This window comes from Tenrec ecaudatus, unplaced genomic scaffold (assembly GCF_050624435.1).
Source record: "Tenrec ecaudatus isolate mTenEca1 unplaced genomic scaffold, mTenEca1.hap1 Scaffold_1490, whole genome shotgun sequence".
Classification (NCBI taxonomy): domain Eukaryota; kingdom Metazoa; phylum Chordata; class Mammalia; order Afrosoricida; family Tenrecidae; genus Tenrec; species Tenrec ecaudatus.
The window spans coordinates 19322-91410 of NW_027457977.1; positions in this window are offsets into that span (position 1 = coordinate 19322).

Sequence of the window (72089 nt, forward strand, 5' to 3'; positions counted from 1 at the left end):
AGGGTAGCAACAATGAAACATGTTTCCTCTAGTTCCTAAATGCTTCCTCCCCCCACTATCATGATCCAAATTCTACTTTACAAATCTGGCTATACAAGGGGATGTACAGAGAGATCGCCTTGGAGATTGGGTGGATGTTCCCACAGTAGCGTGGAGCCTCACAAGTGGTGGTCAGGCGTTTCCCCCAGTCACTTGTAGGACCTCAGGATTTAGGCTGGGGATGCCCCACTTTTTATAGGGGAGAACAACCTGTGGCCTGGTGTGTGGGAGAGGACCAGCGTGAATTCCCCAGCTGCTTGCCACACCAATAAGTGAGGGGTGGGAGCTCCCTCAGTTGGGCCTTCAGGTTTGCCCTAGGCAGAGGGGAGTGGCCTGGAGACAGCTATTGTCTTGTGATGGGAAAGAGAGTGAAAGGAGAGGAAAAAGAGAGAAAGAGGAAGACACAGACTGGGGCAATAATGCCAACCAGACTGACAACCACTCACCCACACACAACTAAAATGCACAGAGTAAACAAAGGTGACAACAGTAAAAAAAAAAAAAAAGAAAAGAAAACAACTAAAAAGGAGAACCAAATCTGTGGAGGCTGTGGTAGGAAGTAGAGAAGAGCTAGATGGAGCGGAGAAAAGCAGAAAACCTGTAAGAAGAGTCCAATAAAAGGAAAAAGAGAGAAAAGGAAGGAGAAGGAGAGAGTATTTTTTAAATGGTTAAAGAAATAACTGACCCTGTGTTATGCTGTGTGTAGCTCTGACTCGTCCTGTGTGCAGTACTGTCTTAGGGGTCAGGCTGCCCACTAGGAGGACAGGGTTGCCCTAGGCAGAGTGTAGGGCTCTGGAAACCAGCAGTGGTATGTGCAAGCAATGAGAGGGAGCAGAGAGAATCGTACAAGCTAAGAGAGAGGTGAAGAAAGCAAAGACAGAAAGAGGAAAGAAAGAAAAAGAGAATAAAGAGAAAGAAGGAAATAAATCCAACTGAGTTCACTAAGGTTGGCTGTGATGGTAAAGAGCAAGGAGAGAGAGAAGGAGGAAATAAAGTATAAAGTAGTAGCTGATCCCTGATTGCTTGGATGAGGGGCCAGAGGGGTTTAGACACTGCTCCAACATGGCAGGTCAGTGTGCCCTTTTAATGCCGGGACCCAGTGGTGCTGGGCAGAATTGCCCTAGTTGACGAGATCACCTTAGAGGCATGACGGAGGTTTCTTCAACGGTGCAGCGCACTGTAGGTGTTTGTCCCAGGTGCCTTGTGTGGTGTACAGCACTCCCTCACAGAACAGGCTGGAGTGCCTCCTGCTATTTGGGTTGATTTGCCCTAAGCGGAGGGAAGTGACCTGGAAGCCTTTAGTGGCATATGAGAGGAGAGAGTGGGAGAGAAGAGGAAAAAGAGGGGAAAAGGGGAAAAAAGAGGGATAAAGAAGAAAGCGAGTAAATAAAAGCCCAACACCAACCTGAGCACGTTGAAACTGAGTGCGGTGGAAAAGTTAGAAGGGCTAGTGAATAAAGTGAGAATAAGTAGAGCAGTGGGTAAGGAGGTAATGATACTTGATCACCTGTCCTTGAGGCCAGAGGAATTCCAACTCTTCCTCAAGGTCACGGGGTCATGGACTTGTAAGGTCTCTCTCTCTGGCCTAAATTCCAACCCCAGTCCTTGGCTCCCCGCGAGAAAAATTTCATGCGGAAGCCAGGCTCGTGATCCAAGTGAATTTAATGAGAGTTAAAAGAAGCTTCAGGTTTTACAAGGCACCCATAGGATTCCTTTGACCATGGGGCCTGGCAGAGACTGCCTCAGGTCATGCAAGGATCTCTCTCCTCCCAGGAAGACGACCAGACCACCCCTCTCCCTTCTGGTTCCTGCCTTTTCAAGGGTTCCCGGGGAGGCTGGTGAAGGACCCCAGGTCAATCCCATTGGCTGAACTGCAATCATCTGGCCCAGGTGGGCTGCTCCAGGTGCAACATCCATCGGAGCCCACGGGCAGGAAAATCCAGCTTTCCTATGCTGGCTCTCCTGGGCATGCGTTAATGGACTTTCCCATCCCTGATGTAGGGTTCCACAGATGCTGTGTGAGATTACTTCAAAAGCAAGATCGCGCCCGTGGCCAGGGGTCACTTGGGTGCTGGAGTACCTGCCTTGTGCTGCATGTAGCACTGCAGCAGGGGCTGGGAGGGGGCACTGGGGGGCTCCCTCAGCCCCGTCTAGGGCTCCAAGACCGGCAGGGCCTCCCCAGCTATGTGTAGAATCACTGAGAGGGAAGCTTGTTGTCCTATCTAGACTGCTGATGCTTCCTAGATCAGAGGATTTTCTTTTTTATCCCTCTGGCCAGCTAGAATGAAATTGTCTCCCACAGTCTCTGGGCTACAGCTCAGTGCTGTTTAAGGCTGACACTGCTACAGCGGGTCTTTGTTATGGTAAAAGCTGCCAGGCCCTGTGGCTGAGTTCTGGCATTCCTTAGCTAGGTTGCTTCTTATGCTGATTTATGTTAAGGGACTCCCCTATGTGGTGCTTGGAGCTGAGCAACCAGACTTGGGTTTGAGTTTTAAACCAATCATTTATGTTTCACCCTTAAAAAAAATTCTACTTGTGATGTGCTCAGATTTGGTGGCTGTCAAGCTGACCCCCAGAGGGGGAGATGCAGCTTATCAGGGGGGTTGTTTGCTAGTCGGCCAATTGGAACTAAATTTGCTCCCTGGACTCCCGACTTTCTGCCTTTTTCTCCCACACCATGATCTTCCTAAGGTAATAATATATTTTTTCTTCTACTCTAAATTATGGCTACCCACCACCAACCCCTGACCGTGAGCTCAAGGCATCCAACCGCATGGAGAGCTCAGTGTGGGGTTCCCCTCGTGTCTGAGATTCTGCCCCCTCTCAGGGCGTCCACCTGCAGGGATCCCTGCTCCAGGCAAGGGCATATCTGGCACCTGCCACTTCGTCAAAATTATAGTGCTTTAAAGCATTCTTGGTTTGCTTTGTGAGTGGAAATCCCACAAAAGAAGGGGTTCAGGAGAAACCCTGTTACCCTAGTTCTAATTTCAGAACTCCACCTCCCCGTTTCCTTCACCTAATTTCCTATTTTTCTGGTCTGGCAGCAGGAGCTCCAGATAGATGGGTCCTATCTGGTCGCCATTTTCTCTGAATCCCTCCATCTATTTTTTTTACACTCTTAAAAAGTACAAAACATTTACTCTACAAGCGCAAACAGATTTTCAAAAGCAGGGAAAAACCTGAACGTTCAGTACATGGTTCAATCGTCTTTTCATCACTGTGCCCTAACTATGCTGAGCTCCATGGAACTGCATGGAGGGGAGCTATTCTGGCGTCATCGAGCCAAGTGAGTGTTTTGAATTACCTCAAGTGAATATTTGACTGGAAAGCATAGGGTGTAAAAAAACCCTGAAATCAGATGGTGCACATCTATCACAAAGAACAGGGCCTTGTACTTAAACCTTTTTTCTGAAAATAAGCAGCCATCTAAGTGAGATATCAACTAAGGCCGCCCAGAACAAGCAGCACAGCCAGTGTGATGCCAGGGTGATAAATAATAGAATCTCAATCTGCAGGTATGAACAAGAATCAGAGCTTAAGTTCGGAACACCCAGTTTGCAAAAGGACTCAAATGCACATGCGGGGTGAATTCCCTCTGACCACAGTCCATGGACATGAACAGATACAGTTAAGTTCAAATGTAACACCTGATCATTTGATCTCTTCAGACTAATTTTATTTTGGTTCCAGTTTTTAGTATTTTTCACTTTCTGTTCGATTGAGGTTTTTCTCTCTTTTATCATTGTTAGTTTTTCTTTTCTACTTGTTTCTTGATTTTGTTTTGTATTTTTTTTTAATACATATGAAATCCAGGAGAGGTAAATCCAGAGAGACACTAACAGAATTAACAATCACCTAGGGACAGGCAGGGAAGATTTGGGGGAGTGAGGGGGGGGGGGCTAACAAAAATGAATATAAAAGAAGGAAATGATGTAAACCTGATTGTGGTGAGGATTACACAAATCTTAATATGACTGAAGTATTGAATGATATATGTGAATTATATGAGAATTAAAATAAAACAAAAGCTGAGGTCAGAGATAGGGCAGCAATTTAGCCCTGAATCTTTTGGTGAAGATTGAATGTCATTTTGTGCCAAGAGCCCATTTTTCCACTCATGAAGTTTGGGGAACCGGCCATGCTCCTTCATCACTTTTCTTACCTCAATAAATGGGTACAGTTCACTCTTCTCCCTTTTCTTCTCTGTCACATACTTTGCAGCAGTCAGGGGAACAGAACTTACAGTCCTGAAAGGGATCCATGAGTGTTAGTCCAGGTAGACTAGAGAAACAAATCCACACTCAGATGTGTATAGGAAAGACCTTTATATACAAGAACAGTTGTATATTGAGAAAGCATTCCAGCCCAACCAAGATCAAGTCCATAAGTCCAATATTAGCCCATGTCTGATATCAATCTATAATGTTCTCTTCAGACTCATGAAACACCTTCAATGACCCCAAATGCAGGAAGATCACAGGTCAGTAGTTGCAAAGTCTTCTGCATCCAGTGGTGGTAGAAGCATCTCAGCTTTGGCAGGGTCTCCATGTGGCTCCTCCAGTTCCCAGGGCATGGGTTCTATCAGTGTGGTGCCATGTGTCTTGTTAGTAGGACATCTCTCAGGGAATGAGCAGAAAGATAGTCTCCTGCCTCCAAGGAGGAAATACCAGATTTCCCAGAACCCTGACGGGAAGGCCAGGCCCACAAAGAGGCCTCATTGGCCATAACCCAATAGAGAGACTAGAGTCTACCCCTTCACTCTTAATCCTCTCAAGTCCCAAATTGACACCAGATTGTATAACTACAACAGACCACCCCTTGTCCATTTGACATTTTCACAAAATTCTTTAGCCGTATATAATTTCAAAACAATAATAGAATCATATCAGTATCTAACAGTATAATATGAAAATGCATACATTTCACTCCGTGCCACCCTCCTTTAAACATAATATTCTGTAAGTGATGAAACAAAAATATCCTATGCTTAACAATTGCAGGTAAGGTACACCCACATATTAATCCTATAATTCTATGAATATATTCCAGTATCTATGAAATCTTGTAAGCTAGCCACTTCACGCCTTTATCTGGCCCATTTTGGCTATTCAGTTTCTCTACTGCCTACTTCCATCAACCCAGTGCTCTGAGGAGACAATCATATTCTTCAATATAAAGAGTCTTCATGCCAGTTGGAACCTTGTGCAGTCCACATCCACAAGAAAGTCAAAGCAGGACAGTTCGTCTATACAGTCTGCAGCAGTATATACCAGTGCACAGGCTCAACATTCTTCTCTTCATCTGGTCGGGTTCGGGTCAAGTCAATGTGGGCTCCCTCTCTTGGCCTCACCTCAGTGTCCATTGGTCGCATTGCCTTTAGGCCTTGGCCCCATCACCAATTCTCCACAACTCTAGTCCCCTCAGAGTAGGTCATGGACTTCAAACGAGTCAACCTGCTCTCATCTTCTTCTCTACTGCCTGTAAACCAGGTCCACGAGTGTCAGTGGTCAGAATGAACCCGCTGCTCTATTGCTGCTATTCTGCCACTTTCACTCAACAAGCAGATCCAGGTGGTCACCTAGCAATCATTTCAGGCTTCTACAGGCTCCCTTGAATGTTCAGTACTAGAAAGGAGTTTCTTCAGGCTTTGAGATTTTTTTCCAGTTTCTGACAAAAACCACTATTCAAAATTCAAATATTACAAAAGTTCCCTTTTAATGCACATGAAGCTCTTCCTCACAGTGGGAGCAGTGCACAGAAACGGACCTTGATGCTGGGCTGCTCTGTGCGTGCTTTGGTCAGTTGGGAGCTGCTGATTCACAGATTCACTTCACGTGGATGAAGATGCTTGTTTGCTTCCCCGTGAGTTTATCGCGCTTCAACAGAGAAGAACCCTGTTCTTGGGTTTTGCCTCTGCCTTGCTCCTAGCACCGCTGGAATAGAAAGATTACAAATGATTTTTTTGTTGTTGTTTTAAAAAACAGAAAAGAAATGCCGTGTACCTGTTAGGTAAGTAGAGGCAGAACTGAGGGTGGTCGCTGTGCATGCCAAACCTCCTCCCCATCACAGACAGTTGAAAGCTGCTTCAGGCTAGAAAGATGCACACATTTAGGTCCTTGTGACAGGAAGCAGGTCAACCTGGGCGGGCCCCCATCTAGACCAGGTGGGCTTAATTCAGTCAATGGGGTCAAACAGTACCGTCAGCCATGCCTACCAACAGGGTATGGGTGGGGGCCTCCCACCAGCTGTCATGCAACCCAGCGCGCGTGGGCTGTCCAGTCCGCCCCCACCCCCCACGAGCATATTTGCCTCTTCTATCCTTTATAAAGTCACTTGGATCACAAACTAGGTTTCTGCGTCAATTGGTTCTTGTGTGAAGCCAAGGACAGAGGTACATTTCTCCCAGAGAGAGCCCTCACATAACCAAATCAGATTATAGCCTTCAGTGTTAGGGTTCCAACGAATTTTGGGGGAATATCTCAAGTGGTAGTGGTAAGGACACAACTCAATCCATATTATCTCTTTATTTTGCTCAGCCAGATGCTTGCCCTTTGAGCCTGAATTGTTGCAAGGCTTATTACCCCATCAAGTGTTCCCAGAGCAAGCCCTAAATGGGCAGTAGTCACACACAAGGAAGATTTGCAGGGGACACTGTTAAGAATGATTAATGCTTAAGTGTTCCTTGTCTCCCCAAATGTACCATCTGGCAGAAAATTTCTTAGATCTCTCTCCTGGGAGAGATATACCTCAGCTCTTGAATAACTCTCCTGGTCATAGAAGTCAAATTCCAAGCTTTTCATCCAACATTCATAAAGCTAAATAAATGTTACATAAACCTAAGTTCTCTATCTTGGATAAGACAAAGTAAAACCATGACTTGAGAAGGTTTTCATTGAGGACAGAGACAACTTCAGATATTCTAAGCCTATGAAATTGGTCATGATTCAGGCAACTTGCCAAGGAAGCAGGTAATACCTAGGTGGGAGGTGGAATGAATAAGAACTTGCACTAAGATTCCATTCCATCAGGTGCAGCTGGTGACTTTGGAGGCCCAGAGCAGGCAGTGGGAGAGAGAAGACCAGAGCAGGGGAGGGATGTGATGAGCTGGAGGGTAGAGGGAGGGATTATGTGTTGTCCTGCTGTCACCTCCCACCCCACTGTGACCCTTTAGTGATGTGGGCCCAGGTTTGTGATGCAAGTGGGTTTGAAGCCAGAGGGGACTCAGAGTGCTCAGTTGCCTGAGTGCAACCGCTGTATCCAGAAGATGGAGGAGATTCTCTTTCTGCTGGAACAGAAAAGTGCTTCCTGGCTGACCTACCAATACCCCACCTGGTTCACTGTTTTGACCTTGGGCATCCTGTATGGAGTGGGTTGCTTCTTCCTGGTCCTCCCCTTCCTTCCAAATACTCCACCTGTGCGACCACCCAGGAAAAGGATAAAGGTAAGAAATTCTCAACCCAGCCATAGGAGAGATTGATTTTTCCTTGTTTTATAAATTTTTCCTTTCGTAATTAATTTCCTGATAGGGGAAATCTCAAGAAAGAAGAGACCATCAGCCCTGGCTTTGGAATGTTGATGAGGGCTGGTGCGTCCTTACTCACTGTTAGGACTTTGTTCACTGCATTGGTATCATTTTATCCTTGCCGGCTTATGTTGATTTTCATTATTTCTGTTGGCTTTCCCTGTTTGTGAAGCACAGGAGGCGTGGATGCATCATGATCATGGACACAAGGGTTGACAGAGTTGCAGGTGGAGAGATCTCATGGCAGAGGGAGGGATTGTGAGATCAGCAGTGTGGAGAACTTCCCCATCGGGAAGCTAGGGAGTGAAGGGGGATTGATTTCAAGACGAAAAAATGAAGGAGGCCAGAGGGGACAGAGAGCTTTAGACCTGACTGTGATTACACAACTCCTTTTGAAGGCAATTTAACCATGGAGGGGGGGGGGTGTTGTTCTAAAATGGATATGGTAATCATTGATTGTACCATTGCCCTTGATCTGATTGAACGACTGAACTATTGACTCGTATGATATGTAAATCATTTGCCAGTCAGATGAGCATTCAAAAATATTTCTCTTTGAAGATCTCAGACCTCCCATCTCTAGTTGTTATAGAGGGCAATAGGTAAAAATCCCCAATATAGTGACGCAGTGGCTAAGGACTAGATGACTAGACATTTCAAAGGGCAGCTCTCATCACTGGGTCCTCAGTCTCTTTCCTTGAGCTCCAGTCTCTGGGCCAAGGCTCCTTTTCTGTCTGGGCTAATTGAGAAAGCATGGCTGACCCCGGGGAGGAAGTGGTCAAGGGCTGGCCCAGAGCTTCAGCCTCCATAATCAAAATCTTGCCCACCAGAACACTGAGTGCTGAGAGTGTGTGCTCTCCGTGAGCAGAGGAAGGCTGACGGAAGAAATGCACTCTAGGTCTCACACAGAAGCTGGTTTCTGGGCTTTAGTCATTCCATGGAGATTGTCATTCTTCTAATCACCAGTAAATGCCTGCAGTTTGTCACAAAGAACTGATGCAGGATTGGATTCCAGCCTGACTTCCTCTCTTGTGCCCCAGCCTCAGGTGGAGACAAGGAGAAGCAGCAGGTCAAGGGACAAAGGTGACGCTCTGAAAGGTAAGGTTCTGCCCATTCAACCAAGCTCTGTAAGCTCTCCTGTCCCCTCCTCTGCAGGATGCCAGTGGCAACAGCCCGTCTCTCTCAGGTAATAATCCTGAACAAAAGGATACTGTGGATGGAAACAGAACCCAGATATTTCCCAGATGTACAGGAGGGGCCTAGGATGGGATGAAGGCTGGCCAAGGTAGGACCCAGTAGGGGGCAGTGGGGGTGTCAGGAGCAGATTCTGGTGGATTTGGAGGTGGAACATTGAGGGGTAACTGCGATAAGCTGTGTAACTTTGCCAAGGTTCAGATTGCTCACTGAGACCCCACAGACAATATTGGAAACCGATGCTCCTTGAAATGCCAAAGCACCTCCTGCCCGTGGGAGTAAGCTATCATTTGACCTTGAGCTCTGGAGAGTCCAACGTCCTAAGTGCACAGCCCGTGTGACATTCCTTTCGGTCCTCTGGGAGGGCTGCACCATAACGGTTCTCTTGATTTCCAGTTTTCCGAAGCTTCCTGCAAGAACTATATGGCTCTCAGAACCTGCGTTTGCGTCTTAGGCAGAAGTAAGTAACCTTCCTGCTTCACCGCGGGGTGCATCTTCCAACCAGGGTGCCTGTGTGGCCTCGGGCTGCAGAGCAGCTGGGATGCGCTGGTTTGGGGGACACTTTCAGGGATGGGCAGAGAATGACAGGAGTCCCGGGCAGTGGGGTGGGGCAGGAAGAGCAGGCCATCAAGGCTTGGGGAGGGGCTGAGCTTGCACCGTCCCTTGCTAGCCTGCTAGGTCTCTTGCCCCTTCAGTCCTGGCTGTAATCTGGTCCTTCTGTCTCCTGCAGCCACTTGGGAAACCCACTTGACACTGGCAGCTTTGGTCAACAGAAAGCTCAAGCCCTCTCTGGTAGCTGGCGAAATAGAGGTACGGCTGAAGTCCACGTCGGTACGCGCGCCCCACACGGTTCTGCGGCTCATCCATTCCGGACACCTAGGTCTCAGAACTCCACCCTTCCACGGGCCCAGATGTGCATCTCAACTTCTCATGTCTTACCCGCCTTGAGTCAATCACCAGACTGCGCACATTCCCATGAACCTGACAGTCTTTCACCCACACCACTGGCTCTTCCCTCACCCAGTGCCAAACCCCCGGATTCAAAGGCCTACCTGCAGCCTCCAAGCACTCTCTGGGACTCACCAGCCCCGCACCCCACAGGGACTCATTCTCAGAATGACTTGTTGGCAAGGCCCAGGCAGAGCCCATCTCCACACAACCGCTGCTCCACACCTGCCATGGCAGCCATCACAAGTCAAGATCCCACAGGCCTCCCTACTGCCTCCCCACCCCAGTGTTGGGCAGCTGCCAAGAACTTACAGCTTCCCTCCTTGGAATACTTTGGGTCTCTGAAAGAGCACTCTACCTGGCACCCCCAAGAAGACACCTTTCGGGAAGGACCCACAAAGAGGCAGGGGGAAGTAGGGAGGCCCACCTTGCTCAACCCCAATGTCCACAAGCTGCTGGAAATAGAAATCACAAAGGCAGAGAAATGGAATATTTGGGAAGAAAAAGGAAAGGGTGTATCAGAATACCATCTGCAGGCCTTAAATATGTTGAAGGCACTCGATGGGGAGCAGATCACTGCACCTCCCCAGCCCTTCTGGAATGCCAGCATCAAAGCAGAGCAGATACCCAGCGCTCAGAAGCATTTTCCACAAAAATTCAGTGAGTTTTTCTGGGGTCTACCTTTTCTGCACAGCGAGTCTCTGGCAGCTGCTCTCAGGGTCTCTGGATCCACCCTAGAGTTTCCCACTGTCTTATTTAATGAAATTCCTAATGCCTTACCAGCTCAAATGCAAGCTAAAGAGTACCCACTCTTGTTGCAACGTCACTCCTTGCCCTACACTGAAGGCCGATTCCAACTTTTACTTCCAACTGCATGCCAAGCCCAGGCCCCACCGCCTGCTACAGTCCTGACTCCGCCCGGTCCACAGCCCCGTGGCCCACTCGCAGTACCTTTTCCTCCTCCTCACAAGAGTCCCTGTGATGAATCCTGTCTTACCGTCCACACTAAGTCCCAATCACGCATTCCAAATTCACTTCAACAGCTGGAAAGCCATTTTTTAAAGAAACAACAGGAAAGTGAGAGTTCTTTACCCTTTATGATACCACCACCCCAGGAAGCTTTTTGTCTTCGCAAACCCACTCATCCCCAGGACAATCAGAAGGTCCAGACCCCAAAGACAGACCCCAAGCTTCCTGGCTGCTTGAAGCAATCGGAGCTCCACCGCCAAAAGAACTTCCCTCAATTGCAGGGGCCCCTCGGCAATGGGACTCTTGAGTCTCTGACACTAAAGCAGCCTCAGGAAAAATGGCCAGGGACTTGTCTGGATATGAAGCAGCCCGAATGCTCCTGCTCAACACCTGGAGACAAGCAGGGGAAGAATGTAATGAAGACGGTGTCCCCAGGAAGATGCACACACCCTGGACCGTCGCCTGCGTGCTGCAGAGCCGGTGTCCAGCTGAGGAACAACTCGGTCAATGGACAAGGGAATTACTTGAGGAAAATATCCAAATGTAATCTATCTCTCTGTGGATCAGGAAACTACTGCCCAAAAGGAACTCCGGGAGCCGACTCAAAGGAGTTAAGTGATTTGAGGATACACAAGGGGATTAACGCAGGAACTTACACCCTAAGGGGTCCAAATAAAATCCTACTGGAAAACACCCTGAATGTCCACATGTGCAGGAAGGTGGAGCAGATTAGAAAGGATCAGATCCCTGGCATTGTTTGCCGTTCATGTCTTGCGACCACGCACGCTTTGTCTATTTCCCTGACCCACCCACATGTTGTCAATGTGGCCTCCTGGGGAGAGCTGGAAGATCTGAACACAACGCAGAGCCTTTCCTTTCTCAGCCCGGGCACTCAACAGGTGCTGGACTCGCATATCGTAAGGCTCCAAATGAGGCAGAGGTGGTGCATGCCCCTCAAAGTCCTTGAGCCCACAAACCTCTGTAGGACAAGAAAAGACAACGCAATGTCCTTTCCAAAGTCCACCTGCTTAGCCACCCCTAAGTATTGAACTAACCTAGTAACTGAGGCTGCCAAGGTCCTGGGAGAACCCTGTCAGGCAGACTGGGGAGAGAGAGTGACCACAAAGAAATCAAGCCCTATCCTGGAGAGTCCTTTTGCTGATTGCTCCCCTACAGAGGAGCCTGTTCAGGGAACCCCAGCCTACCCCCCACTTGATAATGACAGTGGATGCTCATTGGCCCTCAGGCAGCCGTTTCCAGCCTTCATGCCCAGTATCCTTGGCAGAACCTTCCAGAATGAAAGTGTCCAGAGAGAGAGCCTAGAGCAAACCTCAAATCCAGTACTGACCAGCAAGGGGTCAAGGAAAGAGGGTGCTAGTTGTGCCCCAGGAGGCCCCAGATTGGAAGTGAACTCTGAATGTCCATCTTCAAGAGCCAAAGAGACAGGGTTGGTGGTGGTCAAGAAGTCCTCTTCAATAGAGCTAGACGATAGAGACACTTTCAAAACCAGTGTGCTGGCAAAATCTCAAACCAATGATGTGGACCCGGGGGTGCTTCGAGGCTCTAGGATGTAGTAAAAGTTTCCTGCTACCTGGAAAGTGTGCTCCAGTTCCTGAAAAGCCAAGCCTTACAGCACGAGTGTGCAGTGAGATTAAGCTCCAGGTGGAGGTAGAGGCAGAGGATGGTTCTCCATGCTGTCCTGTTGACGGGCTCCTTCAGGACTGCACCACTGATGTGCTCACTGCCACCAATGTTTTGCCTTCTCAGGTGGTCCATTGCCGCCCCCAGCATTTGTTCACTGGGGATAAGCCAATATGTCAAGGGCCAAGTGGCTTCGTGGTGGCTAGAGCAAGTTACATGGGGCAGCAGAAGCTCAAAAGCCCCAACCTTCAGGACCCCTCGACAAGGAGAAGGAAGGATGCTGTTCCCACTGACAAGAGGGAGACTCATAAATGGCCCAATCCAGAAGAGCATGGAAAAGGATTAGCGGGAAGAGGCATCTCCCAAGTCTGTGGGTTAAGCCAGCCTGTGCAAGACAAGGCATTGGCTGAGTGCCTTGAGATCAAGTCCTCACAGCTCCCACCAGAGAAGGGACAGCTTCCTGCTGAGGGCCACAGCAAAAAATGGAGGAAGCACTTTGTCCAGTGGATTTGCTCCAGCAAAAAATCTACAGGACACGGTGATCCTTTGCAAAAAGGAAAGCCCGTATTACCCTGTGGTCACAGCCTTGGGCCCCTTCAAAGACAACCAGTGTCTCCTAACAAGGTCACGGAGGCTCAGGTGCTCACGACAGATGTTGGCCAAGTCCTAGAGGGGACACCAGGCTGTCATCAGGAGTATCTTGCGTCAACGTTATGTCCACGAAAAGAAGCGCAGGCCTCAGTTAATGGATGTTCCTCCAGCTGCAGGGCTCCTTTCTTTGTAGAACACTGGAGAGTGGCAAGTGTGAGACCCTGCCTCCACCAGGCGATACCTGACTGCCAGAGCCTTCCCACCACGAGCACCTGTATCAGGGATGTATTCACAAATTTCTGTCCGTTCAGGGGATTCAATATCAGAAGCCACACTCAGGCATTGCCCCCCAGGGTGTTTGTGTGCCCAGTCAGCTTGCAGCAGCAGAGGCGGAGGAGGTGGGCTTACTCCAGTTACCCTTACCACTGCCCACGTCACTGTCTTCGAGAATATGTCTTATCTGGCAAATTAGAAGACGCTTCTTCTGCTCTGATCAGTAGGAAAGTATCCATGCCAGCCACTTTAGCCTGTTCTGCACAGGCTAATGGCTTCTCTCAGCCATGATATTCATTGTTCCATAATAGAGATTTTCCCCCTCCTACATTAAAGTGTGACTTCTGTGCTGCATGGCGGGATCTAGAGGGGGTGTCATGTGTGTTAGTCTGTGTAGACTAGAGAAACAAAATTCATACACTCATATTTTATGAGTTTTATATAAAGGTTAAGTGAACATTGAAAAGCATCCCAACCCAGTTCAATCTAAGACCACCAGTCCAATAGTATCCCATGTGTCTGACACCAATCTACAAAGTCCTCCTCACAATCCAAAAACACACGGGGAGACAATGACTGCAGGAGGAAATTGTAGTCCGTGCGCTGGCAGGTTCTCCATGAGGCTGCTGCAGAAACCAGGGCTGCAACAGGGTAGGTCCATGCGGCTTCTCCTCAGGGATCTCCCAGGAAATGAGTCTTTCCAGCTGCTTTAGGGACCTAACAAATGCATATCCACCCTGGTGGCACTATCAGAGAGCAAGAGACCAGAAAGGCTAGGCTCACAGAGCCATTGATCTCCCTGCCCTTCAATTAACCCCACATGAGTTCATTGACGAGGTTGGCATAATATACCTTTAACTATGTTAGATACTGCATCTCCTTCTCTGAGTGCTAGCTCTGACTTCTCAAAGGGCAGGGCTCTGGAGGAGGTTTTCAGCAGTGTTTCCCACCCACTTCCATCCCAAGTTCTTCATTTTGCACCTCTTATGATTTATGGTAACACCCCTACTGTGAAAACCTCAGAAGGTCCCAACACAGTGAAGAATGTTCCCTGGTGCCATTACTTTGTCTTCAACGTTATGTGGCTGCAGTTGATAGGTTTTGAGAGGCGCAATCCAGCCAAGAAATTCCATCGAGGGTCCAGAAGAGGTTTAGACCAAAGTAGCGTCTCATGGTACCAAGCAGGCATGAGACATGTGGCGGCCTGTCTAAGTCCCACATGTGCATTTGATGAAGGCTGCCAAGTTTGGCATGGATGTTCCGCCTCAATACACCTGTCACAAAATGTGAAATGACATATTTTGCTACCTTTGCCTCTCTCCCAGCCTAGGGTAACCTCCAGGATGGAAGTCCCAGGTCTGACACATGTGGGTGGGAACTGCTAAGGAGGCTGCCAGCGGGGGACTCTGCTCACCCACTGCACCAAGGGAAAATCCGGTTCACAGCTCACATGCCTTCCTCTGTATATAAACCCGGAGAAGGAGCAACAGCTTAGGCTGAGTGGTACAGGATGAGCGTCTGTGTAATAACCACTAATGGTTAGGCACCATGGACACAGGGTAGGGAAGGATACAGTGAAGAAGAATATGAAGCGTTGGACGTAGCAAAGGGGGCCAAAGAGCATGAGGATCCCCAGAAATGACGCAAGACACAAGCGGAGCTAACACAGGCTTACAAAGGGGAATCGGCCAGGTGCTTCACCCCAGCTTTAGCTAGCTGCCCCCACAGCAGAACTTTATCTCCTACAGAGAGCACTGGGTTGGATAGCAAAGGCACAGCTTTCAAGCAGGGAAGGTTACTTTCTCAATACTATCTTTAGTGGGGCGACAAACTGTTATTTTACTTGATTTCCATCTCCTGACTGGGGGAAGGATGAGTTGATAGCCAGGGTGGGGTAGAGTGGGGATGAGTCAATAACAGGGTGCCAGGACTCAGGAAACATGACCCCAGGCTTTTGGGCTTCACACATGCATACACACACGCGTCCGCGCTCTAGGAATGTTCTCACGAAACATGACCCCAGGCTGGTGGTCTTCACATGCACACACACGCGTGCGCACACACACACATACATGCTCTAGGAATGTTCTCAGCAAACATGACCCCAGGCTGGTGGTCTTCACACACACACACACACACACACACACACACACACACACGCACACACACACACGCTCTAGGAATGTTCTCAGGAAACATGATCCCAGGCTGGTGGTTTTCACACACACACTCACGCGCACACTCTAGGAATGTTCTCAGGAAACATGACCCCAGGCTGGTGATCTTCACACACACGCACACACACACACACACACACACACGCGTGCACGTGCTCTAGGAATGTTCTCCGGAGAGAGTGGCTTCTAAGGACTGAGTGCTGCAAAGAAAGTCACAACTGGGAGCAGCCTTCCCTTCCCCTAGAGACTCCTGGGAAATCAGGATGTGCACGGAGATTAGACATCACCTGTCTTGATAAGGGAAACCAGTTCAATAGTGGTCAGTGTTTCCTCTGTGCTTCTAACACAGGGTTTTATTTCCTGGGCACCAGATTATAGAAGAAGGCAGGAGGGCCCCCCAAAATATGATTAGTTGATCCGCTAGAGTAAATTCTCATGTGCTTAAAAGAACACCCCTGGTGGGCCAGGGTTTACTGTTTACTGAACTAAACAGTAAAGGATGGCGAGGAAGACATCCACTGAGCCTTGACCTCCATGCCTCAGTCAGGACACCAAGTGTGTGTGTGGGGTGGGTGGGGACTGACACCAGTGGTGGAGGAGGGAAGTGGACATAGGCCCCAGAGACTGCTGGTACAGCAGCATGATGTTGTTTCTGGAGTCCTGATTGTGCCAAGGCAGCCTCTGGAGTGACTGTGGCAGTAAAAAATCAGATTCTGGATCTGCAGAGCCTGGATCTGGGGCCTCTTGGGTAGCAGGTAGCTTGGGTGTGTTCCTAGAGAGAGTGAAGAGCTGGACACCGGACTACCCGCTGCTGAACCCTACCGTTCGTGCTAGGTAAGTGCACGGAGATGGAGAGAAGACCCTGAAAGAACAGCAAGGGGTGCATGGACCAAGCCCCTTCCCTTTCCCCTGCCACCAGGTCCTCTTATATGGTGCTGTGAGGTCAAACAAAGGGAAGCCCACTCAGACCTGCAGAGACCTCAGCGAAACAACTGCCCCCCGCCCCCCACAATTCAGCAGACATCTCACAAGGACACTCACACATACCCGAGAGAGAAACCTCACACACATACTTCCTTGGAGACTTCCAGAGAGACTCAGAGGCCTCGCACAGAGACTTCATATGAAGTTCTCAGCATCCTTTATGGAGACTTCTCAGAGACCCCACAGGGACCTCACACAAAGCCCTCCCACATAGCTCACTGCCAGCACGGGAGAATTAGCAGCCGCTGTCCACCCCTGAGCTCCTGGAAACTTTCACACATTGTCTGCAGTGCCCCCCATGCTTGTGCATCTTTGTCCTCATAGCCTTGCTTGGGAACAACAGAATCACAAACTGCACGTAGTTGTGTGCAAATTTTTTCCACTGAAACGTTTTCACTAGCCTGAACTCTGAAGTGTAGTTTACAATTGAAATACAAGTAAAACTGCCAACACCAAATGAGAGTGTGATTTTAGATGGTGTGCAGTCAAATGTCGTACGCCACACTTTTACTTTTGCTTCGGACAAATTCTCTAATTGGTGGGGAAGTGACTGACTACTTTGGAAGCAACAGAACAGTCCATCAAATGGGCTTCAGGACTCAAATATATAAATAGACATCTGATCTGAACTCAAACTCATTCCCCAAGGGGCTCATGAACCTAATTTTTTTGGAAGAGTGAAGGAACCCACATGAAAATAACAAAATGTACATCACATTATGTCTGTCTGGCTTAATTTCTCAATGAAACAGCTGTCATATCTGAAGATATTCAGGGCAACATTCCTTTTATAGCTCTGTCGACATAATTAATATGATTTTTCTGTGAAATGTAATATTTCTAAGTTATGCAAAGTCCTAATGTTTATCTACCACAACAAACTGATAATATTTCGAAGGATGAAGAAATAGATCAAGAAATAATAATTAATGAAATACACATTTTCAGGTAGTACCATTTACAATAGCCAAGCGTAAATGAAAATATCTATATCTATACTTGAATAAAAAAACAACAGATTTATATGAGGAAAACTACAGAAATTACAAGAAATCAAGTGTGACCTCAGCAAATGGGATAATATCCCATGCTCCTTGACCAGACGACTCAATGTAGTACAGTTATCAGTTCTACTCAAGGCACTAGACAAGTTTAATTCACTCCTGATAAAATTACCCTCATCTTTCTTCAAAGAATTGCAAAACCACTGATTACTAACTTCATATGGTAAGGGCATAGGTCAGGGGTTGAACCTACAAACTTCTCCTTGGTAGAAAGATAAAACTGTTCTCATAAAAGACTTGTAGGCTGGCTTTGAGTTGGAATTTTGGGGTCATTTAGGATTTTTTGTGGCATGTGATTTTTAGGGCTTTAAGGTCATTTGGGGTCATTTAATTTTTTTGCGCATTAGGGTGGTTTGGGCTTTAAGGGTGTTTTATAAGGTTTAAGGGAGTTTTTAAGGGATTTAGGGGTGATTTTTTGGAGTGTATAGGTATTTTTTAGCAGGTAGGGGTGTTTTTAGTGATCTTACAGGGTTTCTTAGAGATTTTAGGGTATTTTAAAATATTTTATGTGTTTTTCCCCAGCATTTTATGTTTTGTTGGGGCTTTCATGTTGTCTTCAGGGCATTTATGTGGTTTTGGAAGTTCATGGTTTGGGAATCTTCTAGGGATATGATTTGGAAGTTCCACATGTTTTGGGAGGCATTTAGTGTGTTATTTGTGGCTTCAGAGTGTTATTTGAATTTTAGGGAATATTATGGCTTTTCAGACATTTTAAGGCTTTTAGGGTGATTTTAGTGTTTAAGGGTGTTTATTAGGCTTATATGTGTTTTTATGGCTTTTAGTGTTTTGTTAAAATTTTAGGGTGCTTCTTAAGGCCTTAGAGTGTTTGGGGGGATTAGGTTTTGGTTTTCAGGGCTTTAGGGTTTTGTTGGATTATTTTTTGCTTTCATGGTGAATTCATGTCTATTAGGCTGTTGGACTTTTACAGGGTTTTATAGTGCTTCGGGTTGCTTTGTAGGGATGTTCTTGGGGTTTTAAAAGACTTTTAGCGTGTTTTTAGGGCTTCACGTGTTCTTTATTTTGCGTTTTAAGGCATTTGCATAATATTAGGGCATTTATTATGTTTTCGGGACGTAAGGAGTTTTTTTTTAAGACTTATGGCGCATTAGGGTGTTTTAGAAAGCCTTTTACCATGTATTTAATGGTCTTAAGATGTTTTAGAGGGTCTTTAGGAGTGGTCTTAGCATTTTAGAAATATTTTAGATGTTTTAGGGTTTTTAAGGCATTTATAGTGTTTTTACGACTTTTAAGGTGTTTTTAGAACACGCCTGACAGGTACACACTATTTCAATCAGGCTCTGGTTAGTGCCTCTCAATCAATTGGTGACATGGGAGTCTGGATAATGGATTACCTTTACTCTGCAGATGAGAAAACTCACTCAAAAAGACACAGGTGTTGACCCACAGGCACACAACTGGTTAACAACAAAGACATATTCACAACCAGTGTTGGGAGCCAGAGCCCTAAGCCCCACATACCTGTCCCCAGCCGAACAGTCAATCTATCCTGAACCATCAAATGATCTGAGCAGATCCTCCCACCCAACTCACCTTCCCATGCCAAATATTTTATTTCAGAAGGTGGCAGTGAATCTGCAGCTCTGAGAGAGGGACATATCTGATCGGAGCACATGGAGCAGATGAAGGGGGAGGAGGGGAATGTGGAGCACATCCTGGCACACCAGGACTTGAGGATGATGTTCCCACTCAGAGAATCCAGTCCACATAGAAGACCACATGGCCAGCCCCACGATGAGACAAGACACCCCTCAAAGACCCATAGCCTTAGAGGGGACAACACTGAAGACACAGTGTGGGAAATGCGCCCGAACTAATCCTGCCACACCGAGGCATAACACTAAGGGGGTACAGCAGAAGAGCAAGAAAACGAAGCATCAAGGTACCCAGGGAATGCCAAAGGATGACTTTGAGGCCAGTACTTGGTACACCAACAGACTGGACTGGAAAACACTCTTAAAGGCCAACAAACCGACCTTGAACTAACGATGAGCCACTTCTTTCTTGTTGAGTTGTTTTCATTCATTGTCATTGGATTTTGGTTGTTTTGTTGCTTTTAGTGCTTGGTTTTGCTCTGTCTTGTTTTGTGTATGTTATTACATCTACAGGTCTGTCTAAATAAGATAGGCTGGACGAACAATCTGGAGGAGAGAAAACAGGACCAACACTTCTGGGGAGACATGGGAGAGAGGGGGGTGTGGGGAAAGGTAGTGGTGTTAAGAAACCCAGAGAAAAGGGAAGAACAGGTGATGCAAATCGGTGGTGAGGGGGATGTAGGAGGCCTGGTAGGGAGTGATCAAGGGAAATGGAACCAATGGAACCAAGAGGAATTACTGAATTACTGAAGCACAAATGAAAAGTGAGCATGGCAGTGGGCCCAAGAGGCAAATCAAAGGGAATAGAAAAGCAAGCTAGGAAGCAAGGGTCAATTATAGAGGTTTAAAAAAAGGCATGTACATATTTAAATATATGAGCATGGGGAAATAGATCTATGTCCCCATATTTATAGGTTTTGTATTAAGGTAGCAGATGGACATTTGGCCACTGCTCAAGGACTCCCTCGTTGCAAAAATACTGTTCTATTAAATTGGCATTCTATGATGCTCACCTTCCCTACACGATCACTGAACACAAAGCAGGTACATAAGCAAATGTGGTGAAGAAAGCTAATGGTGCCCAGCTATCAAATATATAGCATGTGAGGTCTTAAAGGCTTAAAGGAAAACAAGCGCCCATCTAGCTCAGAAGAAACAAAGCCCACATGGAAGAAGCACACCAGCTTGTGTGATCATGAGGTTTTGAAAAGATTTGGTAGCAGGCATCATCAGAACAAAAAAAATCTTATCATTGCGAATGAGCAGGGAGTGCTGGGTACAGACACAAAGCCCATTTACAGTCCTCTGGACATCCCTAACAGAAGGGTGTCAGGGAGGAGATAAACCAAGACAGGTACCAGATAATAACGATGAAACACAGCTTTCCCCTAGTTCCTACATGTTTCCTATCTCCCACTATCATGATCCCAATTCTAATTTACAAATCAGGCTAGACTAGAGAATGTACACTTGGACAGATAGGAACAGGAAACATGGGGAATCCAGGGTGGATGAGCCCTTGAGGACCAGTGTTATGAGTGCAGACTCGGGAAGGGTGGAGGGAGGGTAGGTTGGAAAACGGAAACCGTATACAGGGATCTACATTTAACCTCAACAGAAAAGTGGGTGAAGGAACATCAGACAGTGCAAGATATGAGAAAATAATTAGTAAATTATCAAGGGTAGCTCGAATGGAGGGGGAAAAATGAGGAGCTGAGGCCAGGGGCTTGGGTGGGGTGGAGAGTGGATATTTTGAGAATAATGAGGGCAATGAATGTACAAATGTGCTTTACACAACCGATGTATATATGCATTGTGGTTAGTGTTGCATGAACAATTTAAAAAAAGGTCTGGACAGAGGGCACATGCAAGGATGATCTCAGGCTGGATTAGATCAGCAAAATCACCTCCTGGAGTTGCCTCACCCTGTGTCTATTCCTGAGTCAGGCATGAAGCTTAGGGCCCATAGTCCCAGGAGCTGGACAGGGAGGGAGGCGGGGTTCTGAGGTCATTCCATAGGGGCAATGGCCCTCCTGTCCTGCCGGGCCCACCCTCCTTTGTAATCCTGCTGGCTGGAGCACGGCTTTCATGGAGTCCACACCATGGGAGCTCTACTACTCATGGGGGATTGGCAGGAAGCCTCTGCTTATGCGCACACACCACCACCTAGCTGGAGGATCTCTGTGAACAAAGCCTGAGGCAGACAACAAGCCCACTAATTGATGCTGTAAGAGATACAATCAGCATCCAGAAACCTGCAACTGGGAGTAAGAGGCAGCATACTTGGCCCCAGCCACTCCCACTGCCATCTTCAAGGAGTGACATTCTAAAGCAGAGGGTTTTCAAAAGGCACTGCCAGGACTGTGGAATGAGCAGCTCATTTGTGGACATGGATACTGTGTGATCCAGAAGTATTACCTCTTCCTTTCCATTCAGGTGAGACAAAAAAAAAGTTCCAAATAGAAAGCCATGCATCTAAACAGTATCCAATAGCCACTCATGTGCAGTGCTGCTGCCTCCAAAGAGCTTTCCTAGGTTTTTCTCTCTGTGGACAGATATACCTTGGTCCTTGGCTCTGCATGAGAAAGAATTCACGCCAAAGCCAGGTTTGTGATCCAATTGTGTTTTAGGAGAGATAGGGAGGCATGGTAGGCAACCCTGGTGGACCCCAGTGGCTGAATTGAATTTACTTGGCCTAGGTGGGTCAATGTGGGTGCAGCACCCACCCAGGTGTACCTGGCCTTCCTGACTGGAAACCTGGACCTCTGAGCACGCTCGGTGTGCCACTCTTTCCTGGGTGGCTAGCTTGGCCCTCTGAGCATGTATCATGGACAACCTAGTCCCTATGCTAGCTACCTAAAATTTACACCCTGAAGAGATATGGACCCAAATCTTTGGGGTACAAGGCGACGACATCTTTAGGTCCTTCCTGCTGGCAAAAGGGTGAAGTGGGGCTTTGGGTCCATACCCTTTCTACTCTGCTGGGAGGGGTTGTCCATTCAGGTCTAGGATGGATAAGGTTGAGGTGGTCCAGGAGATGGTGGTCCTAGAGGTGGCACACTTGGTTCAGAGGGCTTGGTAACTTGAGAACTTCTGGAAAAACAAACAAACGGACAAAAGGGTGAACAGTTTAACTGAGGCAAGGCTAGGCTTGTGAGGTGGCAGTGCCCTTGAAATTAGGTGAGTGTCACAGGAAACAAAAAAAATCTTAGGATTATCAGGCATGTGTGTTTGTTCGTTCTAAGTATAGGCACGGGAGTAAAAGCATCCACAATTTCCCCTATGAGGGTACAGGGTTTGGGAACTACTGGGTGCACTGAGATCACTGTTTCATTTATGATCCTAATGTTTGGACCCACTGCTAAGAACCATGCTTCTATTTAATCCTATTATCCCTCAATTATTAACTTTGGTCAAACAAATTTTGTTTTCATTAATTACTTTCATAGTTATCTATCTATCTATCTATACACACACATTTAATTGAATGGAATGAAAAGGTCATGCGTTATAGCGTTAAATTGTAATATTGGAATACTACAGCGGGAGTCAACAGGGATCAAAAGAAAGTAAGTGTCTGAGTCATTTTTAATTTTCTTGGCTTCAAATTGAATAAAAGACTTGTAAATTACCCAGAGACCAAATTCCCATGGTGCCTCCTACAACGGGTAGAATGTTCAGGGATGTTTCAGGGCTGGGAGATTAGTAACCCCTAAGTCCAGGATCCCTTAGGGCAGGGGTCCTCAAACTGTTTACACAGGGGGCCAGTTCACTGTCCCTCAGACCGTTGGAGCACCAGACTATAGTTAAAAAAAACCAAACTATGAACAAATTCCTATGCACATTGCACGAATCGGCTACTAAGTAGGACATGCAGAGGCAGCAAAAACACCCTGAGGGTGGGATAAATGTCGTCAGGCCACATGTGCCCCACGGGCCACAGTTTGAGGATGCCTGCCTTAGGGGTTCCTGGGTGCACTGAGGATGAAGGTCTCTACTGCTCCTCAAAAGGAGAAATGCTGTAACTTCTGGCATTTCGGCCCACTTTCCAATCACTTTACAAAACTGTTCCAGGTGAATCAGGGTTAGAAGGGAAAGTGTACCATTCTCTGGCCACCATTCTCCTTTCTCAAATAAAGTTGCATAGTGTATCAGCTTTTGTTTGTCTAGCCTCTGTGTCAACTCTATCCCAATTGGACAGGATTCATGCAAGGGGGCAATTCCTGAGTATGAAGCTGCTAAGTCCCATCTAGAAAGCACAAAAGAAGGCTATGTAGAGCTTGCTGCCTCAAGGTCAATAAACCCCACTTGAGAGCGAGCCCTTTATTGCCCTGAATCTGTTGCCTCAGGAAGATGCCCCAGCAAGAAGTAAGGGATCAAAGACAACTCACTGAGGTCGACTTTAAGTCCAACCATTATTCTAGACAAGCTAGGAGAACCACTGCTTGGAATGGCCCCACGGCCCTCCAAGATGCCTGCTGGCGGGAGCAGACTCTCAAATCTCTGAAGGGAAGGGGCATCTGGAAGCTCAGGGAACCTTAAGGGAATTGGAATTTCTGTCTGGAACATCGTGGCAGTGGAACTGTGTAGTAAGAGCTTTCCCCAAAAGTGCCTTAAGCAGCAACACTGAAAGCCTAAAGGTAACAGTTACACAGGAAGGGTTCCATATGCCATTGGCCTAAGCCTGGGCCAAGGAAAACCAGCCTGTAACAAGGAACAAACCTACACTGGTAGAACACTAACACTATAACGCCTCAAGTTTTAAATTCAGGAAATAATTTTAAACATTTTTATTCTTTACTTTCATAGTTATCAATATGTATATATGGCATTCAAATATATAAAACGTGCAATGTTTTTGAAATGTAACCAAATTGTCACATTGATAATTTATAAGTTTGGTACTAGATAAGTTTCAATTAAATGTTATAAAAATGTTGTGCTGGGCATTATAGGGCTAAAGCAGCTTGTTTGAAAAGCCAGGAGAAAGGGAATGGAGGGGAAAAGGGAAATATTTGGCTCCCAGGACAAGGCAGGGCTAACTCCCAGGTCTATTCAACCAGCTCCCTAGGCAGTGCCCTTCCACATGTTTGGGCTGGTGGGCACCATCTTGGCCAGGGTCACAGGCCCCGTTTCCCCATGGCCACAATGGCGGCTATATAGGATCTCTGGGAAAAGCTTAAACAGCCTTGACAAGAGTGAAGCCATTATGAGCTGACAGAAGGCACCATGTAAAGTAAATAAAGTAGCTATGAACTGTAAATGAACTAGCTGATATAGGGGAGGTAGGCTGTGCAGATGTGCCCAAGGGAATGTCCCAAAGGATATGGATGCTCAGAAGATTCGCGAGAGCGACCAGAGCAGTCTTTGTTCAACTAAGAATGACTAACTGCAACACCCTGCTTCTCTACTCTGCCTGCTTGCACACCTGCACATTGCAAAAGTATAAAAACCTTTGGACAATTAGACTGGGGCTGCTCAGGAAAAAAAACTTTTTCTGTTGAACTTGCCAGCGGTCGGAGTAGTTTTCTTTCTGGGAATGGAGAGTGGCTACAACATTTCGAGGTGCACCGAGATCCAATTGCCACTGTCTGGGCTTGCTTAGAAAGGAAACCTCCTTAACAGGAGTGCTCTCCCCAGAACTACGGATTTCTGATTTCTCTAGGCCAGGGGTCCTTAAACTCTTTAAACAGGGACCAGTTCACTGTCCCTCTGATCAGTTGGAGGGCCGAACTATCGTTTCAATAAAACTATGAACAAATTCCTATGCTTCCTGCACATACCTTATTTTGAAGTTTAAAAAAAACACACAAACAAACGGGGCACAAACACTCGGCGGACAGGATCAAGGTCCTCGGCTATCCGCATGTGGCTCACAGGCTATTGTTTGAGGACCCCTGCTCTAGGCGCTCACAAAGAGAATGTAGTTTCAGCCCTAAAGCCTGGAGACTCCGCAATTTGTTTAAAGGTGATTAGACAGAAGGAGTTCCTGATTTGCCCATGCAAGACTCGTTTTCCCTTCCCCTATTTCTCAGAGTTCATAGTTATGTTTATGGGGAACCAGGACATCCCTATCTGATCCCTAAAATTGATGCGTGGAATGACATTGCCACTAATAAGCCAGCATAAACAAAAGACTTACTTCCTCCTGCAACAGAAAGGGTTCTTGTTTCAAGATTTCAGGAAACATGGCAGGACCAGAAAAAAAATAGACCCAAGGTCCTAAAACCACTAAGGTGGAGGCTGCCCTTCCCCAACCCCTCCCCATACCCCTCCGTCTCGTCTTTATTCCTTTTTGCAGGAGGACTCTGGGAGTGGGAGAACTAGCTTACGACCCTTCATTATCACTGCCACCCTGTCAGGTGCATGGGGCTGGAGAGAGAGAAATACTCATAACTCCTTTCTGAGTCCACACCCCAACATACACTAGGGCTGGTATGGGATCTCGACCGCCCCACCCCCCAAGAAGGATGATTCGGCAGCAGCCATTCTACACTCAAGGCAAGCAGCCCCAACACCTGGGGAAGACCCCTGAGTCCCTTTTTGGGTATATATCCCCTTGTATTCCAGTGATTTGTATAATTGGAATCAACAAAATCCCTTTTTCTGACAAAGCAGGTCTGATTCCTTGATAGAAACGGTTTTCCATATGCATTAGCCCACCTCCAGAAATTGCCAGCAACTTCTCCAGGTGCTGTTCACAACACAGGTATAGTAGCCCTGCCAGAGAGAGGCCCAGTAAGCAGTCAATGGACATGATGGTCAGACAGCAGGCACTCCCCATGTGAGGGAAACTCTTTTTGCCACTGCACGAAAAATGTGAGATCCAAACTCCTTGCAAGGCACAGAAGGCCTAACCAGGTATCACCAGTTTCTCTTGCAGGCCCTCAGTGGAACAGCTAGAAAACCTATGAATTTATCTAAGGTCAGTGAGAATTTTCAGGCTCTTACAAGAGAATGTCTGCGTGCCTTTTTAGAGTGACTGATGGAAGCCTACGGGCTTTATATCCCTAACGGCCTGGAGGCCCCGAGAACAGGAGGGCAATAAGTATTGCCTTTATTACTCAGTCTGCCTCAGACATGAAAAAGAAGTGGGAAGGGTTTGACGGGAAAAATCTTAGTGATTTGGTACAAGTGGCTCAGCGGGTGTGTAACAACAGAGATGATCCTACCACGACAGAGACAAAGAAACTAGTTAAAATACTAGTAATTGCCATGAGAGACCCCAGAGACTCAGGAAAAGGAGAGCATGGCCCACTTACGGAGAGACTGACCTGTGGGCACCGCCAAGCCATGGGGCAGGATCAATGTGCCTACTGCAGGAAAGAAGGACATTGGAAAAATCAGTGCCTTGAATACCCCAGGAGAAGCAGACAACCCTCCAATAGAGAGGACGGGCCTCATCCACACCTAGAAAATCCCAAGCAAGAGACAATAATGCTTGAAGAAGCTGAATGAAGGTGTCAGTGCTCTGTTTCACTTGGTCCCCAGGATCCCAGGCTAACTGTCCAAGTAGGAGGCCAGCCAGTCAATTTCTTAGTGGACACAGGGATTACCTTCTCAGGTTCAGAAAAGAGTACAGGCAAATTGTCAAAAGGAAAGATTTGAATTACTGTCAGCATATGATTGCTTCCAAAAATAACTCACACCAGAAGATTTGCATGGAGGTTAGGTGGGTTTCTCAAGACATCATGATAAAAAATATCTGTCTGCCCTTTGTCCCAGTTAGCCATATGATTTTTAAGGCACTGGCCCCTGGCTTGGCTGTTGAGCCATGGAAACTGTTTTTGCAGGACGTGAGGTGGTGGCCTGTGGCCATCAGTGGAAGGACAAAATCTCCACAGTGGTCTTCCTGTTTCAATATGGAGCCACCTATATCACCTCTCGGACATTATTGTTGTCCTGGGCTCAGAATCGCCACCCCAGGTCTAGAAGGCACCTAACAGATCCACACTATTTGAATCAGGCTCTGGTTAGCCCCTATCGATCACTTGGTGACATGGGAGTCTGGACAATGGAGTACCTTTACTTTTCGGATCAGAAAACTAACTCAAAAAAACACAGGTGTTGACCCAGAGGCACACAACTGGTTAAAAACAAAGCCAAACTTACAACCATTTTCTGGAGCCAGAGTTCTGAGCCCCTCGTGGCTGTGCCCAGCCGAGCAGTCCCTCTCTCCTGGACACACCAAAGATCTGAGCAGATATTCCCCACAACCCCTCCCAAAGATTTTATTTCAGAGGATAGCATTGAATTTGCATCTCCTGGACAGAGACATTATCTGATCAGAGCACACAGAGATGAAGGGGAGAAGGGGAGAGTGGAGCACATCCTGTCCCACCAGACCTTGAGGATGATGTTCCCACTCAGAGAAGTCAGTTCACATAGAAGACCACATGGCCAGCCCCACGACGAGACACAACGTCCCTCAAAGACCCATAGCCCTAGAGGGGACAACACTGGAGACACAGTGTGGGAATTACCCCCAAACTGATCTCGCTACACCGAGGCATAACACTAAGGGGGTACAGCAGAAGAGCAAGTAAAAGGAGCAGCAAGATCCCAAGGAAATGCTAAAGGTGGACTTTAGGGTCAGGGTTTGGTGCCCCAAAAGACTGGACTAGAAAACACTTCTAAAGGCCAACACATAGCCCTTAAACTATCTATGAGCTTTTCTATCTTGTTGACCTTTGTTTTCTTTTATTGTAATTGCATTTTTGTTGTTTTGTTTATTTTGCTGCTTGGTTTTGTTCTTTCTTGTTTTTGTGCATGTTATTGCCTCTACAGGTCTGTCTAAATAAGATAGGCTGAACGAACAATCTGGAGGAGAAAAAAAAACGGAACTAGCACATCCTGGAGGACATGCGAGAGAGGGAGGTGGGAAGAAAGGTAGTGGTGTTAAGAACTCCAGAGACAAGGGAACAAAAAGTGATGGAAATCGGTGGTGAGGGGGATGCAGGAGGCCTGGTAGGGCGTGATCAAGGGTAATGTAACCAAGAGGAATTACTGAAACCCAAAGGAAGACTGAGCATGACAGTGGGCACAAAAGGAAAATCAAAGGGTATAGAAGAGTGAGCTGGGAAGCAAGGGCCAGTTATAGATGTCTAAATAAAGGCATGTACATATATTTACAAAGGGGCATGGGGAAATAGATCTATGTCCATATGTTTATAGATTTAGTATTAAGGTAGCAGATGGACATAGGGCCTCCGCTCAAGGACTCGTTCATTGCAAGAACATTGTTCTATTAAATTGGCATTAAACGATGCTCACCTTCCCTACACGATCACTGACCACAAAGCGGCTGCATAAGCAAATGTGATGAAGAAAGCCGATGGTGTCCAGCTACCAAAAGATATAGCGTGTGGGGTCTTAAAGGCTTGAAGGTAAAGAAGCAACCATCTAGCTCAGAAGCAACAGAGCCCTCATGGAGGAAGCATACCAGCCTGTGTGATCACAAAGTTTCAAAGGGATAAGGCAACAGGCATCATGAGAACAAAAAAATCTTATCATGGAGAATGAGAGGGGACGGCCGGGTATAGACCCAAAACCTATTTGCAGTGCACTGGACATCCCCTTACAGAAGGATCTCAGAGAGGAGATAAAAGAATACAGGGTATGAGACAGCAAAGAAAAACACAAATTTCCTCAAGTTCTTTTTTTTTTTGCGCACCCCGCGGGCGCCCGGTGCCGCCCCCTCCCCGGTCCCGCGGCGGCGGCGGCAGCTCGGGGCCGGGGGGGGGGGGGCGGGCGCCAGGGGAGGGGGCAGACACCAGGGGCAGCGGTGGCGGCGGCGGCTCCCGGCGCCATTTTGGGCTGATCGATGAATTGAACAAAGAGGATCAATTTCCGATCAAGCGAGTTATCAATGGGGGCCGGGGAGTGAGAGGGACTTGTCCCCGAGTCGGCCCCGCTTTCCCCGGCACCCCCCTCCTCCCCTCCGCCGCGGCTCCCCGGCGGCAAGGCAGCCCGGCGCCCCCCGGGGACGCCGCGACCGCCCGCAGCCCCCACCCCCGAGCGAGAGGCCGAGAGAGAAGCCTGACCTGCAGCTGCTGTAAATCAAAGCGCTTCCAATATTGAAACATCGATCCCACATTGGCCGCCATCTTGAGACGTATTGAGACGGAGTGAGAGGCTGATAGAGAGGGGGCTGGAGTTCTGGAGCCGCCAGGAGGCAGCAGGCGGGCGGCGCCAAAACCCGGCCTGGAGCCGGCCGCCGCCGCCGCCACAGAGGAGCGCGGACTCCTCCTCACGGCGCCACCGCCGCCAGGGCAAGCCGAGCCGGAGTCAGAGTCTGAGCCCGAGGGCGTGGCGGCCGCTGGCCCGGCCTCGCACGCGGCCGCCCGGCCACGCCCCCCGCCAGCGGCCGAACGAGCGACCCGCCCGTGACCCCCGCCCTTCCCAACCCCCAGCCCCGGCCGGCGGCCGCCTGGCTCGGCGCGGCCCGGCCCCTAGAGGGTGGCGAGAGGGGCGCTGGAGGGCGGCGAGAGGGCTGCCCCGCCGCCCGCCGAGGCCCAGGCCGGGCTCACCTGGCGCGGGGGGGGGGCGCGGAAGGAGGGGGCCCTGGCGGCAGCGGAGCGCAGCGCCCCCCGCCCGCCTCTACGCCCGGGCGCTGGGTGCCGGCGACGCGCCGGGGGTCGTTGGTCATCCTGCTGGGCGCCCGCCCGCCCGCGGAGCCGCCGCGACCACCTGCTTGAGCCCAGACCCCCGGAAGGCGCAGGCCTCAGCGCACCCGCGCTTGTGCCCGAAGCCTTGACTGTGGGCGGCCCCGCCAGCCGGGGCCTCAAGGACCCAGCACCCCAGAGCGCCCTTGCTGGGGGAGGGCAGGGGCATGGGGAGGCATCAGCCCCTGACCCTCTTGAACTTGCTCCCGCCAGCGTCCCACGCTGGGGCCCCAGAGTCCCCGCTCAACACCACCCGGTGACCCAGGGCCCCCTAGCTGTCACCGCCAACTTGGTACTTAGGAGACATGCTCTCTGGAGGCGGTTGAGGCTTGTCTTGTGGCCAATAATCATCTCCTACGCCTTCCTTTCCAGTCACTAATTTGATGTCTTCACTTAAAGAAATGCCCATAATTTGAGGTTTCAGAGGAGAGCTCCTTGAGCTCCCCAGACAACAAGGGGGCCGAGTGTCACCGTCATTATCCTGAGCTGGGAGGGAACACTAGTGTTCCAGAGGCTGGGAATCCGTCACTGCCTGCCCACAGCACAGACAGAGCAGGTGCTGGTTATAATTGTTTCTAGACGTCCTGCCATGCTCAGTTGAACGTCAAAGCCATAAACGTTGCCCGACTACAATCAAACTGGAGTACGCAGACATTTCTGCATCATTGCCGGGTGGAAATACACTGAGTGGAGTTGGATGAGATGGCAGCAAGTGCTTAAGGAGGGGGTGCTGTGGGAATACCAACAAGATGACTGCTAGTCTCCGTTTCCTTCTCTCGTCTGCTTTGTGTTTTCTTTCAGGACCAGAAGAAATGATGCATATGTAAGGAAAAAAACTTTTCATTTCCAGAGGAGTTTTCCACCCCACAATCTACCCGCAGCCTCCTTTGAGCAAGCCAGTAAAAGCTTTTTTTTTTAACGTGCCTTCTCACTATGACAATTTCCGGAGCTGCTATGTGGCTGTGTTTAAAAGTCCCCCTCGGGATCCAGAGTGCAATCCATATCACAAAGGCATCCTCCCAGTCCCAAATAGCAATGTGACCTCATTTCAGAAGGTTGTTCTTGTTTCCATAGACCCAGAATGGAGTTTAAGCTGTTGATCTTGACTGTGGTTGTCGACTCAGCCTCTCATGGGCACCTCATGGGCAGTGGAGCAAACTGTGCCAATCTGTGCTACCACCAGGACTGGGAGAGGAAGCCAACAGTGGTGGGCCATAGGTCAATGTGTGGATGGGGATGATCAGGTCTTTCTTCATTATTCTGTTTCAGTCTGGAAACACCACTGAAGCCTCAGTGTCGTAGCAACACACAAACCTTCACTGACAGTCTGGGGCACATTGGCTGCAAATCAAACCCGGGTCTTCCCGGTGAAAGACGATGAGAGGTCTACCACTGAAGCACCGTGGCCCTCACCTCAAACCAGGGCAGTCATTTCCGGAGTTCAAACCAGACCACAATGCAGGATGACTGAGATTGCCACCAGAATCTGATACTGATGCAGAAAAAAACCTAACTACCATTTTATTGACTCCCAATAGGACAAAGATCTGCCCCTTTGGGGTTTTGAGACTTTAAATCCTTACAGCAGGGGTCGCAACCTGTGGGTCGCGACCCCTTTGGGGATCAAATAACCCTTTAACAGGGGTCATCCAATTCATAATGATAGCAAAATTACAGTTATAAAGTAGCAATGAAAATAATTTTATGGTTGCAGGTGACCACAACATGAACTGTATTAAAGGGTGGCAGCATTCAGAAGGTTGAGAACGATTGCCTTACAGAAATTGACAACCTCATATTTCTCCCACGGAGGGGCTAGTCAGTTCAAACCCCTGACCTTGCGATTAGCAGGTTAATGCATAGTCCACTACACCACCAGGGCTCCTAATGATATAATAAGAGATACTATTGTTAGATCTCTCGTGGGAGAAATATACCTCAGTCCTTGGCTTCGCGAGAGAAAGAATTCACTCCGCAGCCTGGATTGTGATCCAAGTGAGTTTTTTGAGAGAAGAAGTTTCAGGTTTACACAGGCACCTCAGGGCCCCTCACCCCTGCACAGCTTGCCTAGAAGCTGCTGGAGAGAAAGTCACTACGTGGGCTCCAGGATCCTGCCTTTTCTTTCTTTTCTTTTTTTTTGAAATCGTTTTATTAGGGGCTCATACAATTCTTATCACAATCCATACATACATCAATTGTGTAAAGCACATTGTACACTCACTGCCCTCATTATTCTCAAAACATTTGCCTCCACATAAGCCCTTGGCATCAATCAAGTCCTCATTTTTACCCCTTCCTCCCCGCTCCCCCATCCCTCAAGAAACCTTGATAATTTGTGAGTGGTGATATTGGGAGGGTAGCGGGAGGGTGGATTGGAAAGAGGGAACCGATTACAAGTATCTACATGTGACCTCCTCCCTGGGGGACGGACAACAGAAAAGTGGGTGAAGGGAGACATCGGAGAGGTCAAGATCCTGCCTTTTCAGTTCCTCCATAGGGAGGCATGGTTGATGGTCCTGGTCAACCCCATTGGCTGGATTGAATTCACCTGGCCCAGATGGGCCAATCCAGGTGTAACAACCACCTAGGTGTACCACCCCTTCCTGGCCGGAAGTTTGAACCTGAGCATATGTAATGGATGATCCAGTCCCTATGCTAAGCTACCTAACAGTATTTGCAAGATGCCGAGCAATGTTCTAAGCTTTTTGTATATAATAATTCAATTATTTCACTTAACAAGCCTATGTGTGGACTCTATTCTTGCCTCATTTTACAGATGAAAAATCAGTGGCACAGGATGATAAAGTCATGAGCCTATGACCACACAGTGAGGAAGTGGAAAGGAGAGATTTGAACCCAGGCTGCAGAGCCCATGCCTTGGGTGCCTACAGCGCCACATAGAACACAGGAAAGCATGGAGCAGACTCGGCATAAGACCTTAGGGAGTTGGGAGGACTGTGCATGCATGTATGTGCTAGGACTGCATGAGAGTAGCTGCTACTCAGATCCAGAAGAGAATACAATGCTATTGCAAAAATTATTTTTGCCAAAAGAGGGTGGAATTCTGCATCTTGTGCGAAATCCCCCAACCTGCACATGGCACAGCTACTTCAGAAGGTTCCCAACAATGTGTGCTGTGCGGCAAACCAAAATGAGCTCAGGGGGAGCTGGTCTGTGGGTTTTGTTAGCCAGAAGGTGAGCAGTTTGAACTCACCAGCCACCACTCCAAGGGAGAAAGAGGAGGCTTTCTGCTCCCATGGACTTACAGTCTTTGAAGTGGCAGAGAGCATTTCCAAGCGGCCTATGATTAGGATCTAGGAGGGTGAGGGTGGATGGAGTTGGTTGAGACCTGGCTTCAGGGCATTTCCCAGAAGGGCTTCCTGCAGTGACTCTGCCTTCAGGAATGTCTGGTGACCCTGAGGGCAGCAAAGTCCTAAGCACACTCAGGCAGTGGTTCTCAACCTTCCTAATACAGGTCCTCTTGTTGTGGTGACCCCCTGACCATTAAATGATTTTCTTGCTACTTCATCACTGTAATTTTGCTACAGTTATGAATTGGACGAGCCCTGTGAAAGGGTCATATGACTCCCAAAGGGGTCGCAACCCACAGGGTGAGAACCACTGCACTAAGGGTTCCCCTTCCGGGCAGCTCTACCAGTGTCTGATGTGCATAGTTCTGTGAGGTGAGAGAAATGAACTTAGTGTCTGCTTCTGGTGACAGTTGATGTGGGTGGGCTTTCTCCCTATGTCAAATCCCTCTCAAGCCATTTGTCACCACAACATAAAGCAAGAAGAGGAGGCAGCATAGCAGGACGGCAAGCAGAACAAAGATTGAATAAACACAATTCACTTCAATCATGAATCGGGTGCCCTTGAGATGTGAGGAAGACCCCAGTCTAGTGACATTAGATCAGGTTTAGGGATTGAGTGACGGGACCCTCTTGGCTCCCCTCAGCCCCTATCTTGCTTTCCCACTGACCCTGCCCCTTACATCGTGATTGGTCCTTATTCCAGCATGATGGTTGGTTTCATAATCACGACATGTGGGAATGTGTTAGTCGATAGGTTATACAGGCACAGTCTCTGGAATGGGTAAGTGAGGAGGCGTGACTGGTGACATGACTGGTGGAATGGATCATGTGAAGTGATTTGAGATCGTTGTTCAGACCTGATAGGTCATCCAGGCCTCTAGTTGATCCTGGCAGTACTCTAGTTTAAGGAAACAGAATGTTAGGCATTTAAGTCATATTTGAGCTTAAATTTTGAGCAATAGGCTGTGGCTCACAGTGAGAGTCTATGTGGAGACCCTAAATCCATTTTGAGGGGCCACACATTCAGCCACCATTGAGTTCTTTCCTACTGCCGACTGGCAGTAGAAAGCTTGTCCATCAGGCAGTGTGCTTGCGTCCACTCCCCGGGCCAGACTCAGCGATATACGGTCGTGTGCACATCCCAATGAAGGTCCCGCTCATGCTCTCACAGGCCCTCCCGCAACTCCATGAATTGATCCGTCTTCAGGGACAGTTTTGTGACAAAGGCGTTTGTTTTCCATGTCTCATTTAAGCTTTTAGGAGCTCAGGTGGTGATGCTGGATAGTGTTGGACTATTAACAGCAAGGTCGCTGTTTCAAAGCCACTAGTCATTCCACAGGAGAAAGATGAGGTTATTGCTTCCTGTAAAGGTAGCAACTTCAGGATCCCTACACAGAGTCACTATGAGTCAGAGTCAGCAGGACAGAATGAGTGTCATTTTATTTAAGTAACTGTGGCTGTGGGTCCTTCCGACACCATTGGGGCCTCATGCGGATGCTCTCCTTCATCCAGAACAGCGGTTTGTGCCTTTTTCTTGTGTAAAAGATAGCAAAGGAGTTCCTAATAAAATATAGTTGAATTGGGAGTCTTTTTTCCCTCAAACAAAGTAAATCCATAAATAGAAATGAGACTATGGTGCTAATAACCAGTTGGAGAGTTGAGAGAGCTGAACTCTCAATCCTGGTAGAAACCCATTGTGACTTTAAAAACTTGCTCAAGGTCATCCATAGCCTATGAGGTTGAGTTGAGCAGACACAAAACAGATGTGTTGGGGAGTAATTGTGTACATTAAGTAAACAATTTATCTTTCTAAAGATTCTGTCTAAAACTTACTTTAAATAGTAAGTTTTCCCCTGGGCTAGGGAAAGGTCAGGGAGCTTAACCCCCTAGTATCCACCCCCTCTCAGTATTCATCATGTTAGGCCAGAGGAGCCAAATCACACCCACTACCCAGGGAGCACTGCTTCCAAAAGCCCATTGCCTGTGCCGGGGCAGAGGGCAGGTACCCGGACCAGAAATGCTGACGGAGTGGAACCAGCGGGCTCAGCCCCCAGCTTCCTGAGAGAGCAGCTGTGATGGTTCACTTTTGGACAAATGTCAATGCATGACTTGGGCAGCACGAAAAGCAGATGTGCAGAGGTTGTTCGCTGAGTCCAAAGGATGAACTCCATCTGCAATTGTGTCCTCAACTGCTTTCCCCTGCTAGCCACACGATATTTGTGGCTGGCCTGCCCTGCTTTTGTTATCAAGCCCAGAGAGGGCAAGAGACTAGCTCGAAGCCACACTGCAAGTTGGCAGCAGAATCAGGCCGAGAACTCTGGATGCTTAGAAAGCTTCACACAGACCTGAGAAAGTACCAAGGGAAGACCTGTTCGCTAACTGGGCAGCACTCACTGCATGCCAGCGCTGTTCCAGTGCCCCAGCCAGGGCATTGCTCCCTGTGTCTGTGTGTCTTCAGTGATGCACACAGGTGACGGATTGGCTTTTAATAGCATGCTTGGAAGGTTGAGGCCACCCAGCGGCACCTAGAAAGAAGGGCCTGCAAATCTACTTCAGACCAAGCAGCCTTTCCAGACCCTGGGGAGCACAGTTCTTCTTGGACACACAAGGAGGCCAGGAGTTGAAGTTGATTCCATGATGTAGTTGATTCCATGGTTCCCGGTTGTAGCTATACCTAGAGTCACATCCACATTCATGTTTATATCTCTTCACTCCATGGGGTGTTCATGGCTCCAACTCTTCTGAAGCAGACCACCAGGATTTTGTTTAAGAGGCCTCTGGATAGGTTTGAACTGCCAACCTTTTAGTTTGTAGCTGAGTGCTAAACAACTTGTGCCATGCAGGGTGCTAAGCTCAGAAACTCAGTCGGTGCTTCATGATCTCAGTTGGAATTATAGAGAGGGTCAGTGATGACCCATTGACTGCTGGGTAATTGTTGATGTAGTCTCCCTGTGCAGACATGTAAAGTACCTGAAAACTTAAAATCCAACTCATTGAGTGCATCATCCTGCCGTGCGCCAGCCCAGCAGCATGCTCTGCTGGGGACATTTGGCCATGCCTGGAGACATTCTGAAGAAGGGAGTCCCACTGCCATCTAGTGGGCTGAGACCAGGTATGCTCGCTTAGCATCCTGGTGCAGGGAACAACACAGCCCCACAAGAACGATGTTGGCCAAAATGTCAGCAGAGCTGCCACTGGGAAAATGGTCTAGTCCAAGCGCTGACCTTCGTAGAGGAAGAAAGCCAATCCAGAGCAGCTAAGTGACCTGCTGTGGGTTGCACAGCCTGATTCCAAGCCCAGTACTATACCCAAAGCTGTTACCACGCCCAAAATTAAACAGCAATAGCTGCCCAAAGGCCTCTTAGTTTGAGGACCAAGTAAGACAGTAAATGAGAAAGCCCTTTGACAAATGTGGCATGCTGCACAAACATGAGATGTTATTACCCAGGATCTTTTGATATATGTAAATAGATCTTGTACCAGGTCAGTTAATTTTCCAACTGCTCTATCTGAGCTTTCAGATGGCAGCACCTCTGTCCAACCCAGGAAAGGACTCCTGTGCAGGCTGAGCAGCCCTGGAAAGCCTCATGCCTGGCTTCTCCCACCCCTCAGCTAATCTCCAAATGATTACTAAGGGCTCTCCCTATGTTGTGCCTCCCAGCTGACAGATACTAGGCTATCAATGCATTCGTATCACCTCCTTCATGCCAGAGGGACTCAGTTATTCGAGGGGTTCCAAGGAGGACCCAGCCTGAAAGAGAAACGGGCGAGAGAGAGGAGCGAGACCAAGCAGATTCTTGTCAAGGTCTGAGTTTATTGCTACACAAGCCTCTCTATAAAGGGTGAGGCAAACAAGGGAGTTCAAAGGGGAGATAAAAAAAAGGAAGGGCGGGGGTGTAGAGCACACAGGGCAGGCGGCCGCAAGTCTGCAGTTGGAATGTCCGGTGCTGGAGCAGACAAGGGTGGGCCATCTGGTGTGTGTCAGGGTAAGATAAGGTTGAGGTGACGTGGCTTTAGCCCTGCTGGGCAGGCAATATGGCCTTGGTTTTGTCAGGTAGATTATGCCCGGTTCCCAACATGAGAGAAGCCAGGAATATCTCCTCTCACAACTGTGCAGCAAACAAGATCAGATCTCCCAATCTGATTTTCAGCCCTCCTGTCTTTCCAAGTGAAGTGGATGGTCCATTTCACGTTGTCTCAAGTCTTTGCACATTGCATGCCAACATTGCGACACAGGGCGCGGCTGTGGGTCTTAGTAGACAAAGCCCCCACCCAGAACCCTGCCCCCAGAGCTCCTTGGTCACCCTGCACAACGCAGGTCCAGGCCGGGCTCCACACTGCAAGGCGATCAACCCTGACCCTCCAGTGTGGCCGTCCTCACACGCTCCCACATCCACCTAGACGAACTGGAGATGAGAGATTCCGGAAGCTCCCTGCCTCATCTGCCTCCCTCTCCAGAGTGACAGAACAACTGTAACTGATTAGGCAGGATGCAGCCTCATTCCCAGTCCCCACCCTCTCTGGGAAAGCAGGGCTGTCTGGCACCTCATCCAAGGCCTTTCCCCTGTTATCTCATTACTGAGTAGCTGCTCCTCTACCACCCACCTCCGTCACCTCATCTAAATACGGGGGAGATGAGTATGTCTTCTTTGCTGCTCCTTCCCTGAGTCCACCCCAGGAGCTCCCTGAACAGATCATCAATCACTTCTCATTACACCTGCAGCAGCCGTCAGATACTGCTGAACAGAGACAGGCGCCTCTCCTGCTGCTGCCAGGCTCCAGTGCACATGTGCACACACACGTGCACACACATTGTACAGGCCCACTCACATGGACACATAAGCAAGCACACCCATGTGCACAAACTTTGTTCAGAGGTGGGAATTCTGCCCATTTTAGCCTCTAATATTGCAATCAGAGAGTGATAGAACAATGAAAGATGAAGGTAGATGAAGGAAGATCTATTTATTCCCTTACTTGTTACATAACCATTCAGGGCTCTTTTTTTATCCGTACAAACACACCACCACCACCATCAACAATCATCAAGTAGCTGTCATGTATGCAGTGCTGCCCTATTCAAGGCGGTGCTGAGTATGTGAGGAGGATTCTCTCTAAAGCACAGCTCTGAGGAAGTCTGTCTCCTTCGCACTTTTACAAACGCTGGGAGAGGAGCCTGCAGGAGGCTCCGTGCGTTGGGTGAAGCCACACGATGAGTGAGGAGACCAAGTGTGAAGCCAGGGGAATGAGAGCGCAGAGTTCACCACTTCACCACCATGCTGGTGTGCACAATCGATGAAAGGGTGGCTGCCAGCTGCAGGACAGAAAAAAAGTAAAGCATGTAACTTGTGGTTTTAGCTCTGGCTTACTTCCAAAAGGAATTGTTTTTGTTGTTCTAAAAAGCTTTATACCAAAAAAAAAAAAAGAAAGAAAGCTTTATACCTCTATAAAAACAAAAGGCTACTGCTGTCAAGCACCTTCAGACTCAAGCCAGAGGAGAGCTCTCCCAGTGGGCTTCCAAGCTGAAAATCTTCACAGAAACACAGTACCTCCTGTGGAGTAGCTGGTTGGTTCAAGCCAGCAACCTGGCAGTTAACAAGTACGTCCCTTGTACCTGTAATACCTGTATAAAGTGTATTAAATATGAACTACTCATGGTGTGTAATTTTAAATTGAATTATTGTGCCTGGAACTTTTTTTTTAATAGCTAAGAATGGTGAAATCAGACTCCTGTAGATGTTATGAGAAGAATAGACACTACACAGGGCTTGGACTCAACACAGCTTAATTCAAAGGAAGGCAGATTTATTTTCTTCTGCTTCCCAGAAGGTTCCTCAGCAGAACGTGTGTTAAACAAAATTGTTTAGCTATGGAAAAGAGCAATCTCCTCTTGGGAAGATTCTGGTAGAAAGGGGCTTTGGTTACATATCCAGCTCAACCCAGCCCCAGAGCCCTCGTCATGTTTTATTTTGTTTTGCCCTTGACACTGATTGTCTTGGGAACTGTGGCCCCCGAGCAATGGCCAGGAAGTCAGGTCTTCTTGATGTAAATCCTCTAATATCCCCTACAATGATTTTCAGTGCCAATGGTAAGGCCCGCCCAGTGGCTGCCACATGCCCCTGAGCAGACACGTCAGAGCAGATGAGAGCATGAGACAGCATTTAAGAGAATGGTAGGTTGGCCTTGACATAGCTGTTTGGCCTCTCCTCAGAAGTCATTTGTGACACTGACTGTCATGGGTTTCATTAAGAACAAGTCTATCTCTACCAAAGAAAACTGCAAGGTAAGAGGACTTTCAGCTCCAGCTACATATGTCTCCAAACTTACTTACATATTGTCCTGTTTTCAGAAGAAAAAAAATTTACTCAGTGCCTCCCGGGCAAATAAAAACTTTGGTACTACAACCTACAATCCCAGATAAAGTGTAGGTATCTGCTTTGGCAGCTCCCCTGGATCGAGCTGCTCCGGTAGCTCTCCACAAAAACCCTGTGAAGAGATGATCAGGCAGGATAGCCTAGTCTGTTCTTCAGAAAGAAGCTACCCCTGAAACCTCAGTGGCTTAAAATCTAGAAGTTTATTTCTTGTTCATGCAAATTCTGACGCTGGAAGGGCAATTCTACAGGGTGTTTGTCCTGCACACCGTCCGTCAGTGATTCGGGCTGCTTCACAAATATGGTGCCACCAGATCAAAAGGTGGATTCCAGGTCATCACAGAAGAGGAAGAGAGAAGTGGGGGTTGTGGATCAGTCTTTACATGCTTTGACACTTTAGTTGACATAGATCGCTGGATAGGGCTGCTTATATAAAGGTTATCAGTTCAAACCCACCTAGCTGTACCACAAAAGGAAGGAGTCATCTGTTTTCATAAAGGGTACAGCCTAGCCAACCTCATGCAACAATTGTACTCTGTACCACAAGGGGTGAGCATGAGTCAGAACTGACTTGAAGGCAACAGGATTTGGGGTTTTTTTGTTTGTTTGTTTGTTTGGTTGGTTGGTTGGTTGGTTGGTTGATTGGTTTGGTTTGGTGAGTGGGAGGTGGTTCTACCTACAGCATATTAATCTGAAGTAGTCACTTTAGGTTTTTTTGTTTGTTTTTTGAGAGATGTGGAAAAGCTCATTGGCTTTAATGGGGAGTTAACTCTGCCGCAGACGGCCTCCTCAAAATTTCCCTCCGGCTTCATAAACTAGCAGAGATTTTCAATGAAGGAGCCTGCTGGCACCCGCTGGATATCTCCTTGCAAGGTCAGTCCTTTGGAGCCATTGGGAGGGAGAAAAAAGAGACTTTTATTCCTGTAATGAATTCCAGCCCCAGAAATCCTGAGGGGGAAATTCTGCCCTGTCCTCTCGGGTCGCTATGAGTCCGAATTGAATTTATGGCTATGAGTTGAGTTGTAATTCCATTCACTTACTGCTATTGACAGGTTGCTAGATTAGGGCTTGTCTTCCCAAATGCCAGCACTAAACGAAATTGAGCTGTCCAGGCCACAACAAAGGGGTTGGAAATACATCAGGCACACTCATTACACACCTATGGCAAAATTCAGAACTGAGCATGCTCTGACCCAAGTCATGTAGACCCAGGTGGAAGGTCCACCTGGTCATACAGAATAGGACTTCACAAAAGTGCACCGAAATCAACCAATACGATCGACCAATGTCCTCCAGTGGTGTTGGGAGGTGATAGAAGTAGGCCTGGGCTCCTTGTCGCCCTCCCTTGTTCACGTGCTCTGCAAGTGGAGGGTGAGGCCCTTGGGGGTTCCTGCCGTGGCTCCTCAGCTGGTTCTGCACTCCTGCTCAGGTATTCCTCCCATAAAACCGCCATATTCAGCTGCAAACTTTCCCCACCCCTGCCATGCAGCCCGGCGTGATTTCCGGAGATAGTGGGGACTTTTGGGGACTGCGATACCTGAAACTTTCTTCCATAACATTCACATGGATTTACAAAAGTGCTTCTGCCGTATGAATTCTTTCAGCGTTGCTAAGCAAGAACTGAGGTCAACCACCCCAGAAACCTAACACTATCAAGTCAATTCTGACTTATATCAATCTAGGGGGTCCTCAAACTATGGCCTGCGGGCCGCATGGCCCTCAGAGGACATTTATTCAGCGCGCCGGGTGTTTTTGCCCCGTTTTTTTTACTTCAAATTAGGTATGTGCAGTGCGCATAGGCATTTGTGCATAGTTTTATTTTTAAACTATCATCCGGCCCTCCAGCGGATTTGAGGGACAATGAACTGGCCTCCTGTTTAAAAAGTTTGAGGACCCCTGAAAGGAAAACGTAGAACTATGCCTGTGGGTTCCCGAAGTTCTAAATCTTTACAGGAGCTGAGAACCGCATCTTTCTCTGTGAGCCACTAGCGGATTCCAACTGGCCGGCCTCATGGTCACACACATTCCACCAGGCTCCTTGAGCCTTAACTTGATAATTTAATGAAATGATACTTCTCCAAGTCACATTGTATCATGGTCTATAATCTTGCTATTCTAATATCAAATTTAAAATAAGGAATATAGTTAAGCTCCAAATCCATAAGCAATAAGATCATTGAATCTCTTTGGACACTATTACTTAAAAAAAGAAAAAACTCTGTTCAATTATTTTCAGCACAGAAAAGCTTCCAGCGTTTACAGCTTAGTATTTAATTGCTTTTTCTCTTCTTCTTTTGCATTGGTGAATCATTTTGAGCTTATAATAATGTCAAAATAAATAGTTTCCAGAGCCTCCAGGCATTCACTGTGTAATGATCATTTAAAAGATTTCTTGGTTAGAGGGTCCTCAAAAGAATAAAAAGCGTGTCCGCATCCCTGGTCATTTCTATATTCAAAAGAAGAAATTGCTCATCAAATGCTACAAGCCAATTTCTTTCTTCAGCCAAACTGCCCGTTTTAGCATCACTGAATTAAGCAAATGGTTCTACATTTCAAAGTCAACAATGATAATCTTTTCCCTTTAACACGAGCATCTTAAACAGCTCAAAAAGTAGTCGAGCTCTTTATTATGGCTTTTCCTGAGAAAGCTGTTTCGTTGTTTATTTTATTTATTCATCTAGACTTTCATTTTAAGATTTGTGTATTTTAAGTTCTGCTAGTCAGGACATTTAAAACGGAGCCAGATTTTTGTTTATACTTTGTCTTTTAAAATATAATGAGACTGAGCAGTACATCCCTTAATAAAATATAAAGTCTTCCTATTTCTGTTTGTTTGTAATTTCCCTAAGGATAACTCTTAAAGTAGTAAAACCAAAACCCCCCATAATGAATTACATTTGGTCTACTGGGGGTTGTGGCCAACCTTTTGATAGAAAAATCCAGAGACTCCCTTCTGCATCTCCTTTCCCAACCAAACCCCGGTGGCTGGAGGCTGGAAGGAAGAAAGAGGCTGGGCTGCTGGGGCAGGGTGGGGAAGGGGTAACCTTGCAGATTATTTCAAATTCTACTCTGAAGGCAGAAAGTTATCCAAATGAGATAGCTAGAGATTCACTTCCTTAGAAAAAGATTGAAATTAATGTGTCCCTTAGAAAAGCCAAAGGAAAAAAGTCGTTATTAATTTAGGCAATTGAAGAACTTTGAAAGCCATGTCTAGTACATAAAAACACCTGTCCCTAGAGCCCATCGGCCTAGGAAACTGAATTTTTATACCATGTAAAATAAAGGAAGGTCATTTCTTAGACTTGCTCAACAGAAGATTGTCATTTTAAACCGGTTACTGTAATGAGAAGCTGGGTTTTCGTAAAAAGGACTGAATGCTTGAGTCAGTGTGAAATGAAATTAGAGATGCATGTTCTGCGCATGGCAGCATTTCCGGTGGAGTCTGTGTTCCCGTGACTGCTCTCAATCTGTCTCGTGCCTTCTGGGAAACTCACAGTGTGGTGCCCACATCTAGTCTCTCGGACTTTCTTGCCAGCTTTGGAAAGGTGTTGAGTCTGTTGGATCTGCTGCACAGAGACAGCATGCAAGTGGACCCTTCCCACATTCCTCAGAGAGCAGCCCCCCAGTGTAAAGCTGTGGGTGAGGTTTGATGACCTTTGCCCCTTCATCATCCCGCATTCTTTGAGGGACCCAAGCGCTCCCCCGAGGCATTACCGGAGAAGCAGCTACCCCATAGTTTCCAGATGGTGGGTATCAGCCTGTGTGCTCATTGGGATCGCCAGAGAGCTGTCCAAAAGACATCTTTGTCCCATCTCCACTGAGTCCGATTTTATTGGCCTGGAATGCAGCCTAGGTGCTTGGATTTTTTTCTCTCTCATAAGTTTTTATTGTGAATTGGGTGAAGGTTTACCAAGATCATCAGTTTTTTATTCAACAATTCATACACATTGTGTTTTATGCCACTTATTGCAATCTCCACAATATAATATGACTTGTTCCACTCCCTACTTATGTCTTCTGTTTCCCTTCCTCCTCTCTTCCTACCCTTCTGAACTTGGGCCTTGGATTAATACTGCCCTTTTGAGATCAAATGGTTTGCATGCCTCACTTGAGTAATTGCTCCCATTATAGACCAATCTATTATTTGGCTGAATATGGAACCACAGGTAGGAGTTCATTTTCAAACTTAGTGAATAAGGACCATCATTTCAGAGGTTCTGTTAGTCCCTATCCAGCCAATAAGCCTGGTCTCTTTTATGACTGTGAATTTTGCTTCACTATCTAGGACCTTTTGATGTGATCCCTTTCAAAGAAGTTGGAATTGATAGTTGGAGATCATCTAGTTATTCTGTGCTCAGAGTCATGAAGTCTAATGTTCATGTGGTCCACTCACCACTCTTTCCTCCAGAGTGAGGGTGACAATATTTGCCACCTAGATGGCCACTTGTGAGCTTCTGAGATCCAGCTGCTACTCACCAGCGTGGATGTCGACCATAGTCTTTACAGTCTAGGTAATGACAATTGTTCTTGGTGTCCTTCACAACTATAATCCCCAGCCCCCCAGCCCAATAAAGCACTCCCTCCAGTTGTTCGGTTATGCCTAAGGAGTTTTGATAACTTCATCTTCTGTGTGCTCCGGAATATTCAATTCCCTGGATGATCAGAATGCTCAGTCAGGGCTCAGAATGTTGGTGTTAAGGCTCCTGGTGAGATCCTGGCACATCAGACACAGAGGTTGTGAGGCTAGAGGATGGGCAGAAGGGGATCATACTGAGTCTAACAAGGAAAGAAAAGGAAATGAAGGATATAAGCAATTAAAAGCAAGCGCATAAATAGATACAAATACACAGATGGCCCTTGCAACATTATTCCCAATCTCGCAAACGTGTCAACGGTCTAAATACCCATCAATAGGTGAATGGATAAGTCAAACATGTTGCCTATGGTATATACAATGGACTACTACTCAGCCATAAAGAGAAATGAACTCTTGACACAGGCTACAAGAGGAATGAACCTCATAAGCATTATGCTGAGTGAAATAAATCAGCTTCAAAAAGGACACATTTTGCTTAATTCCACTTACAAGAAATATCTAGGCTAGGAAAATGAATAGAGACAAACATATCCCAATTGTTTCCAGGGATAGGTAGGAAGGTAAGTATGGTTGTTACATAATGCCATGTCAATTGGACAAATAAGTGAGGTGGAGTCTTTCTTATACCTATATGAGTGTCCTTGGATTTATTTCTCTAGTCAACCCAGCCTAACCCAGTAGGGCCTGGAGGGGAAGTGCCATCCCTGAGACGATACTGAGCTTCCATAAGGGTGATGACATAATTTTGGAATGGGTAAGGATGATAATATGAACAACATGCAGAATGCCACTTAGTTATAATCTTGTAGAGCGTGGAAGTGACGAATGTTTTGATGCATGTATATTTAGTACGATTTTTAAAGAGTGTACGCAAAAGAGCAATATGGCAAGTCTGTGTTGCCATTTGCTGTTGCTCAGCTAAAAGCGATTCGGGCCTGTGTAGTCCAAAGGGAACCACAGAGGCTCAGGAGGAAAGCTGGTACCATCTCCAACTAAGACTTGTCTGACCAAATGCAGAGTCTCCCTTCAAGTAACTGACAGGTCAGAGGCAGCTCATCTCTGCTGCAGAAGCAATGATTTGTCTCAATTCCCAGACCACTGTCACAACCATGTCTTGTTGCCCTCGGTGCCCCCCTTCCCCACCACAATAAGTCACTAGAAAGCCATGCTTCATTTAAAAACAAACAAATAAACCCCTTCTGCCTCCATCCTGGCACTGTTTCAGCTTATTTAGCATCATAACATATGTCATCTGTTTCCCTAAACAATCTAACATGGACATGGCACGATGGGACTGATGAGTTAGGCAAATGAGGACCAGCCTGCCCTCTGAACACACACAATGGCATTTGACTTGCTGTCAGTAGATGCTGTCGCGTTTCTTCTCCTCTTTCCTGGAAAATAAATATAGAAAAGAAAGAGGACATGAAAAGGGCTGCAAGATGTTTAGCTCTGGTCTTTCTAGAAAGTGTAGAAAAAAAGTATGTGACCCCTGCCTGCCTTTAGATGCCCCACTCCTCTGGCAAACAAGGATTGCGCACTGACCATGGACAAGACATCTGGATCTGGGGGGAGGATATAACAATTGCCCCCACCAGCAAAGAGTTTCCAGATTTACGGGACTACACAGGCCAGGGAGCAGCTCATAAAAAGAACAAGAAGCATCGCAAAGGAGGGTGTGCTCCAGCACCACTTCGTCCAGCTGCAGACACATGAAGGCAAAGTTTCCTTTGCTTTCAGTCAAGTTTATGATTTCCGCGGCATCCCTTACCAACACCTTCACAAAGATGTAGGTTCTTGGGTTGTTTCGTTCCAAGGCGGACATCACCTTGGTAAAGCCACACTCTATGGACAGCTCATGGTCCAAGAATTCCACCTATATGTTTTGAAAGGGGCCACGTTAAAACCCCTGGCTCAGACTTTCAGGACTGGGCACAATACAGCAAACCCACCATGGGGACAGCAGGATTTGGTAACACTCTCATCTCCATCACAACCTGGACCTGGCAAAGCTATTTTCTTCCACTCACCATCTTTCAATCAATATTTACTCAGCTATTAGTTGCTCCCCAGGCTCAGCATCAGAAAAGTGTTCAAACGTTACCGAATTGTCCATCTAATGGTAGAGGTCTGTGCAAGGGATATGGAGCAAGAGGCTCAGAGATGATCAGTGGGTAACGAGAGAGGGATTCACCTTTATCATTTGTAGAAAGCCCCTGAGGCTTAGTCACATTGGCAGACTTTCCCTGGAGCAAGCAAATAAAGCTGCTCCCGGCTCAGCTCCATTCCTGATCTGGTCTTGCCATGAGACTATCCAGGCTTTGTCCCAACCCCACGTTCTGGAAACCACGAGTGGAAGGAGGTGGATCTTGGGGATACCATGGAAAAGATTGGGCATTGCACAACACTTCATTGTACTCATATGGAGCTTATGCAAAGGCCAAGAGATAGAACCAGGTGAGACTGTGAACAGGACAAGGTGATACTGCATGGTTTAAAATCAGAAAAGGTGTGCATCAGGGTTGTATCCTTTCACTGTTCTTATTCCATCTGTATGCTGAGCAATTTATACAAGAAGCTGGTCTATGTGAAAAAGAACATGGCATCAGGATTAGAGGAAGACCCAAGTAATGTCATTAGGAACATTTTCTCACTAAAAATTTTAGGTCATGGCATCAAAAAAGTGTCATTTTAACCTAAATGGGTTTTTAGACCAGTGAAATAACAGTGAGAGTGAGTCAGCATTGTGCACAGAATTGAGCGATACTGGTTCTTTGGGAAATTCATAATCCAATACTGACACTGCTGAGATAAAGAATGACAGTGAGGAAGATTCTACACCTGAGCTCTGTGATGGGCCAACGTGGTGCTCTACTCTCTTCAGGAATGGATGAGCCAGTTCCACCAAGATTCCCCTTTACTGGAGCACCTGCTATGTATGTAGACGTTGAACACAAGAACGCTTTGGCGTTCCTACAATGATTTCTGACCGATGAGGTCATCGAAAAATTGATTATGATAGCCCGGAGGTTTACTTTCAGGTTTTAACCCCTCTTCAGTTAATTTCTGTGCATGGGGGAAGGTTTGGGGCTTGCTTCATTTTCCTACATACGGTATCTCAGTTTGTCCAACACCATTTGTTGAGCAAGCAGAATTTGTCCCTTTGGATATTTCTGTGTCCTTTTTCGAAGGCTAGGTTCCTGTTGACTGGTGAATATATGTGTAGCTTTTCTGTTCGTATCCATTGATCTATATACCTCTCAGTGTACCAATACACTGCTCTCCCTTAGGGAAAAACAACAACAAAAGTTGTATGAGCCCCTATATAATGATTTTTTTTAATGGACGATGAACTATTTTCCAGGCCAGCACTATCCTATGTTTGAGCACATTGCTGCAGCCACTGTGTCAATCCATCATGCCTTATAGCCTGCGGTACTCATGTTCAGGTATAGTGTTCTGCCATTCACAAGGTTCACACTGGCCAGTTCTTTCAGAAGTGGAAGACCAGGTCCTCCTCCCTCGTCTCTGTCTGGAAACTGCTGAAGTCTACCTGCAGTGAGTGACCCAGCAGGCATTTGAACTACTGGCTGCAAAATTTCCACCATTACAGCCAAATGCAGGCCACCACAGTACAACAGACAGTAACAGCATCTTAACACCACACAAAGGCTCCTCCCTGGGGAGACCACGTGTTCAGGCAATTGCTGCTGTTACACATGTAAATGGGGGCTACATGAATTCGCACCATCTCCTGTGGCCCTTCCAGGAACAGGCCATTCTGCTGTTGTTTCTACTGGACTTAGGCTCAGCTGCCAACCTGCCCTCTGCACGCATTCTTCTCCTTACCCTTCCATGTCACCTTCTCTTTGCCCAAGTCAATACTGCTGGTCAGTCACCTACTGGTGGATGCTTGCTTCTGAAGTTTCTGAACCACATTTCCCCATGGTTATGAGACATTGCTGCTGCCACTGCGAGCATTTAACAGGTTACTTTACACCTTCAATGAGAAATCTAGGGGAATAGAAAGAAAGCTTCTTCTTTCTCCCAAGGAGTGGGTGGTGGTTTTGAACCGTTTCCCTTGAGGTTAGCAGCCCAATGTGTAACCCACTACACCAGTAGAGCCTTGGTGGCACTGTCCAGCAATCATTAGACTGCTAAATATGAGGTCAGGGTTTCAAACCTACCAACTTCTCCTTGGGAGAACGATAAAGCTGTTCCCATAAAAGACTGACAGCTCCAGAAGCCCTCTATAGGGTGGCTATGAGTTGGAATTTTGCGGTCATTTAGGGCTTTTTGGTGGCATGTGATTTTTTAGGGCTTTTAGGTTGTTTGTGGACGTTCAAGGTGTGTTTGGGGCATTCGGGTGGTTTGGGGTTTTTAGGGTGTTTTATAAGATTTTAGGGAGTGTTTAAGGGATTTAGGGGTGGTTTTTTAGAGTGTATAGGTATTTTTCAGCACAATATGGTGTTTTTAGTGAAGTTACAGAGTTCCTTAGGGATTTTAGGGTATTTTTCATATTATATGTGTTTTTTTCCCCCAGCATTTTAGGTTTTCTTAGGGCTTTCATGGTGTTTTCAGGGCATATATGGGGTTTAGGAATGTTTAGGGTTTGGGAATCTTCTAAGGATGATTTTTGGAAGTTTCACATGTTTGGGTGGGCATTTGGTGTTTTTTTGTGGCTTTAGAGTGTTTATGGGATCCTGTCAATTTGCAGCTTTAATTCCGCAAAGAAAAGTCAGATAGCAAGCCAGAAAGGAGCAGGAAATGAAGGGGAAGGCCAGGCCACATGTTACAGCCGCCAAGTCCGGAGAACCTAGGTGTGGTCGTTGGCTACCTGGGACCGGGAGTTGGGCTGTGCTCCTGCCCAAGGGTGCTAGGGAGTAAACCAATCTCAGCTGGACGTTTGGCTTTTCTACTAATTAGCCGACTCCATGAACTTTCCCAAGGGCAGCTGGCGAATTGCCAGGGGAACCCAGCTAGACCCCCCACACAAAAGCACAGGGATGGTTACAGGAACAGGAGGTTTCACACAGTGGATGTGCAGGGCTTGGGGTCGGGATTGGGGGCCAAGGTGAGGAAGGGGCAGCAATAAGGCCTGGTCCCAAATAATCAGACACTGAGCTATAAAAGTACAAGGACCGCCAAGAGAACATGGGGACAAAGGATGGCTGGACTTCATTTGATATCTTTGGACGTGCTGTCAGGAGAGACCAGTCCCTGAAGAGACATCAAGTCCATGAAGGACATGATGCTTGGCAAAAAGTGGAGGACGGGCAATAAAACAGCTCGAAACAGTGGCTACATCAGTGGGCATAGTAACAATGGTGAGGATGGTTCGAGACCTGGCAGTGTTTTATTTTACTGCTTGTGTTTTTCTAGAACTGTCTTTCCTGGATGCACGAGGAAGGATAACTGTGCTTGTGGGAAGCAAATGCACAGTGGGTAGCGCTTTGGCCAACATAGGTACACCACCGGCACACAGTGCCCCCTTACTTGGCATCCAAAGTGACAGGATTTGTCTTTCACCAGAGCTCTCCAGCCCTGGGGGAAGCGTCCCTGCCTTCGGCGCACCGCCAGGGGACAGCACTGCTGCTCTCTCACTGGCTACATCTGTGAGGACCCAGAGAGCTGCTCCTTTCTGCTGCTCTCCTCTCAGACTCCTGCCAGAAGCCTTGGCTCCTCCTGGATCCTCCCTTGATTCCCACTCTGCACCTTTGGGGACACCCAGCCCATTAACTCTCTCCCATCCTTCCTTGCTGCCTCTTGTCCAGATGCCTGAGCTGGGCTTCAAGTAGTTGTAATGTTATGCTTAGGTGAGATGTGTTCAGCTTGTTTACTGTCTGTATACAAGAAAAGAGTGCAGCCCAAGACATCCACCCTTTTGTTCCTCTATGGAAAGCCTGTTACGTGTCATAGTCTTCTCTCTGTGCAGTGCTTTCCTCTGCTGCTGATGCTTTTACATGAAATGGGACTCGGTGTGTCACCGCTACAGGAAATTATCTCTGAAAAAATAATATGCCCAGAGCTCAGAAACAGTGTCAGCTTGCATCTGGCATCATGGAAGCATCATGGGTGTGTTTCCATTCATTCGCTCCTGTGTGTCACATGTTAAACTCAGTGCATAGCATAAGCAGCAGCAGGCACAAACTGAGACAAAGCACACCCTTTGCTGTGAAGCACATTCCGACTCCTGGCTGCCCCTGTGCCACAGAGTAGAACTGCCCCGCAGGGGCTCCCTACCTGTCATCTTTACAGAGGCACATGGCCACACCTCCCTTTTGGGAAGCCACTGGGTAGGTTTGAACTTCAGGGTTGCAGTAATTGATATTGTAGAGCCCTGGAGTCAGTTCGGATTCATAGGGGCCTGTGCACTAGAGAGAGAAACAAAGCCCAGTCCTGCGCCATCCTCGCACTTGTTACTGTATTTGAGCCGATTCTCGCAGCCACGGTGTCAATCCACCTAAGTAAGGGTCTTCCTCTTGTTTGCTAACCCTCTGCCAAAAATGATGCCCTTCTTGCAGGACTGGTTCCACCATAGTAATATGTCCAAAGTACCTGAGACAACGTCTCCGCATCCTCTTTCACATCTCCTGCCTTTAGTTTGTCAGCTCACTTCGATGGAGTCGATGCTGAGCCATAGCGACTCTATGAGATCAGAGCAGAACTATCTCTGTGGGTTTCCCAAAGGCTAACTCTATGGGAGTAGAACGCCTCATCCTTTTCTTCTGAGGACTGACTGGTGGTTCCCCACTGCTGACATTACAGTTGACACCCAAGGCATAAGGTACTATGCCACCAGAAGTCCCTTGCCCCTGTGCAATAACCAACACCACCTACACACAAAACCCACCCCTTCTCTGTCAGTTTGATGTATTGAGATGGCTTGAGTTGCTATGAAATTGGAAGCTACTAGGGGGAACCCGACAAAAACTACAATTTTTTCAAAACTATGCATTTAAATGTTTTATCCCCTTCATAGTACCCTCCATTACACTTCACACATTTGTCTAATCTGTGATTACATTCTTGGAAACATTTTTCAAACTCAGCAGTTTGGGTGACACCCTTGTTTTTTCCCCCACCTCTTCTGTGTTGTCAAACCACTGTCCTTCATTCATGGAAACAGAAAGAAGTCACATGGAGTGAGTTCAGGTGATTAAGATATGAGGGACAAGAGAGGCATGCTTTTTGGGGGGATGTTTTTATACTGTTATTATTTTTTTTATAATCATTTTTTGGGGCCTCATACAACTCTTATCACAATTGATACATACATCACATTTGTACATTCATTGCCCTCATCATTCTGAAAACATTTTCTCTGCACTTAATCTGCTGGCATCAGCTGATAATTATTCCCCATCCCTCATGAACCCTGAATAATTTCTAAATTATTATTTTGTCATATCTTACACTATACAATATCTCCCTTCAGCCACTTTTCTGTTGTCTGTCCCCCAGGGAGATGGTTATATGTAGATCCTTATAATCGGTTTCCCCTAACCATTCCTACCTCCCTCCACCCTCCTCGTATCGCCACTCTCACCACTGGTCCTGAAGGGATCATCCGCCCTGGATTCCCTGTGTTTCCAGTTCCTATCTGTACCAGTGTACATCCTCAGGTCTAGCTAGATTTGTAAGGTAGAATGGGGATCATTTTAGTTGTGGGGGAAGAAGCATTTAGGAGCTAGAGGAAAGTTGTATGTTTCATTGTTGCTACAGTGCACCCTGACTGGCTCCTCTCCTCCCTGCTACCCTTCTGTAAGGGGATGTCCAATTATCTACAAATGAGCTTTGGGTTTTCACTCCAAACTCCCCCGTATTCACAAAGATATGATTTTTTTTGTTCCGATGATGTCTGATACCTGATTCTTCCAACACCTCGTGATCACACATGCTGGTGTGCTTCTTTCATGTGGGCTTTGTTGCTTCTCAGCTACATGACCACTTGTTTAACTTCAAGCTTTTAAGACCCCAGAATGTATAACTTTTGATAGCCGACCACCATCAACTTCAGTCACCACATTTGCTTATGCACCCATTTGCCTCCAGCAATTGTGTTGGGGAGGTGAGCATCACGGAATGCCACTTTAATACAACAAAGTATTTTTGCATTGAGGGAGTACTTGAATGGAGGCCCAATGTACATCTGTTACCTTAATACTAAACCTATAAATATATGCATATAGATCTATTTCCCCATCGTTATACATAAATATATTTACATATGCACATGCCTTTATTTAGACCTCTATAAATGCCCTTTGCTTCCTACCTCTTTCCTTGATTTCCTTTTACTTTCCGATTGTCCCACTCTCATGTTCAGCCTTCATTTGTGTTTCAGTAATTCCTCTCGGTTACATTACTCTTGGTTACACTCTACCAAGCCTCCTACACCCTCCTCACCATCTATTTGGATGACTTGGTGTTCCTTTGTCCCTGGGTTTGTTAACAGCACTTCCTATTTCCCTACATCCCCGTGTCCCATCTCCCCCCCTCCCCTCACCAGCTGTCAGTCCCATTGTTTTCTCCTCCAGATTGTTCATCCTGCCTATCTCATTTAGACAGACCTGTGGAAATCATAGCATGCACAAAAACGAGACAGAGCAAACCCAAGCAACAAAATGAAACAAAAGAACAACACCACCACCAACAAGCCAATGACAAAAAGCAAAACAAAACACAAGAAAGAAAAGCTTTTAGTTAGTTCAAGGACTGTTTGTTGGCCTTTAGGAGTGTTTTCTCATAGAGTATGATGGGTCAGCTAGCCCTGGCCCCAAAGTCTATTTTTGGTATTCCCTGGGGACTTCGTTGCTCTGTTCCCCTTCCTGTTCTGTTGTACACCCTTAGTATTTTGCCTCGGTGTGCTGGGATCAGATCGGGCGATAGAGGCATGCTGTTTTTTTTTGTGTGAGCAGGTGCACTGACATGGTGGCAAAACCAGTCCCCTGTCTACCACTAATCAGTCCTTTTTATTTTAAATAAATCATTTTATTGGGGGATCTTACAGCTCTTGTAACAATTCATACACCAATTTGTATGAAGCACATTTGTACATACATTGCTATCATCATTTCCAAACACGTTCTTTCTCCTTGAGCTCCTTTTTCCCTTCCCCCCACCCACGTGAACCATTGATAATTTATACATACTTTTTATTTTTATATTTTACACCTCTGCTGTATCCCTTCACCCAAACTTCTGCTGTTTGTTCCCCTGGGTGGTGGAGTGGGGCTGTATGTCCATCATTGAGATTGGTTTCCCCTTTCTTCTGCTTCTCCCCCCTACCTTCCCTCGTGGTGTTGCTACTCTCAGTGTTGGTCCTGAGGGGTTTATCTGTCCTGGATTCTGTGTGTCGGAACTTCTAATCAATAGCAGTGTGCAAGCTCTGGTCTAGCCAGACAACTCAGACCTTCTTTGTCACACTGTTACACAATATCTTCAGAACCTCTAAATAGGAAGCTTGATTAACAGTCTGACCTAGTGCAATGACTAAACTCCAAATGCACTATCCTCCTCACATCAACAAAACCAAACAAATGAGCATCTTCTTGAAGTTTGAGTTCACTTGACGAGGTGTATTTGAGTGAGGTGATGATGGCGTCTTACACTGACTTGATTTATGTTTGCATTCTGGCTTGTGAGAAGAGCACAAGGTCTTGTCACCAGCAATGACCTTGGGAAAAAAGTGTGGGTGCACTAGCTCAGAGCAAGTTGCCAGATGCCTGCCTAAGCAGGAGAATGTATATATTGAAATGTGTACCCAGTGGAGCTTTGTATCGCTTGGTTTTTTGGCGGGGGTGGGGTGGGGGTGGGTGGAAGGCCGGCTACTCCTTTGTAGGTTAGATAATCTGAGATGTGCTATTTGAAATTTCCTGGGGCCAGTTTTAGACAAAACTAGAAAAGTTAATTTTGCTGTATGGAAAAATCTGACGGTCTGGAAGTATCTAATTTTCCTCACATGCCATCATTCCCCTAGTAGCATTATTCCTAGTTAAAGCTCTCCTCTGTTCCTCCTTAGGGTTTCCCCCACTACCTGATGTTCCTTTTCTCCTACTCATCATCAAGGGACTTGTGTCCAAAGTGAGGACAGCAAATAAGAGACCCTCCTGACTCTCTGTTAAGAAGGGTGCTCTGGTGCATGCGTGAGTTTATGTGTGCACATACAATCGCATTTGAATTTTGTTGGAAGAGGCTTCATAGAGACCGAGAGTGACATGGTTAGAGCTGCTGCACATGTAGAGCACTGTACTCTATGGTGTTCTAATTCAAATGCATGTAAGGTCCAAGAGAGGTAATAGAAGCAAGTGACCAGGGTCAGGGAAGGCAGTAGGAGGAACTGAGGGAGCCTGAATGCCTCACACCCTGCCAGTTTCACTGATTCTTGGAAGGGAAAGTACCAACCTAGTGCTGTGAAATCTTCGCAGTTTTCAGAGGCTTGGGGGATTTTAATTTTGTATGTAAAAAATAGACATCAAAAATGCTTGTAATTTATTGATTTCGATAAACACACTGAATGCCAGTACTCAAGTCAAACAAACCAAACTGACAGCCATCGAGTCTTTGCCAACTCATAGTGACCCTATTAGACAGGGTAGAACTGCCCCTCAGTTCAGCTCCCAGCCCTGGAGGCCCACCAGTTCCTCATTATTATCATGAGGAATACTATTTTCACAAGAGCATTACATACCCCTAGAGACTAAACCATAAGGCCATATAGGCTTTGACCATCAATTCTGATATGCTTTGTCCTCAAAGTGATGGGTGATTTAATGGAATCCTTGTATTACTTCCCTAACATAAAAATTAATCAAGCAAAGGAGATTCAGTGCTCAGTACTGCAGCCCCCTATTTAGAGATTAACTCTTAAAAACCACCACCACCACCACCACCACCACCACCACCGCCACCTTATCTATGTTGATAAAAACTAGAGTAGGCTATATAAATAACTCAAGTATTTAGGATAAAATGGATTCTTATTGTACTGTCACATATTTAGTTTGAGTTATGTGTTTCCATCTGAACACAAATTAAATAGACCTCATTGACATCTTTTCAAAATGCCATAAAAATTAAATGATTACCTTAAATGATACTCAGTATAATTAGGCATCAGAAAAATGTACATCAACACTAGAGCGAGATAGTGTTTCAACCCATCAAGATGACACTAGCCAAGAATATTAAAAATACCAGTGAGTGCTGGAAGAATGAACAGATTTGTGTCAGAAGAACAGTCTGAAAGGTCCTTAGAAGCAAGCACGGGGAGACTTCACATGCTTTGGATATGTTATCAGGAGATGCCAGTCCCTGGAAAAGGCTGAAATGTTAGGTTCAAGTATAACAACAGTTTTGAAGATGGTGTAGGACTGCGCAGTGGTTCATTCTGCCTTGAGTTGGAACTGACTCAATAGCACCTAATGCTAAAAGCTAGATGCTTTTGATCCTAAATGAAAAGTGGATGGTCCAGCCTCCATACCAGCTACGTGGACAACTGCCCCTCCCCCCAGAAGAATTTACTTTAGAAGACGGCACTGAACCTGTAGCTAGGGGAGATGGACATGCCTGATCAGAGCACACAGGGGCAAATGAAGGGGGAGGAAGAGAGTGGAGCACATACTGGTCCACCAGGCTTGGAGGATGATTTTGCCACTCTGAACAGCCAATGTACAGAGTGGACCATATGGCTGATCCCACTATGAGACATGCCATCCCTAGCTGGCCCAGGGCCCTATGGGGACAATACCGGAGACTCTGTGTTGGGACTGACCCGACTGGCCCTCCAACACGGAGGCAAATCACTAAACGCATGCAGCAGAGCAACCATGGGAGCAGAGCGGGTAGCCCCTGAGGGAGTACAAAGGACAGACTCTGGGGCCAGAGCATGATACGCCATCAGACCTGACTGAAGGACACACCTATAGAAAAAAAAAATCACACCTTGATCTATTTACAGGTTTTTCTTTCTTAAAAAATTTTTTTTGTCTTTTAATTAATTTACTCTTTTATTGATCATTGGTTTTCTGTTGTTGTTTTTTTGTCATCACAGTGTTCTCACCCATCGCCTATCTTGCTATGGTTTGATTTTTGGTGCATATTATTATCTCAACAGATCTATCTAGATAAGATAGGCTGGAAGAATAGTCTGGAGGAGAAAACAACAGGACCAATGGTTCCCGGGGACATGGGAGAGAGAGAGGAGGGGGTAAGGAGGTGATGCTGACCAATCCAGCGACAGGGGAGCAACAAGTAATCCAAAATCCGTCGCAAGGAGGGTGTGAGAAGCCTGGTAGGTATTCAGCAAGGGCAATGTAACCAAGAGAAATTACTCAAACCCAAGTGAAAGCTGAGCATGATAGTCGGACAAGAGGAAAGTAAAAGTAAATAGAGGAAAGAACTAGGTGACAAAGGGTATTTCTAGAGGTCTACATACTGGCATGTACATATGTAAATATATTTATACAGGAGGGTTCGTAAATAGATCAACGTGCATATATTTATAGACTTAGTATTAAGGCAGTAGATGGACATTGCCAAGTACTTACTCAATGCAAGAACACGTTATATTAAATTGGCATTCCATGATGAACACCTTTCCAACATATTGGCTGAAGAAAAATGTGTGCACTAGCAAATGTGGTGAAGAAAGCTGATGGTGCCTGGCTATCAAAAGTTATAGCATCTGGGATCTTACAGGCTTGAAAATAAAGAAGCGGCCATCTAGCTCAGAAGCAACAAAACCCACATGGAGGAAGCACACCAGCCTGTGTGACCATGAACTGTTGAAGGGATCAGATATCAAGCATCAAAGAACACAAAAATCATGTCATTGTAAATGAGGGTGAGTGCAGAGTGGAGACTCAAAGCCCATTGGTAGGTAACTGGACACCCCCTTCCTGAAGGGATGTGGGGAGGAGATAAGCCAGTCAGGGTGCAGGGTAGCAACAATGAAACATGTTTCCTCTAGTTCTTAAATGCTTCCTCTCCCCACTATCATGATCCAAATTCTACTTTACAAATCTGGCTAGACAAGAGGATGTACAGAGAGATCGCCTTGGAGATTGGGTGGATGTTCCCACAGTAGCGTGGAGCCCCACAAGTGCTGGTCAGGCGTTTCCCCCAGTCACTTGTAGGACCTCAGGATTTAGGCTGGGGATGCCCCCACTTTTTATAGGGGAGAACAACCTGTGGCCTGGTGTGTGGGAGAGGACCAGCGTGAATTCCCCAGATGCTTGCCACACCAATAAGTGGGGGGTGGGAGCTCCCTCAGTTGGGCCTTCAGGTTTGCCCTAGGCAGAGGGGAGTGGCCTGGAGACAGCTATTGTCTTGTGATGGGAAAGAGAGTGAAAGGAGAGGAAAAAGAGAGAAAGAGGAAGACACAGACTGGGGCAATAATGCCAACCAGACTGAGAACCCCTCACCCACACACAACTAAAATGCACAGAGTAAACAAAGGTGACAACAGTAAAAAGAAAGAAAAGAAAACAACTAAAAAGGAGAACAAAATCTGTGGAGGCTGTGGTAGGAAGTAGAGAAGAGCTTGATGGAGCGGAGAAAAGCAGAAAACCTGTAAGAAGAGCCCAATAAAAGAAAAAAGAGAGAAGAGAAAAGGAAGGAGGAGGAGAGAGTATTTTTTAAATGGTTAAAGAAATAACTGACCCTGTGTTATGCTGTGTGTAGCTCTGACTCGTCCTGTGTGCAGTACTGTCTTAGGGGTCAGGCTGCCCACTAGGAGGACAGGGTTGCCCTAGGCTGAGTGTAGGGCTCTGGAAACCAGCAGTGGTATGTGCAAGCAATGAGAGGGAGCAGAGAGAATCGTACAAGCTAAGAGAGAGGTGAAGAAAGCAAAGACAGAAAGAGGAAAGAAAGAAAAAGAGAATAAAGAGAAAGAAGGAAATAAATCCAACTGAGTTCACTAAGGTTGGCTGTGATGGTAAAGAGCAAGGAGAGAGAGAAGGAGGAAATAAAGTATAAAGTAGTAGCTGATCCCTGATTGCTTGGATGAGGGGCCAGAGGGGTTTAGACACTACTCCAACATGGCAGGGCAGTGTGCCCTTTTAATGCCGGGACCCAGTGGTGCTGGGCAGAATTGCCCTAGTTGACGAGATCACCTTAGAGGCATGACGGAGGTTTCTTCAACGGTGCAGCGCACTGTAGGTGTTTGTCCCAGGTGCCTTGTGTGGTGTACAGCACTCCCACACAGGGCAGGCTGGAGTGCCTCCTGCTATTTGGGTTGATTTGCCCTAAGCGGAGGGAAGTGACCTGGAAGCCTTTAGTGGCATATGAGAGGAGAGAGTGGGAGAGAAGAGGAAAAAGAGGGGAAAAGGGGAAAAAAGAGGGATAAAGAAGAAAGCGAGTAAATAAAAGCCCAACACCAACCTGAGCACGTTGAAACTGAGTGCGATGGAAAAGTTAGAAGGGCTAGTGAATAAAGTGAGAATAAGTAGAGCAGTGGGTAAGGAGGTAATGATACTTGATCACCTGTCCTTGAGGCCAGAGAAATTCCAACTCTTCCTCAAGGTCACAGGGTCATGGACTTGTAAGGTCTCTCTCTCTGGCCTAAATTCCAACCCCAGTCCTTGGCTCCCCGCGAGAAAAATTTCATGCGGAAGCCGGGCTAGTGATCCAAGTGAATTTAATGAGAGTTAAAAGAAGCTTCAGGTTTTACAAGGCACCCATAGGATTCCTTTGACCATGGGGCCTGGCAGAGACTGCCTCAGGTCATGCAAGGATCTCTCTCCTCCCACTAAGACGACCAGACCACCCCTCTCCCATCTGGTACCTGCCTTTTCAAGGGTTCCCGGGGAGGCTGGTGAAGAACCCCAGGTCAATCCCATTGGCTGAACTGCAATCATCTGGCCCAGGTGGGCTGCTCCAGGTGCAACATCCATCAGAGCCCACGGGCAGGAAAATCCAGCTTTCCTATGCTGGCTCTCCTGGGCATGCGTTAATGGACCTTCCCATCCCTGATGTAGGGTTACACAGATGCTGTGTGAGATTACTGCAAAAGCAAGATCGCGCCCGTGGCCAGGGCTCACTTGGGTGCTGGAGTACCTGCCTTGTGCTGCATGTAGCACTGCAGCAGGGGCTGGGAGGGGGCACTGGGGGGCTCCCTCAGCCCTGTTTAGGGCTCCAAGACCGGCAGGGCCTCCCCAGCTATGTGTAGAATCACTGAGAGGGAAGCTTGTTGTCCTATCTAGACTGCTGATGCTTCCTGGATCAGAGGATTTTCTTTTTTATCCCTCTGGCCAGCTAGAATGAAATTGTCTCCCACAGTCTCTGGGCTACAGCTCAGTGCTGTTTAAGGCTGACACTGCTACAGCGGGTCTTTGTTATGGTAAAAGCTGCCAGGCCCTGTGGCTGAGTTCTGGCATTCCTTAGCTAGGTTGCTTCTTATGCTGGTTTATGTTAAGGGACTCCCCTATGTGGTGCTTGGAGCTGAGCAACCAGACTTGGGTTTGAGTTTTAAACCAATCATTTATGTTTCACCCTTAAAAAAAATTCTACTTGTGATGTGTTCAGATTTGGTGGCTGTCAAGCTGACCCACAGAGGGGGAGATGCAGCTTATCAGGGGGGTTGTTTACTAGTCGGCCAATTGGAACTAAATTTGCTCCCTGGACTCCCGACTTTCTGCCTTTTTCTCCCACACCATGATCTTCCTAAGGTAATAATATATTTTTTCTTCTACTCTAAATTATGGCTACCCACCACCAACCCCTGACCGTGAGCTCAAGGCATCCAACCGCATGGAGAGCTCAGTGTGGGGTTCCCCTTGCTTCTGAGCTTCTGCCCCCTCTCAGTGTACATTGGTCGCATTGCCTTAAGGCCTTGGCCCCATCACCAATTCTCCACAACTCTAGTCCCCTCAGAGTAGGTCATGGACTTCAAACGAGTCAACCTGCTCTCATCTTCTTCTCTACTGCCTGTAAACCAGGTCCACGAGTGTCAGTGGTCAGAATGAACCCGCTGCTCTATTGCTGCTATTCTGCCACTTTCACTCAACAAGCAGATCCAGGTGGTCACCTAGCAATCATTTCAGGCTTCTACAGGCTCCCTTGAATGTTCAGTACTAGAAAGGAGTTTCTTCAGGCTTTGAGATTTTTTTCCAGTTTCTGACAAAAACCACTATTCAAAATTCAAATATTACAAAAGTTCCCTTTTAATGCACATGAAGCTCTTCCTCACAGTGGGAGCAGTGCACAGAAACGGACCTTGATGCTGGGCTGCTCTGTGCGTGCTTTGGTCAGTTGGGAGCTGCTGATTCACAGATTCACTTCACGTGGATGAAGATGCTTGTTTGCTTCCCCGTGAGTTTATCGCGCTTCAACAGAGAAGAACCCTGTTCTTGGGTTTTGCCTCTGCCTTGCTCCTAGCACCGCTGGAATAGAAAGATTACAAATGATTTTTTTGTTGTTGTTTTAAAAAACAGAAAAGAAATGCCGTGTACCTGTTAGGTAAGTAGAGGCAGAACTGAGGGTGGTCGCTGTGCATGCCAAACCTCCTCCCCATCACAGACAGTTGAAAGCTGCTTCAGGCTGGAAAGATGCACACATTTAGGTCCTTGTGACAGGAAGCAGGTCAACCTGGGCGGGCCCCCATCTAGACCAGGTGGGCTTAATTCAGTCAATGGGGTCAAACAGTACCGTCAGCCATGCCTACCAACAGGGTATGGGTGGGGGCCTCCCACCAGCTGTCATGCAACCCAGCGCGCGTGGGCTGTCCAGTCCGCCCCCACCCCCCACGAGCATATTTGCCTCTTCTATCCTTTATAAAGTCACTTGGATCACAAACTAGGTTTCTGCGTCAATTGGTTCTTGTGTGAAGCCAAGGACAGAGGTACATTTCTCCCAGAGAGAGCCCTCACATAACCAAATCAGATTATAGCCTTCAGTGTTAGGGTTCCAACGAATTTTGGGGGAATATCTCAAGTGGTAGTGGTAAGGACACAACTCAATCCATATTATCTCTTTATTTTGCTCAGCCAGATGCTTGCCCTTTGAGCCTGAATTGTTGCAAGGCTTATTACCCCATCAAGTGTTCCCAGAGCAAGCCCTAAATGGGCAGTAGTCACACACAAGGAAGATTTGCAGGGGACACTGTTAAGAATGATTAATGCTTAAGTGTTCCTTGTCTCCCCAAATGTACCATCTGGCAGAAAATTTCTTAGATCTCTCTCCTGGGAGAGATATACCTCAGCTCTTGAATAACTCTCCTGGTCATAGAAGTCAAATTCCAAGCTTTTCATCCAACATTCATAAAGCTAAATAAATGTTACATAAACCTAAGTTCTCTATCTTGGATAAGACAAAGTAAAACCATGACTTGAGAAGGTTTTCATTGAGGACAGAGACAACTTCAGATATTCTAAGCCTATGAAATTGGTCATGATTCAGGCAACTTGCCAAGGAAGCAGGTAATACCTAGGTGGGAGGTGGAATGAATAAGAACTTGCACTAAGATTCCATTCCATCAGGTGCAGCTGGTGACTTTGGAGGCCCAGAGCAGGCAGTGGGAGAGAGAAGACCAGAGCAGGGGAGGGATGTGATGAGCTGGAGGGTAGAGGGAGGGATTATGTGTTGTCCTGCTGTCACCTCCCACCCCACTGTGACCCTTTAGTGATGTGGGCCCAGGTTTGTGATGCAAGTGGTTTTGAAGCCAGAGGGGACTCAGAGTGCTCAGTTGCCTGAGTGCAACCGCTGTATCCAGAAGATGGAGGAGATTCTCTTTCTGCTGGAACAGAAAAGTGCTTCCTGGCTGACCTACCAATACCCCACCTGGTTCACTGTTTTGACCTTGGGCATCCTGTATGGAGTGGGTTGCTTCTTCCTGGTCCTCCCCTTCCTTCCAAATACTCCACCTGTGCGACCACCCAGGAAAAGGATAAAGGTAAGAAATTCTCAACCCAGCCATAGGAGAGATTGATTTTTCCTTGTTTTATAAATTTTTCCTTTCGTAATTAATTTCCTGATAGGGGAAATCTCAAGAAAGAAGAGACCATCAGCCCTGGCTTTGGAATATTGATGAGGGCTGGTGCGTCCTTACTCACTGTTAGGACTTTGTTCACTGCATTGGTATCATTTTATCCTTGCCGGCTTATATTGATTTTCATTATTTCTGTTGGCTTTCCCTGTTTGTGAAGCACAGGAGGCGTGGATGCATCATGATCATGGACACAAGGGTTGACAGAGTTGCAGGTGGAGAGATCTCATGGCAGAGGGAGGGATTGTGAGATCAGCAGTGTGGAGAACTTCCCCATCGGGAAGCTAGGGAGTGAAGGGGGATTTATTTCAAGACGAAAAAATGAAGGAGGCCAGAGGGGACAGAGAGCTTTAGACCTGACTGTGATTACACAACTCCTTTTGAAGGCAATTTAACCATGGAGGGGGGGGGTGTTGTTCTAAAATGGATATGGTAATCATTGATTGTACCATTGCCCTTGATCTGATTGAACGACTGAACTATTGACTCGTATGATATGTAAATCATTTGCCAGTCAGATGAGCATTCAAAAATATTTCTCTTTGAAGATCTCAGACCTCCCATCTCTAGTTGTTATAGAGGGCAATAGGTAAAAATCCCCAATATAGTGACGCAGTGGCTAAGGACTAGATGACTAGACATTTCAAAGGGCAGCTCTCATCACTGGGTCCTCAGTCTCTTTCCTTGAGCTCCAGTCTCTGGGCCAAGGCTCCTTTTCTGTCTGGGCTAATTGAGAAAGCATGGCTGACCCCGGGGAGGAAGTGGTCAAGGGCTGGCCCAGAGCTTCAGCCTCCATAATCAAAATCTTGCCCACCAGAACACTGAGAGCTGAGAGTGTGTGCTCTCCGTGAGCAGAGGAAGGCTGACGGAAGAAATGCACTCTAGGTCTCACACAGAAGCTGGTTTCTGGGCTTTAGTCATTCCATGGAGATTGTCATTCTTCTAATCACCAGTAAATGCCTGCAGTTTGTCACAAAGAACAGATGCAGGATTGGATTCCAGCCTGACTTCCTCTCTTGTGCCCCAGCCTCAGGTGGAGACAAGGAGAAGCAGCAGGTCAAGGGACAAAGGTGACGCTCTGAAAGGTAAGGTTCTGCCCATTCAACCAAGCTCTGTAAGCTCTCCTGTCCCCTCCTCTGCAGGATGCCAGTGGCAACAGCCCGTCTCTCTCAGGTAATAATCCTGAACAAAAGGATACTGTGGATGGAAACAGAACCCAGATATTTCCCAGATGTACAAGAGGGGTCTAGGATGGGATGAAGGCTGGCCAAGGTAGGACCCAGTAGGGGGCAGTGGGGGTGTCAGGAGCAGATTCTGGTGGATTTGGAGGTGGAACATTGAGGGGTAACTGCGATAAGCTGTGTAACTTTGCCAAGGTTCAGATTGCTCACTGAGACCCCACAGACAATATTGGAAACCGATGCTCCTTGAAATGCCAAAGCACCTCCTGCCCGTGGGAGTAAGCTATCATTTGACCTTGAGCTCTGGAGAGTCCAACGTCCTAAGTGCACAGCCCGTGTGACATTCCTTTCGGTCCTCTGGGAGGGCTGCACCATAACGGTTCTCCTGATTTCCAGCTTTCCGAAGCTTCCTGCAAGAACTATATGGCGCTCAGAACCTGCGTTTGCGTCTTAGGCAGAAGTAAGTAACCTTCCTGCTTCACCGCGGGGTGCATCTTCCAACCAGGGTGCCTGTGTGGCCTCGGGCTGCAGAGCAGCTGGGATGCGCTGGTTTGGGGGACACTTTCAGGGATGGGCAGAGAATGACAGGAGTCCCGGGCAGTGGGGTGGGGCAGGAAGAGCAGGCCATCAAGGCTTGGGGAGGGACTGAGCTTGCACCGACCCTTGCTAGCCTGCTAGGTCTCTTGCCCCTTCAGTCCTGGCTGTAATCTGGTCCTTCTGTCTCCTGCAGCCACTTGGGAAACCCATCTGACACTGGCAGCTTTGGTCAAAAGAAAGCTCAAGCCCTCTCTGGTAGCTGGCGAAATAGAGGGACGGCTGAAGTCCACGTCGGTACGCGCGCCCCACACGGTTCTGCGGCTCATCCATTCCGGACACCTAGGTCTCAGAACTCCACCCTTCCACGGGCCCAGATGTGCCTCTCAACTTCTCATGTCTTACCCGCCTTGAGTCAATCACCAGACTGCGCACATTCCCGTGAACCTGACAGTCTTTCACCCACACCACTGGCTCTTCCCTCACCCAGTGCCAAACCCCCGGATTCAAAGGCCTACCTGCAGCCTCCAAGCACTCTCTGGGACTCACCACCCCCGCCTCCCACAGGGACTCATTCTCAGAATGACTTGTTGGCAAGGCCCAGGCAGAGCCCATCTCCACACAACCGCTGCTCCACACCTGCCATGGCAGCCATCAAAAGTCAGGATCCCACAGGCCGCCCTACTGCCTCCCCACCCCAGTGTTGGGCAGCTGCCAAGAACATACAGCTTCCCTCCTTGGAATACATTGGGTCTCTGAAAGAGCACTCTACCTGGCACCCCCAAGAAGACACCTTTCGGGAAGGAACCACAAAGAGGCAGGGGGAAGTAGGGAGCCCCACCTTGCTCAACCCCAATGTCCACAAGCTGCTGGAAATAGAAATCACAAAGGCAGAGAAATGGAATATTTGGGAAGAAAAAGGAAAGGGTGTATCAGAATACCATCTGCAGGCCTTAAATATGTTGAAGCCACTCGATGGGGAGCAGATCACTGCACCTCCCCATCCCTTCTGGAATGCCAGCAGTAAAGCAGAGCAGATACCCAGCCCTCAGAAGCATTTTCCACAAAAATTCAGTGAGTTTTTCTGGGGTCTCCCTTTTCTGCACAGCGAGTCTCTGGCAGTTGTTCTCAGGGTCTCTGGATCCACCCTAGAGTTTTCCACTGTCTTATTTAATGAAATTCCTAATGTCTTACCAGTTCAAATGCAAGCTAAAGAGTACCCACTCTTGTTGCAACGTCACTCCTTGCCCTACACTGAAGGCCGATTCCAACTTTTACTTCCAATTGCATGCCAAGCCCAGGCCCCACCGGCGGCTACAGTCCTGACTCCGCCCGGTCCACAGCCCCGTGGCCCACTCGCAGTACCTTTTCCTCCTCCACACAAGAGTCCCTGTGATGAATCCTGTCTTCCCGTCCACACTAAGTCCCAATCACGCGTTCCAAATTCACTTCAACAGCTGGAAAGCCATTTTTTAAAGAAACAACAGGAAAGTGAGAGTTCTTTACCCTTTATGATGCCACGACCCCAGGAAGCTTTTTGTCTTCGCAGCCCCACTCATCCCCAGGATAATCAGAAGGTCCAGACCCCAAAGACAGACCCCAAGCTTCCTGGCTGCTTGAAGCAATCGGAGCTCCACCGCCAAGAGAACTTCCCTCAATTGCAGGGGCCCCTTGGCAATGGGACTCTTGAGTCTATGACACTAAAGCAACCTCAGGAAAAATGGCCAGGGACTTGTCTGGATATTAAGCAGCCCGAATGTTCCTGCTCCACACCTGGAGACAAGCAGGGGAAGAATGTAATGAAGACGGTGTCCCCAGGAAGATGCACACACCCTGGACCGTCGCTTGCGTGCTGCAGAGCCGGTGTCCAGCTGAGGAACAACTCGGTCAATGGACAAGGGAATTACTTGAGGAAAATATCCAAATGTAATCTATCTCTCTGTGGATCAGGAAACTACTGCCCAAAAGGAACTCCGGGAGCCGACTCAAAGGAGTTAAGTGATTTGAGGATACACAAGGGGATTAGCACAGGAACTTACACCCTAAGGGGTCCAAACAAAATCCTACTGGAAAACACCCTGAATGTCCACATGTGCAGGAAGGTGGAGCAGATTAGAAAGGATCAGATCCCTGGCATTGTTTGCCGTTCATGTCTTGCGACCACGCATGCTTTGTCTATTTCCCTGACCCATCCACGTTTTGTCAATGTGGCCTCCTGGGGAGAGCTGGGAGATCTCCTGAACACAACGCAGAGCCTTTCCTTTCTCAGCCCGGGCACTCAACAGGTACTGGACTCGCATATCGTAAGGCTCCAAATGAGGCAGAGGTGGTGCATGCCCCTCAAAGTCCTTGAGCCCACAAACCTCTGTAGGACAAGAAAAGACAACGCAATGTCCCTTCCACAGTCCACCTGCTTAGCCACCCCTAAGTCTTCAACTAACCAAGTAACTGAGGCTGTCAAGTCCTGGGAGAACCCTGTCAGGCAGACTGGGGAGAGAGAGTGACCACAAAGAAATCAAGCCCTACCCTGGAGAGTCCTTTTGCTGATTGCTCCCCTACAGAGGAGCCTGTTCAGGGAACCCCAGCCTACCCCCCACTTGATAATGACAGTGGATGCTCATTGGCCCTCAGGCAGCCGTTTCCAGCCTTCATGCCCAGTATCCTTGGCAGAACCTTCCAGAATGAAAGTGTCCAGAGAGAGAGCCTAGAGCAAACCTCAAATCCAGTACTGACCAGCAAGGGGTCAAGGAAAGAGGGTGCTTGTTGTGCCCCAGGAGGCCCCAGATTGGAAGTGAACTCTGAATGTCCATCTTCAAGAGCCAAAGAGACAGGGTTGGTGGTGGTCAAGAAGTCCTCTTCAATAGAGCTAGACGATAGAGACACTTTCAAAACCAGTGTGCTGGCAAAATCTCAAACCAATGATGTGGACCGGGGGTGCTTCGAGGCTCTAGGATGTAGTAAAAGTTTCCTGCTACCTGGAAAGTGTGCTCCAGTTCCTGAAAAGCCAAGCCTTACAGCACGAGTGTGCAGTGAGATTAAGTTCCAGGTGGAGGTAGAGGCAGAGGGTGGTTCTCCATGCTGTCCTGTAGACGGGCCCCTTCAGGACTGTACCACTGATGTGCTCACTGCCACCAATGCTTTGCCTTCTCAGGTGGTCCATTGCCGCCCCCAGCATTTGTTCACTGGGGATAAGCCAATATGTCAAGGGCCAAGTGGCTTCGTGGTGGCTAGAGCAAGTTACATGGGGCAGCAGAAGCTCAAAAGCCCCAACCTTCAGGACCCCTCGACAAGGAGAAGGAAGGATGCTGTTCCCACTGACAAGAGGGAGACCCATAAATGGCCTAATCCAGAAGAGCATGGAAAAGGATTAGCGGGAAGAGGCATCTCCCAAGTCTGTGGGTTAAGCCAGCCTGTGCAAGACAAGGCATTGGCTGAGTGCCTTGAGATCAAGTCCTCAAAGCTCCCACCAGAGAAGGGACAGCTTCCTGCTGAGGGCCACTGCAAAAAATGGAGGAAGCACTTTGTCCAGTGGATTTGCTCCAGCAAATAATCTACAGGACACGGTGATCCTTTGCAAAAAGGAAAGCCCGTATTACACTGTGGTCACAGCCTTAGGCCCCTTCAAAGACAACCAGTGTCTCCTAACAAGGTCACGGAGGCTCAGGTGCTCACGACAGATGTTGGCCAAGTCCTAGAGGGGACACCAGGCTGCCATCAGGAGTATCTTGCGTCAATGTCAAGTTCACGAAAAGAAGCGCAGGCCTCAGTTAATGGATGTTCCTCCAGATGTGGGGCTCCTTTCTTTGTAGAACACAGGAGAGTGGCAAGTGTGAGACCCTGCCTTTGCCAGGCGATACCAGACTGCCAGAGCCTTCCCACCACGAGCACCTGTATCAGGGATGTATTCACAAATTTCTGTCTGTTCAAGGGATTCAATGTCAGAAGCCACACTCAGGCATTGCCCCCCAGGGTGTTTGTGTGCCCAGTCAGCTTCCAGCAGCACAGGCGGAGGAGGTGGGCTTACTCCAGTTACCCTTACCACTGCCCACGTCACTGTCTTCGAGAATATGTCTTATCTGGCAAATTAGAAGACGCTTCTTCTGCTCTGATTAGTAGGAAAGTATCCATGCCAGCCACTTTAGCCTGTTCTGCACAGGCTAATGGCTTCTCTCAGCCATGATATTCATTGTTCCATAATAGAGATTTTCCCCCTCCTACATTAAAGTGTGACTTCTGTGCTTCATGGTGGGATCTAGAGGGGGTGTCATGTGTGTTAGTCTGTGTAGACTAGAGAAACAAAATTCATACACTCATATATTATGAGTTTTATATAAAGGTTAAGTGAACATTGAAAAGCATCCCAACCCAGTTCAATCTAAGACCACCAGTCCAATAGTATCCCATGTGTCTGACACCAATCTACAAAGTCCTCCTCACAATCCAAAAACACACGGGGAGACAATGACTGCAGGAGGAAATTGTAGTCTGTGCGTTGGCAGGTTCTCCATGAGGCTGCTGCAGAAACCAGGGCTGCAACAGGGTAGGTCCATGTGGCTTCTCCTCAGGGATCTCCCAGGAAATGAGTCTTTCCAGCTGCTTTAGGGACCTAACAAATGCATATCCACCCTGGTGGCACTATCAGAGAGCAAGAGACCAGAAAGGCTAGGCTCACAGAGCCATTGATCTCCCTGCCTTTCAATTAACCCCACATGAGTTCATTGACGAGGTTGGCATAATATACCTTTAACTATGTTAGATACTGCGTCTCCTTCTCTGAGTGCTAGCTCTGACTTCTCAAAGGGCAGGGCTCTGGAGGAGGTTTTCAGCAGTGTTTCCCACCCACTTCCATCCCAAATTCTTCATTTTGCACCTCTTATGATTTATGGTAACACCCCTACTGTGAAAACCTCAGAAGGTCCCAACACAGTGAAGAATGTTCCCTGGTGCCATTACTTTGTCTTCAACGTTATGTGGCTGCAGTTGATAGGTTTTGAGAGGCGCAATCCAGCCAAGAAATTCCATCGCAGGCTCCAGAAGAGGTTTAGACCAAAGTAGCGTCTCATGGTACCAAGCAGGCATGAGACATGTGGCGGCCTGTCTAAGTCCCACATGTGCATTTGATGAAGGCTGCCAAGTTTGGCATGGAGGTTCCGCCTCAATACACCTGTCACAAAATGTGAAATGACATCTTTTGCTACCTTTGCCTCTCTCCCAGCCTAGGGTAGCCTCCAGGATGGAAGTCCCAGGTCTGACACATGTGGGTGGGAACTGCTAGGGAGGCTGCCAGCGGGGGACTATTCTCACCCACTGCACCAAGGGAAAATCTGGTTCACAGCTCACATGCCTTCCTCTGTATATAAACCCGGAGAAGGAGCAACAGCTTAGGCTGAGTGGTACAGGATGAGTGTCTGTGTAATAACCACTAATGGTTAGGAACCATGGACACAGGGTAGGGAAGGATACAGTGAAGAAGAATATAAAGTGTTGGAAGTAGCAAAGGCGGCCAAAGAGCATGAGGATCCCCAGAAATGATGCAAGACACAAGCAGAGCTAACACAGGCTTACAAAGGGGAATCGGCCAGGTGCTTCACCCCAGCTTTAGCTAGCTGCCCCCACAGCAGAACTTTATCTCCTACAGAGAGCACTAGGTTGTATAGCAAAGGCACAGTTTTCAAGCAGGGAAGGTTACTTTCTCAATACTATCTTAGTGGGGCGACAAACTGTTATTTTACTTGATTTCCATCTCCTGTGTGGTGGAAGAATGAGTGTATAGCCAGGGTGGGGTAGAGTGGGGATGAGACAATAACAGGGATGCCAGGACTCAGGAAACATGACCCAGGCTTTTGGGCTTCACACATGCACACACACACGTGTCCGCGCTCAAGGAATGTTCTCACGAAACATGACCCAAGGCTGGTGGTCTTCACATGCACACATACGCGTGCGCACACACACACATACATGCTCTAGGAATGTTCTCAGCAAACATGACCCCAGGCTGGTGGTCTTCACACACACACACACACACACACACACACACACACACACGCTCTAGGAATGTTCTCAGGAAACATGATCCCAGGCTGGTGGTCTTCACACACACACACACACACACGCACGCACGCACGCATGCTCTAGGAATGTTCTCAAGAAACATGATCCCAGGCTGGTGGTTTTCACACACACACTCACACGCAAACTCTAGGAATGTTCTCAAGAAACATGACCCCAGGCTGGTGATCTTCACACACACGGATGCACACACACACACACACACACGTGCACGTGCTCTAGGAATGTTCTCCGGAGAGAGTGGCTTCTAAGGACTGAGTGCTGCAAAGAAAGTCACAACTGGGAGCAGCCTTCCCTTCCCCTAGAGACTCCTGGGAAATCAGGATGTGCACGGAGATTAGACATCACCTGTCTTGATAAGGGAAAACAGTTCAATAGTGGTCAGTGTTTCCTCTGTGCTTCTAACACAGGGTTTTATTTCCTGGGCACCAGATTATAGAAGGAGGCAGGAGGGCCCCCCAAAATATGATTAGTTGATCCGCTAGAGTAAATTCTCATGTGCTTAAAAGAACACCCCTGGTGGGCCAGGGTTTACTGTTTACTGAACTAAACAGTAAAGGATGCCGAGGAAGACATCCACTGAGCCTTGACCTCCATGCCTCAGTCAGGACACCAAGTGTGTGTGTGTGGGGTGGGGGGGGGGACTGACACCCGTGGTGGAGGAGGGAATTAGACATAGGCCCCAGAGACTGCTGGTACAGCAGCATGATGTTGTTTCTGGAGTCCTGATTGTGCCAAGGCAGCGTCTGGAGTGTCTGTGGCAGTAAAAAATCAGATTCTGGATCTGCAGAGCCTGGATCTGGGGCTTCTTGGGTAGCAGGTAGCTTGGGTGTGTTCCTAGGTAGTGTGAAGAGCTGGACACCGGACTACCCGCTGCTGAACCCTACCGTTCGTGCTAGGTAAGTGCACGGAGATGGAGAGAAGACCCTGAAAGAACAGCAAGGGGTGCATGAACCAAGCCCCTTCCCTTTCCCCTGCCACCAGGTCCTCTTATATGGTGCTGTGAGGTCAAACAAAGGGAAGCCCACTCAGACCTGCAGAGACCTCAGCGAAACACCTGCCCCCCAACCCCCACAATTCAGCAGACATCTCACAAGGACACTCACACATACCCAAGAGAGAAACCTCACACACATACTTCCTTGGAGACTTCCAGAGAGACTCAGAGGCCTCGCACAGAGACTTCATATGAAGTTCTCAGCATCCTTTATGGAGACTTCTCAGAGACCTCACAAGGACCTTACACAAAGCCCTCCCACATAGCTCACTGCCAGCACGGGAGAATTAGCAGCCACTGTCCACCCCTGAGCTCCTGGAAACTTTCACACATTGTCTGCAGTGCCCCCCATGCTTGTGCATCTTTGTCCTCATAGCCTTGCTTGGGAACAACAGAATCACAAACTGCACATAGTTCTGTGCAAATTTTCCCCACTGAAACGTTTTCACTAGCCTGAACTCTGAAGTGTAGTTTACAATTGAAATACAAGTAAAACTGCCAACACCAAATGAGAGTGTGATTTTAGATGGTGTGCAGTCAAATGTCGTCCGCCACACTTTTACTTTTGCTTCGGACAAATTCCTGAATTGGTGGGGAAGTGACTGACTACTTTGGAAGCAACAGAATAGTCCATCAAATGGGCTTCAGGACTCAAATAAATAAATATACATCTGATCTGAACTCAAACTCATTCCCCAAGGGGCTCATGAAACTAATTTTTTTGGAAGAGTGAAGGAACCCACATGAAAATAACAAAATTTACATCACATTGTGTCTGTCTGGCTCAATTTCTCAATGAAACAGCTGTCATATCTTAAGATATTCAGGGCAACATTCCTTTTATAGCTCTGTTGACATAATTAATATGATTTTTCCGTGAAATGTAATATTTCTAAGTTATGCAAAGTCCTAATGTTTATCTACCACAACAAACTGATAATATTTCGAAGGATGAAGAAATAGATTAAGAAATAATAATTAATGAAATACACATTTTCAGGTAGTACCATTTACAATAGCCAAGTGTAAATGAAAATATCTATATCTATACTTGAATAAAAAACAACAGATTTATATGAGGAAAACTACAGAAATTACAAGAAATCAAGTGTGACCTCAGCAAATGGGATAATATCCCATGCTCCTTGACCAGACGACTCAATGTAGTACAGTTATCAGTTCTACTCAAGGCACTAGACAAGTTTAATTCACTCCTGACAAAATTACCCTCATCTTTCTTCAAAGAATTGCAAAAACACTGATTACTAACTTCATATGGTAGGGCATAGGTCAGGGGTTGAACCTACAAACTTCTCCTTGGTAGAAAGATAAAACTGTTCTCATAAAAGACTTAAACCTAC